Source organism: Botryllus schlosseri, chromosome 1 (genome assembly GCF_051294905.1).
Source record: "Botryllus schlosseri isolate E-star chromosome 1, Bs_hap1, whole genome shotgun sequence".
In the NCBI taxonomy this organism is placed as follows: Eukaryota; Metazoa; Chordata; class Ascidiacea; order Stolidobranchia; family Styelidae; genus Botryllus; species Botryllus schlosseri.
The window spans coordinates 8783174-8855262 of record NC_137236.1 but is presented as its reverse complement, the minus strand read 5'-3'; the positions used below and the strand labels follow the sequence as shown (position 1 = coordinate 8855262).

The following is a 72089-nucleotide window of genomic DNA, read 5'->3' as shown; positions in this document are numbered from 1 at the left end:
ACAATGACAATTGTCTGCAACAGCACTAATGAAAGTAACGAAACCGATCCGCCACTCCATAAATGTGGATTCCTCCAATCAAAATCTGGAATCCAGATATTCTGATTTGGATTTCTTGATTGTAAATTTGGTTTGAAATTGGTTGTATCTAACACTTGAAGTAGAGCAAGTTCCTCAATCCTCAGTGATAATTTCGACTTTGGTTGATACCGCAGCGGGGAAGTCAGGGCTAACTCTATTCCGTCTCTTCATTGATCTGCACCAAGACGTTACTGTCTTCTGTAACTCTTTCGAACCCAAATAATAAATCAAGGGATTGATGCATTCTGTGATACGCACGACACCATGCGCTGCCAGAGCCACGAGTATTTTCGATCTGTCTACACCCGCTTTCCAGCGATAAATGAAGTAAAATTTGGTTCCGTACTCACAGCAATATCCGATTAAAACAGTGACGGCGATGGCCAAGAGTTGATTGACCGCATTTTTTTCCTTGGCGGAATCGCGATTGCTTGACGGAGATGTTCTATTTGTCAAGAATATGATGAGGCGGGAACGGTATCCAACTATCATCACAATTGGAACGATAACTCCGACCGTTACTGAACACGCTGTCATGAACTTGATTGCTACATGAGTGTCTTTCCTACCTTCACACACGACCCCTTGCGGAGTCACAGCAGATCTAATTGCGAGTGGAAAGGGGATCGAAATGAACGCAGAGAATAGCCACGTTAGAACCACGAGTATTGTGTAGCGTTTTGCATCATCTCCATTACTTCGATTCGGAATTATGGGACCGCCTACTATATTTCGGAATCTCATGTAACTCAGCAACAACACGTGACCTAGTGTTCCAAATGTGGTGTATTGATCGATGGTGATGGTGGCGGAACACAGAAAAGGGGGCAATGTGAAATTTGCCGAACTAATTTGTACGACAACATACAATGGGCTGTTGCAAGCTGACAGTATATCCGAAACACACATCCCGATCAGAATGACGTGGAAGGCGGTTCGTTCCATCTTCAGCAAGATGGCAATCATGGTTGTACTTCCGAGTGTGCCTAGAATCGTCAGGAAGGCAAACAGGACTACTGCGACCGTGTGTTCAATATCGCTGATTTTGGACGCTGCTACGGCTCGGTTCATTCCTTCGGCGCTAAAAGTGCTGTTCATTCTGCGTTATAGCAGATTAGGTTCAATAGTTTTGATCTTCTGATCCAATTTTGCCTGTTGAACTATACAGCTGTATGAAGACCATGTAGCACCACTCCCGCAGCAACATGTCTTGGTATTGAAGATTCTTTGGTGATTCAGCAGGGATCAATGCTTAAAAGCAACAGCACTTCGCACAGCTACTTCCTCAAATTGATTGATGTTCGCAAGCGCATGTTATAGGAACCATGATAGATTTACTTCGCATTAAAGTTTCTTGGATAATTTGCAACCCCCAATCTCTGCAATTTAAATGAAACGTAATGGACGTTGAGACACAATTATAGCTTTAAGCTCGCGGCTTCCTATCTGAAGAAGTTTCATAGATCGACGAAGCGAGAGATGAGCGACATGGGCTGATTCCCAATGATTAGAGCAAAAATCAATTTCGATCTGAAATTTTGTTGAATATCGAATATCGCAATGTTTGCGGTCGGCCAGAGTCTGCTACGTTGATTCGATCGCGCGATCATAGCGTTCCTCGTGATATGAGCGTGTGAACATGCAATCAAACCGTAATATTCCGAAAAATGTTATTTTAAATTATGTTTTGCAAGACCAAGTCTCTGCAGAAGTTCCTAATAGTCTATTAACAGTGATTACATCCATTCTGAGTTGTGTCGCAGCGTATCTACGACAAGCGGCCTCGTGCTCCCCATGTGGCGATATTCCAGCGTTATAAATATGTTGGATTAGGAGAGTTGTACTTGACCCATTCACCTTACGAGTATACCGACAAACCAGAATCCTGACTAGATTAGATTTGGACAACTGCATCACGTGGGCCGCGGATACTTCAAGAAACATTAAAAAATATCTCGATTAAACTGCGTGTAAGCGCGAATTATAGACGGCTTCGATAAATTTGTCATGAATATTTATTATTCCTGAAGTGTTGTCTTATGCCACTTCTTATAATAGTGCGCCACTTCTAAAACTGTTTTATTTCAATGTTATTGCGACAACCCGACGACAGGTCCAACATGTGTATAAGATCCAGTCTGATGCAATCTCTATCATAGACGATGAATTTCGTTTTGTTCAAGCAAAATATCAACTCGTATCAAGCAAACTTACACGATAAAACAATATATAAAGTATGTAGATACACGTCAATGTTACTTACAGATTACAAAAGCCAACAAATTTGACAACCAGGTGCACTTTATACCGCGACAAGATAGTGTTTCAACGTTGCGCAACCAAGAGGTTTAAAATCGAGCAATGAGCAGACAAGACGCCAATGCTACTTCGAATCAGCCTTGAATCGACCAATAAACAGACGACATAAATATGGCATCTCAAATAAGCTAAGAATCGACTTATAAGCGGGCAAGACTCCCGCGAGAACACGTGGGTCGCCATTCCACGGGTTCGAGATACCGCACGTGTCTCCTACGGAACAGGCGTCTCAATATATCACGCTGCCCCTTCGACACGACTATTCCGAGAATGACAGCCAGCACGGAAAGTCCGATCACAATTCCGCCCAATGATCCCACGGGAAGGCGCGCCGGTTCTACTGTGGTGCCAGTTTCCGTGACATTCACATTCGGAGTTTGACGAGTCGCGTAATCGTCCACGATCAAAGATATACCGGCTATTAAGCCAATGAATGCGAAGGTATCAAGCAGTGCTGTTATGCACTCCCGTACCAGCATAGCCCGGCCTGCAAATATGAATGTCATATTTCACGGTTTACGAATTGCAAAAGTTCATTATTGCTGCCAGATCTTATTGGATCGACAGATAGAAATATATATATACCAGTACACAGAGCGTACAAATAGCGGATCATGGCGCAGCTTTCGTTTCAGTATCTCGGGAGACACGCTTTTCACGGTCACGTTTTCAGGCCGACCTCAGCGTTTTAAAAATACAAAGTCTTCGTGCTGAACATCGGTGATGGGTCGACTAAACCAACAGCCTATTCCTAGGGTATATTGCAGTGAATCTCAACGTGGGCGATATCGCCACTAGCGGACGATTTAGATCAGAGGTCTCAAACTCAAATGTGCTCGCGGGCCAGTTTTCCAGTTTTGACGACGCCGCGGGCCGCAGTATTTATAGGGGTATTCTATGTATTTCCAAGTAGGCCTTATTTGGCGGAAATGAAGCGTCCTATTGAAAGTGAGCCGATGCAACAGACTGACAGTAAACACACATCGTCAAAATGTGATTTACTATTGTATCAATTTAGACCAGGCACGAAAAGAATCATCACATTTATAACTAATTGAATAGACGTGTTGTTGTACTTGATATATATTAATTATAAGATATAGACACCATATGGGCGGACTAATGTGTATGATGCCATCATAAAAGCTATCGGGTTATAATTTTGCTGCTAATATGAATATTTTGAATTTAACAGATTGATAATAGAGACTGATCTGATACCAAAACAATTTTAGGTTGAGCAGAGCATTGTAATTCAAATCCAGGATTCGGGTATACTTCTGATAACTAGGCGATTAATTTCATGGCCAAATATCTTCAAATATAGGACCAGAAAAAAATATAAATATAATATAAATATATTATTGAATGTGTCCTAGTGATTGAAATGTCGGAACGCCGAACGGCCCATTGTTGTCACATCGTTGGTGCGTGCCACTACGGTACTCGGTACCTTTAAGTGGCCTTAATAACGTGGTTTAGCGACCTAAGATGTAACCATAACTACTTGCTTAGTTAGCGACATATCAAGCTGCGACCTTATGATCTATTACTATTCCCCGGATACGCGATTAGTTTGTTGCGTCTGGGGTTCTAACAAATTCACAGTATTCCGTGTCACTCCGAGTCCACTCGAGTCCTTTTCTTTTTGCCATCGAGTTAGCGCGAGTCTGAGTAATTCTAAGAAAGGTCGCGTCCAAGTCTAACTCACAAATTTCAGTCACGAATCGTCTAAGGCAGTGGTTCCCAACGTTGGCGAAAATGACGCAGGGGCGACAGTGGGCGAAAATGGACAAAGGGGGCGACGGGGGGCGAAAATAACGGCTGACCTTTTTTTTTTTTTTTAGTCAACCCACGGAAATTAAATTTAGTTACAAAAGTCTGTCAAATTGGTCATCGAACCGAAAATTTTACCTTTTTTTTAGTCAACCCGCCGGTGATTACAGTTTGTATGCCCAATTTTCGGTACACAAAATTTGGGGGGCGATGATCGGTATTGACCTTGAAAAGGGCGCGATGGGTCGAAAAAGGTTGAGAACCACTGGGTGGGTTAGGTTTTGTCAACATGAAATGGAAATGTGGTGAAATAGTGAATCTTCAACTGCATGGTAGCGTTTGCAATTGATGTGATGGTCAAGTTTGATGAATAGTTTCCGGCTTTCGAAGCAATTTAAGAGGAAATTTTCACTTTACAACCTGAAAAGATATATGTGACACTTATATATTGTCAAATTAATAAAAATTTAAAATTTCGTCGCGGGCCGCACAAAATGCTCTGGCGGGCCGCGTGTTTGAGACCTCTGATTTAGATAAATAAGGTAACGATATCGGGCGACAACATACGAGGTTGACGATAGGGAGTCAAAAATGTCAAAACTTTCAGCGAGATATATTTAATAAACACGGTCAAAAATGCACGTAAAGACGGCTAACATTGTATAGGACGCGAAGTCGAAATTAAAAAATGATCATTCCAACGGAAAGTGATGGTGGAAACCTGTTTTGCGAGCATCGACTCTCGCAAAAATGACGCAGTGTTAGCAAATTCACCAGCGAATGAAGCTATAGTTGCATAAATTTGGCGTTCATGTGTCCTCCATTTTGTATTCGTAAATGAGGGGGGGTTGTGCCGAGCATGATAAGGACGCGTTGAGTTGGTACAGGTAGAGAACCACTGGTATATCGTGTCAATGATGCATGTTAAATCGAACTTGGATTATTTCGATATTTTAGGACTACTGAAGTTAGTTATGCGTGCTTGCACTACTTACTAAATTGGTTGTGGTTTTAGACGACTGACACTTGTAATTGAACATTTTATAACATTGATTCCCAAACTATATGCCGAGGCACATTAGTCCTCTGACGCCTCCTGTTTTCATTTTGGTCACGAAATCGAGGTAAAATGGTCGACCGTGTGTAGTACTATTAGTATTATATATTACTATTATATAGTACTATATGCCGCGGCACACATTCTAAGGTGGGCCACGAATCTTTTCTTCATTAATACTTTTAAACAAGGCACGAGGGAAAGCATATGCGACTTGAAAGTGTTCTATTCACTGCTTCGTGGCTGGTACATCAGCAGCAAATCGTGGCATTGTGACGAGTTCGGTAATTCTCACGTCATAATTGGTCGCTCGTAGTGGATCCACCAGTGAACAAAAAAATTACCCCGCAAAATGTAGCCGCATTGCCGGGACTTCTACTTGCATCGCAATATTACTTTTCAGGATTGGTTGTTCACAACTTTAGGTGGGTCGTAATTCCAGTTGGCGGCAACGAAACAAGCAAACATTCCGCAGGGGAACAGCTCTTTGATTTACGAAACGTCCGTTTCTCAAACACTGTTTCCACAAAAATGGACGAGTTGGGACCGTCTCCTTTCAAATCCGATACCAAAACAGGTTCAAAAGCAATCAGGATCTTATCACAATTTGCATCTATGCGAACATCGTTTGTTACCTGAATAAAATTAAAAGTTGAACAAGTGAGAGACTACTGGGAATTGGCGACGAAATGGGAGCATGTATGTCAGCATTACAATGTAACATCGTTTTAGTTGTCGTGTATATTTTCGAATAAATATAATAACCAATGCGTTACCACACGATTATTCCTCAAAATCCATTTTTTTGTAAGTGTGCCGCGAGCGTTTTGTAATTGCTCTAGTTTGTCGCGAGCGCTTTGTTCTAGTGCAGTGGTTCCCAACCTGTGGTACGCGAAGGTCTTCCAGGTGGTACGCGAGTAGATTCTGTTTTTTTTTCGACCGAAGGGAGTTTTTAGTTCAGGTGGGGTTGATTTTGAGTTTTTTGAAGCCGTCGTCTCACGCTATTTCCAGCTGCTAATTTTCTCTTATACGTGGGTATTCGTGCAAGGATTCTCATCCCTGGTGACTATCAAGTCGAAGAAACGAAACCGACTTGTCGCACCCATGACTTTCGATGCGTTGTGAGCAAACGTATGCCACGCATCGACCGGCTTGTGGTAAATAAACAAATGCAGCCATCGCATTAAATAAATTGACTTTTGTTGTGTGTTGTTATTTCATTATGTTGTTCTTCTTGTGACTGATGGTGAAAAGACAATTCCATACATCCCATCAACCCCGGTTGATAATGCCTAGTTCAGGGGTGTCGAAACTCAAATTGTATCGTGGGCCGGAACCAAGTCATGAAATCGCTCGCGGGCCGGACCAGTCAACGGAATCCAAAATGTTGCCTCGTGCCATTGCTTCTCGCTGGAATACTTTATTATCAAGCATATATAGATAATACACGGATCGCAGGGGTTTCATTCTAGCGAGTCGCAACGCCATTATATGCGAACAATGAAATTGGCGAAAATACGATGATTGTCCGGTTGAATACAGTTATGAACCGCTAAAACAGTGGCATTAACGGCGATACAAGAAGACATATTTCTGTGTTCCCTTTGCTTTAGTCATAATCTGGCGTTAGCCCTGCGTATGCGTTTTGATGAATACAAGATTTTCACCTGTCAACACGGACGTTGTAATTTGGTTTCTTACTGTGGATGTGATGGATAATATCTTTTTTCAATCTACTCAGAATTGCTTCGCGGGCCGGATAAAATCGTCTGGCGGGCCGTATGTTTGACACCCCTGGCCTAGTTTAATGGAATTTGACATTACACATCGCATAGGTCAAATACGTGATTATGACGTCATAGATAGTGGAAACGCGCGTGTAACCGATGTAGGTGGTACGCGAGCACTGCATAAAACCTGGAAATGGTACGTGGGTGGGAAAAGGTTGGGAACCACTGTTCTAGTGTGTCAAAATACAAAAAAGTTTGGGAAGCACTGGTTTTTAGACCAATTACACTTGTCAATTTGAACGCTGCGAACTATAAGTTAATCGGAGGTGGATACTTCCTGAATCGTAAGATGAGGATCCATGCAACAATCTCAAAACGATTAATCAAGTTAAACATGCATTCACAAACGTATGGAATTTTGCCTGAAAACTGTGAAACCAGACGTAGTCTGAAAATATAACCAATTCAGTATATAGTGCAATTTGGAAAAACCTAGTAGAGTCCGAATAAGTAGAGCTTCGTTACTAATCACCATTGACTTGACGAAAGTGGTAATTCTTGACTGCGCAGAAAAGGCAGACGAAACCGGTGGATCAGTGGTTCCAAAACTGTGGTATGCGTATACCACTATAGTGGTGAGCGAGACCATCTTATGGTGATACGCTAGCGGGTCGGTGATTTTTAGATTTTTTCAGTCTGGAATTTGCTGTCATTTGCAGTAAATCAATATAAGCACACACGATGCACAATTATTAGCTGTGCAGCACTTTCACGGCGGTATCATGGAGCCATACCCGATTCACATTAAAGGGAGCGAAGCATCCGGCAATATTGACTACTAGTAGTGCGGAGCGGATCGATAAATACTCAGGTCCGACTCCGATCCGGCTCCGGCCAAAAATGAACAAGTCCGGCTAAAAACCAAGCCAACACGGTACGGTGGTTCCGTGAATTTATAAACAGGGCTCGTTTATTTTCGCACTGGCTTGACGGTTACTAGCGTGTGGTTGGTTGGTTAATTGGTAGTTAGTTAGTTACAAACGTCATGCTTATCCATCAAGATTATGGCCTTATCAAAAACTTACTGATCCGGCTCCGGCCGTATAAGAAAAAGTACCGATTCAACTCCGATCCGGTCCGGCCAAAATTGAAAAAAGTCCGTCCGGATATCCAATCCAGCTCCGGTCCATGCTCCGCACTAGTAGCTACGCTACTAGGGTTAACGTAAATGCACCAGTACAGCAAGGTCGATAAATTTAAACCATGTCGAAATGAGAGTATAACCCAGAATACCTTAAATAAAGTATAGATTCATCGCAATCGAATACATAGGGGAATGTTTACTATACTGTGCGTGGTTTGTATGAAAACCGTTTTTAACGCTACCATGAAGCCCGGCCTGTTAAAACGCCACCTTGATTTTAAGAAATACAGAAAAGAAGAATTGAGATCCCTTGCCGAGCGAGATAGTGTAATGGTTATACGTCCAGCTTCTCGATTGGTAGGCCGTGGGTTCAATCCCCGGCCGGGTCAGACCAAAGACTCTAAAACTGGTATCCGCGGCTATCCAGCTAGGCGCTCAGCATCCATGGATAGCGTGGAGGAGAAAAATACGGTGGTGCAGACTAGATGACCTTGCTTAAAGGTCGTATCGCATCACCATCGCCAAAGCATCTCGATGGTGCCGGCGAAAATAAATCTGATCTCTCTCTCTCTCTCTTGCTCCGGCTTGTTAGTGCGAGGAAGGGCTAACGGTCAATAAAATGCCTGTATCGTCAAAGTGAGCCTGGGCACTGGACATATTCTCGAATGTTGTATGAGTAATGTTGTACCCCGCATAGACAATCTTACCTACAGAAAACATCTGTATCTGGCAAATTAAATCCGCTTTTCGTATACTGGTCATTATTGTTATGATGTGGTAACAACGCTAATTGCTGATAATACTGGTACATTTGACTCCAAGTCATTTGGGATCCAGTTGGTGCAGAAAAAAATGATGGTACGCAGCCGGAAAAAGTGTGAGAAACACTGCACTAGATGTTCCATGAACAGAAGTAAGCCAACGTTAAATATAGTTCCCAAATGTTTTTAATAGTTCATTGGAAGTGGGATATCCACAATTACGCTACTCCCAGGCAATGTTCCCTCTAAGCTGCGCAAATGCGCAGTACTGACACGGTCTCTGCACACCGGAAATCCAACTTGCGCACAAAAAATCCGAAATGATAACCTTTTTATGGTCGTAACGCACTGATGTCCAAGGGTCTGCGCAGTAAGTTGGCGAGTGTCCGCAGACTCGTCAAAAATTAAAGGGAAAATTGCTCCCATGGCTTTCTTCCACTAACGGAATCTTAGTGTATCGGAAAGTAATTTGTACCAATATATCTACAAGTTCTTTACCGTATTGGTATCGGTATAGGGGACCGATGGCGATTCGAGTATTAATTTAGTCGAGTGATGAATTTATTTTTCGAGTGTACCGAAATTAGAAACCTCTTTCGGTAACAAAACAAAAAAACAAAAAAAAAACTATGTCATCGCACAGACCTACTATTTACGAATTTCCTGATGAAATTAACAGAGCGTTTTTACCGCTATTCCCGAAGTCTTCTGCGGATAAATATCCCAATCCATCCATGGTATCTTGCATCGACGCGAAACGTACTCGCCTGGAACGATGGCGGCTCGGCTCTAGAACAGACATAGGTATGTGTTGTGGTATCAAAGTCTCATTTCACGTAAAGCATTCTTCGACTTGGTAAAGAAACGTTATATATCAAGAAGCGATTTGTTCTACAACTTTATACTGCATGTAATAAGATAGGCATCCCAATGCGATTTGTTTCTTCGAAGCTTTTCGGTAAACTCCATTCAGTAGCATATCATCAACATAAAGCCACTATGCGCATATATCACTTATCTTTATGACGGTTAGTATTAGTTCTACATCAAAATTGAGAACAAGTCAAACTGTAACTGTAGCATAGCCAAGGAAGACGCACAAGCAATAAAGAAGACAATGCCGTTCAAGGAGTAGCATTTACAATCTACAAATTGTAAACGTCACCTGCATGGTGAACTAAGTTGGGTTCCAAACATTTAAAATTTATACCGAAACATGAAGACGAATGACAAAAGACAAATGGGCCTAGGATCGAACAGCAAAACGATACGTCATTAGGAATACTATCATCACAATACTTACGAGCGAGAGTTACCGGTAAAAATACATGCTATTGTGATATCAATATTTTGTGTCAAATTTCCATCAAAATGAGTATAAACCCGAATATCTTTCATCTTCCGAGTGTCAGTCATATCTGTGGGCCTATTCCTATCAGTGTTGGAATCAAGTCACTACCTTCGAGTCACGAGTCATTTCGAGTCATTGCACATTTTGACTCGAGTCAAGTCAAGTCAATCGATTTTCGAAGGTGACTCGAGTCAAGTCAAGTCACTATATTTTTGGAGGCGACTCGAGGCAAGTCGAGTCAAGTCGAGTCAAGTCAAGTCAAGTCAAGTCAAGTCAAGTCACAATTCAAGTCATGTTGCCTTTGCGAAGTATGAGGCATGATTACGTCATGTCAATTTGCTAGCTGTCTGAAATACACATTGAGTGGTCATTGATTTTGAAGCGATGAACGAATATAGAATTAAATGTACCGTACGCGCAGGAAGGCGCGGTATCGCTAACATATACTTAGAACTGCTAACCACGTAAATAAATCCATAGCCTCTGTTTACAGTTACCAGCCAAAATAGAGAATAGAGAAACGAATTGATAAGATGCCACACATTACCCATTTACAAATTGATATGATACAATTTGAGCCTGCGCCAATGATTGGTGATCGAGTATATAAACTATATTCGAATTCAATTTCAATAAAACGAGAGGTTTTGTTAAGATAAGAACATAGAACAGAAATATATATTTTGCTATAAATTACTTATATTAGTTTACGACAACGTAAGTTGTAAGCTTTGATCACTGCGTTTGCGGTCAATATATTTGTGAAGAAGCAATGGAGGCTCAGTAAAAGGCACGATCATGGAATTATTAGTCGCTCTTACGGGCTACATCAGCGTTTCGCGCACAATGCGAACATATGCAAGATAAAGTGATTGTTAGCGACACCGATTACTTGATGATTTGAAATTGACTCGTGAATTTTGCTCCGAGTCACGAGTCAATCCACATTTCTGATACACCGAGTCAAGTCAAGTCGAGTCAAGTCGAGTCAAGTCGAGTCAAGTCGAGTCAAGTCGAGTCAAGTCGAGTCAAGTCGAGTCATCTTAGCAAAGTGACTCGAGTCAAGTCATGTCATACGAAAAAGGTGACTCGAGTCTGACTAGAGTCATCCCAACACTGATTCCTATGAATATTGTAACGGTTGTAACAACGATCATACCTCCCATATCCGATTCCTGAGATGCCGACTCCAAAGTATCCTTCCAATCTCGACGCTTGCCAAGCGTACACGTGTCTGCAGAAGATTGGATAACGATTTACGTTCAAAAGATCTACCGAATGCACGTCTTCATATTGTGCCAAATAGAATTGCGTTAGGTTATCACATTATATCATAATATACCCGAAAAATATATCGAGCCTAGAGGGATATAAGCGAAAAGGGTATTTTAAGTATTGCCCCACTCTGGTATAGTCCTTGCTTACCAGTGGTTTATCCATTTCGCACGCCTGCAACTGCTCCAACTGAGAGGGCCTTCAGTATACTTCTAGAATGATTCATGAGGACCAGAGAATCTCACTTCTAGTCGTAAATGTTGCTAAGATGTGTTTTCTGATATGTGATATACACCTAGGACAGTAACAACTAAAGCTTCATACTCGGTAGCAGTTTTATAACCAATAAATGAAGTTTGTAGGGATATCTATTTGATATTGGTGTCACTGATAGAACGTTATAATTTTAACATGTCCTATTTTGATATGGGGGCGTACGACATCAGGTTTGTAGGCAAAATATGCTATATCGGTATAAACTAACATTTCTGATGTCAGTCTGCTACCAGACAGGGCATGGTATGGTAAAGTAGGGTGTGTTATGAAATATCGTATGGTATGGAATGTAATGTAATGTAATTTCGGTATGGAATATGGAAGAGTGCAAGTATGGTATGGTATGAAATTTTCTCAAGTATGGTATGGAATGTTCTTTCCATACTTCCATACTTTTTCCATACTTTGACAGTTAGGCCAGAATCACGACAATGATCCTACTTTCGATTTGACAAATTGATTGCATACCTCGGAGAATCGCTCACTGTCTAGGTTCATATCTCAAATTGGGATTCATGACTCACCCAGCCCGGTTCAAATCTATTTGAAGACAACAATGTTGCGCAACGCGCATATGAGGGAAAATAATATTGATTATTCCAATCTAAATATCATAAAAACGAATGCTGTTCGACCGCTGTCGCGTTACAACTTGAATTTCGCTTATCGTTTATTCCACTCCGTAAACTACCAAAGGAGTTTTAAAATCGTAGACTCTCATAATGTACAAGTTATATGTATGTTTTTTGGTAGGATGATCATCACGCAATATCTATTTGATATAACCATCATTGTAATTGAAGAATACGTAGCTTGTCTTGAAGCGACTTTACGATATGCCGGCCTCCAACACGCAATAAAACTTATGAAATCTGGTTATCTCTGATAGAAGAATGGACACCCTGATGATGTTCGAACTGTTCATAGTCGCTCGAAGCTTAATTATTTTTCAGATTTACCAATGAATTTTGTCATTAATACTAGTAGTTATGCATATGACTATCAAACATTTATCCTTTCTCGGCCCTGTGATCACATTCACCGGCAAGTTATACATGCTGATGCATCCTCGGGTGGGTCAATTGTTAATGGTCCCTTTGTTTCACGCTGTTATTTCCCGACGACCTCCCATCATTTTCCTCGGCCCTTCGAATCTGTAATGTGGGGCTCTGATTGCAAAGGTCCCTACTGTATTAGAATCGAAAACTGAAGTCGCATTGAATCGCGCTAAGCGCGAAGAAAATTTCAAGATTAAAATTTATCAAGTAATTGCGAGTCAAATCGTGAATTCAAATTGCATGTCGACGACGGCCACCACATACTAATTGGAATACTTGTCCGTGGCCGAATGTGGCCGTGCGACGGCAGGTTTGCCACCCCTGTATAGAGAGTGACATTTTGTGGGGTTTGGTTGGTAATCAAATATGTTCATGATGGTATTCATGTCTGTCGAGTCGAGGTAAAATAGCCTTGCCCAGATAAACATGTTACCGCTGGGAGTCGATCACAGGCTTCCACGCGGAACGCCGTGGATTAACTGAAACCGACTACGCCAACTCGAATAATACTCTTCTCTTCGACGATATCGAGAGAAGAACCGTTTCAGAGTTCGACTAAGCACCTTGTTGTGCTGTACGTTACCCATTTCCCACTACCCCCAAACGTAGGCTAATACTAATGCAATGCGCGGCACGAAAATACCTGGCAACAGTTACAACTGGCCGTCCACAAAAATGATCAATAGTCATGCAAACTGCGTGGTTTAGCGAGTCAGCTCGTAATTGTCGGCTCACATGTCGTCACCGAAGACGACTGGAACTTCAAGTCAAATCGAACATGTTTCCGGGCCGAATGTAAGCTCACGAATTTCTGAATCAATTTGAAATTTTATATCTCATTATTTTATCAATGGACAAGCCTTGAAATTAAGTTATAAAATTTTATATATACCGGTCGGACTAGCAGAAAAGACGTCGCGGACCGGCAGTTGAGAACCACCGTTTCAAACGAAGGGTTTTAAAACACCGTCAATTTTAAATGCAAACCCAAGTATAAATGAAAGTCTTCCTTGTGACCAATTGACCACGCTTTCCCTCCACATAACGAGTAATAGGTATACAGTCTGCAAGAGATTTAAACATGTATAATAATGGATATGATACTATGTTTCCTATACTAGTTAATATTTAGTAGTTGGATCATCACCTGAAGAGCTTTCGCTCTCGCTATCCATCCTGCGTATAAAAACCACCGGTTCCACGTGACAGCACGGGGCCTGCTGAGCTGAAGGTGTCGATGGTCTGCCAATTGACCCTATCTCAGCACCTGGGGAAGAAGAAAGTATTCACTCAGGCAATAGGCAGATGTGGTCAAGCCAGCATTGGTACTTTAACAGAAATGGATGCAACACCGTAAATCACTACTGAAATATAAGCAGAAGTATATTAAAGAGACATGCAGAAGTCACTTCAAGTAGATGTAAAAAGTGATAGGTCTGACACGTACTCATAGGAGCAGTTTGCAAAATTAGAAGTTGATCGTCGCATAACCTATGCACCAAACGAATACGTCTACATTACAAATTGAAAGAAGCATCAACGCAAATACCATAAATAGATGTAGAAATACTAAAAAACGTAACCTATCGAGTAAGTAAAGCCAATTTCAGCATTACGAGAAATGAGAAATACTTCATCACTGACCCTCTTTGGCAATGGTTCGTGTATGATTTTCCAACATCGCTTCTTGTGAACAAGAGCAACCCGTGGGGTGAATATACCGCGAGTTGAATATATTAACTCTGTTGGCTCCCGCCTCGCAAACAGTTGATGTTTAATGCGTTTCACAATCATTGCAGTATATATACATATATACCAATATATATCCCGACAAATTGGTTAACGAACCACAAGTGTATTTGGTGAAGTCTAGTGTAATACTGCATTACATCGTACAATGTCATGCGAGTATGATTATTTCAGAGTATTGGTTTGCCCAGCTCTTCACAAAAAGCAGCAATACGTGTACGATATAGAACGCAAGTGGTCTCAGAAGTATAACTTACAATTACTAAATACATCTGGAGAACACTTGCATATGCAAGCAAGGTTCAATTCTATGTACGTTCAGTCATTTTATTATTTCAGAGAGGGCGATATAACAAAAGTGACCTTTCATATTTTATTGATCACGTGACGTTTTTGCGATATAGCATAGCAATATATATGCATTATCGTATCATAATAATCACATCTTCATTGATTGAATTCGATAGACTTGATTTAGTGAGAAAACAATAAAAAAAGTCTGGGCTCATAGAACTTTGGATGGTATGGGATGAAGCACATTATTATACCGTCACTCCGATTGACTAGACAACACATTTTTTATGATCAGATGTTTATCGTGTTGTACTGATTCACGAGAGTCGAGAATGGGAAACACGCCGTAATAGCATCGTTGACCGGGTAATATATAAAATGGGTAAAACCCAATCACCCACAGTCGATTATGTTTGAGGATGGCGTGACCGACGGATAGGCAATTTGCAACCTTTAAATTTTCAGGGTTGTAACCAAGTCACAAGGCTCCGAGTCACAAGTCAATCTCACTTTCATGGTGTTGACCCGAGTCAAGTCGAGGCATTTTCAATTCAACACCGAGTCAAGTCCGAGTCCAAGTCGAACAGAGAGTCGTGTCCGTGCCTTGGTATTATGACTGGAGTCAAGGTTTAAGTAATTGTGTTGGCAGCTCAGTTCCCAGTTGAAGTCTTGCTAAATCTACTTTTTATACCGTTTTGTGCTATCGAATGGTTTGAATTTGTAATAAACTAATTTTCCTACTTTTAGCAGTATCTGGTCGCATTTTCAAGTACCAGGAACGATAGACAGACAAAATCCTAATAGTGTGATTAGGCCTACTTATTACTATTCTTCGAAATTACAATGACATGCCGGGTCTTCGACGTCTGACTCTCGAGTCATATGATTTGGTTCGAGTGCAATGACTCGAGTCCAAGTCGAATCGATACACAGGTTGACTCGAGTCGAGTCATCAGAAGATCGTGACTTGAGTCGGACTCGGACTCGAGTCATTACAACTGTGAAATTTATACTGTGTGGCTTACCGACTATTTCTGGCTCGTCTTCTACATATTCGCTGGTAGCCTGTTGTGGATGCTCCGGAGTCGCCTTTTCACATTCCGCACCAGGCGTAACAGATTGCAGGTCTTCCCTGGAGGGCGTTAGACATGTAGTCGACGACGAGTTCTTGCCAGCAAGTCCTAAGACATGATTCGAAATAGTTCTAGTAAGAATATATCCATATTTTGCAGAGCATATGTGGGGAACCTTGAGTCTTGTCCGCATTGTTTTCCGTCGAGAGGACAGCAGTTGATTGACTTTTGCTTTCCGTAAATTTAGACTCCGTCGTATCGTCCGTTTGATCCGACGTTTTAGAGGGACATAATTTTGAAAGGATCATATTAAAAACAACAAATAAAAACTAGACAGTACAAATGCAAATCTTATTTCAATGTCCGAAACCATGATGAATCTGATGGCTTCGAGGCAACGACCGTAATAAAAATCTAGGCTCATGCTGCCTTTCTATAATAATTGCATAACCTCAATACAGTCGCTGGAATTAGCCGGTGGCAATGAACTCCATATTCTTGGGATCAGTCAAGCTCAATTATTGAAATTGACAGAACATCTAAGAGCCGTTTCGGGAGTTTACAAGGTTGCTAATTACGAATATCACATTAGTTTTGCCAGATTGACTCTAGAAAAGGATATATTTATACCCCTAAAAAGCCTAAAATCGCTGTATTTACCCTTGAATATTTCACTTGGTAGGAAGTAAGTCTTATAGATTTTTCTACTGTTATAATGCGCATAAATAGATGTTTGACTATGATGAACACTCATGTCGCTCTTAGTTATTCCATCAATATTAACATGACCTGATGCGAGAACTTTGTTAAAAAAGCAGTTTGTCAAGCCTAAAAATTCCACTTTTGCTCGAGTGAAATATATTTTCTCCTGTACCAATTGGTCATTCTACCAAGACGAAAGAGAAGTATAAAGCTATCGAGTTTTTCCCGGGAAAGCTTCATTAAAATCTTCATATGCTTCTCATCTCTTTACACTTGTAAATGAATAATTTTCCGTAAAGCCAACAAAGTGAGTATAGTATCCACATCGAGCGAGAATCTTAAATCTGGAAACTTTGATTGATCACAGATTCGAATACGGACTAAGGATTACAATTTCATATTAAGAGAGGTGCATGTGTTCACTGCATGGAATCCCTTCTAGGATGTAGTAATTAAAACGTTCTGGAAGATAACAAAGAACCAAACTACAAACGGTTGGTCCGAGAATTGGTATCTGCATATGGAAACCTTGGAGCAAACATTAGCATTAAATGTCACTTCTTGTTCAGTCATCTTGATATATTTTCTGATAATATTGTTGATTAGAGGGAATAGAGAGGGGAAAGGTTCCACCAATATATCAAAACAACAAAAGAAATATATCAGGGCGGATGCGACGAACATATTATGGCAGACTATTGCTGGAACCTTTCGTAAACTAAATTGCTTACAACCGAAAATAGTACAAGAACCAAATTTTCTTCACGATAAGTTCTTTTTTTTATTATGTTCCAACTGATTAATCTGAATTTGAAAGAGGTGGTTGACATAAAACTGATTCACTTGATGCAACGTTATTCGAGTATTTAGGTAAAAACTTATATACATGATTGAAGTTTATTTCTGTACATGATATCCGTGAAAGTCTCCAATTATGATAAATCTAATACCCTGAAATATAAATATGTTGATGTATTTTTATTTAAAATAGTATTCCGCGTGTCAAAATAACAAATAGATTGAATTTATGAACTTTATAGTACGACCGATCCGATTTTTGATCCAGCCCATACAGCGAAAATATGAGATTTTAGTCAAAATAGCCCCATGGATTATCTCCAAAAATATAGTCAATTTGAAAAAAACTAAGGTCATATTCGGAATCAGTGCCCTTCAGAACCGCCACGACCAATCTTACTTTGTCTGCCTAAAAATATGGGTTGATCAGTGTTATTAATATTTTTAGTGTTTTCACAACATACGACACTAAATCCGTTACCATGACTATGGATGGTGTGAACGTGAGGTTCACGTTCACTTTCTGTGTGTGAACCTCATAGATTTATAGGTTCACGTTCACAAACCAACTAAGTTTGCTCAAAATATTCAGCTTTCCGTTTGTGAGTGTTTAGAACAGTGGTCTCAAACTCAAATGTGCTCGCGGGCCAATTTCCTACTTTTTGATGGAGCCGTGTGCCGCAGCACCAATAATTGGGGAAATTCAATATATTTTCCAGTAGGTCTTATTTGACGGGACCTTGCAGACTGGCATTCCACACACATCGTGAAAATGTGATTTACTATTGCGAATTCAGGCCTGGCACGAAAAAAATCACATTTTCAAGTATTTTAATAAAATTGGTGCTGTATTTGGCATAGTTTGTCAAAATGATTAATTGTAGACACCATGCGTGAGTACAAATGCATCAGGACATCGCAAAAGCTGTCGCGAAATCATTTTGCAGCTCGCGGACATTTGACGTGAACAGTTATAGGTATAATTCATGAATTTTACAAAGATTGATCTGATATCAGAGCATTGGAGCAGTACAGCCTAATCTGACTTTCTAACATAGGTCTACTCCTGATAACTAGGCTATATTGATCATCTCATTACCAAAGTCAAATAGAATCGGCCTTAGATTTGCCTTCGAATATTGGAACAGATCAATAACAACTTGAAGACAATGAATACTGTGCTATAGCAGTAGAAATGCGCAATAGTCCTTCCCTGATTGTAACACTTGACGTGACGAGTGCATGTAGCCTACGAGTAATTCTGCAGGAGGTCACACCCAAGTCCAAATCACGATTTTCACGAATTTTCACGAATCATGAACGGGTGATGTTTTAGCATCATAAACAAGTGATGTCACGTAATCGTTGATCTTCCACTGAATGGTAACTTTTAAAATTGATGTAATAGTGAAAGTTTGATCAGTGGTTTCCAGTTTCTGGGGTGTTTTTAGAGCGAATTTTAAGTTGTCAAATAAAAAAATTGGTGGTTAAATATTGTCGAATACTTCGACTTCCAAAATGCCGTTGCGTGCATGAGACCTCTGATTCAGAGACTCCCTGCTGTGAGCTTGATCCGTAAACACACAACATAAAGACCGATATTATACGCTACGTGTTGGTAGTCAGGGAATGCTTATTCAACCAATCAAGAAATTGGTACAAGGAGAACATTGTTGTCTAATGTAAAAAATCTAGCAGGCCTACGTAATTCATCTTGATTTGATATGTTTATTGCGTCATAAAAACAACTCCATAAGATTGGGGTGTTGGCTGCCGTATAACTTGTTAATGGAGAAATATCGGTAGCAAGTATAGAAACCCGTTTTACAATCTGCTCAATATCAATGTAGCAATAGGTAGACGCCGAATGCATTGTCCGGTCTGACCTAGGCCATTAGGGCGTCAGCTTATCTTCCCAAGTCTTCGTCGAAATTGTTGGCAAAGCGACGGAAGATATTGATTTTATGGGATTATTATATCATTTGATAGCTCCAGTTGATATATTTTCTGACGTTTAAAAGTCAGCATGTACGTCAGCATTGTGGCAAAATGTTGCCCGAATCGTAGCTAGGTATGGTGTACGCATTTAATATATCACTTAACTGAAATGTATAGGGTTTGAATTAGCAATATGGTGTCACGTTACGTCATAGATTCACGTTCGCGTTCACACAGAACCTTTCGAAAAGGCTCGCGTTAACACGAACCTGAACCTTCCCGAGGTACACACCATCACTAATCAAGACCAACCACGGATTATTATCAATTGCCGTCCAGTAAGTTGATACCGGGAACTATCGTGAATCAAGTAAGCAATAAGTTCTGATTCGGACACGAACTACTAAAGGTTCTACATATGAACACGAACTTTTTAGGTCACGCGACGTCACCTTACTATTTCCAAATGCACCAAATGCATATACAATTATTAAGGTACTGAGTATAGAGTCATCTAAAATGGCAACATCAGTGACATTGGAAAACACGTTGATGATACAGAAATTTAATCTAAAATTAAATATCTAAATCTTCAAGATATCGCTCTAGTTTTAGCCATCATTGAGAGTTGTGTTGGTGCAATTGGTTGGGTGTCATTCATATAAGGATGTGACGTTACGGAATATCCTCCGAAAGGATTTTGTAACAACTTAGTAAGATTCGAAAATTTGGGACCGCGCGAGTCCCGTACTATAGGAACCGCTAGTGTAGGACGGAACAGAAAATATTCGAAACATGATCAGATACAGATAACTCTACTACGGTACGGAAATATAGGCAATTTACTTAGCTGTGACGGAAGCTAGCCTGCCCTCTATTCACAACCAGCTTTATACGTCATGCAACATTCTTAAAAAACGTCACAATGGTACAATTCCCGACTTCACAAGGCCTGTCGTCAAATACTGCATTTTATTTCTTGCTGCTACTGTGATGCAGCGAATAACCACAAATTCAAATACAAGGAATGGCGGTAGCATATGTTATAAAAACTAGAAAAATGCGGCTACCAAAATTTTCTCATCGTAAAACCAACTGGGGTTCGTTTGAGTACGTGACTATCTGAATTATCAAGTTTCTCAGAGTGAATACGAACGTGAACTGAATAGTTCTGTTATCTCTAATATACTAATCTACTCACAATACTGCACTTGTTAATACTCTCTCTATATTCCGCCGCTCGCATACCCTAAATAAGTGTTGTATATACGCCACATTGCGCGCTTGTAACCAAGAACGCGCACTATAATGTTACGATACGACGGAAAGAGAATGAGTAATCTTCAACGGTACCTACGTAAGGGTTCTTGGTTAACAAGTCACTAAATCTGGAAGATCAAATTGGCAACGTAGCCAGCATCGACGCGATGGAATCGCTGACGGAAAAGCAATCAAGGCAGGTGATAAATTAGAATCACGGAGAATGGGACCTATGAAGCATGGCCGGATTTAAGGATGTTTCAGTTAACGCCACGTTTCAGCACAAATGACGTAACAGTTTTCGCAATTCGTCCAATACGTCCGATCTGTGAAATGAAAGCGTGCGAATCGAGCATCCCATGCTAGCGTGAAGAGTTAGAAAGTAGGGATGGTGTGAACCTCTAGAACAGTGGTTCTCAACCTTTTTGACTTCGCGGACCCCTTTTGACCGTCACAGACCCTCGCGGACCCCCTCAGGTTTTAGTTCAATTTCAGCTCTATTGTGGTGCAACTTTCATCTGTCTTGTGTAAATATGAACTTGTGATAAACAGCAAAATAATGATTTTTCTTGAAGATAACTTCATACTATTTATGTAGAAATTGGTGGACTTTTAATATTTCAAAGCTAATTTTGCTGCTGTAGTTCTTGAAGTACGTGGTCGTGTCTTGAAAATCCGCGTCTTCGTTTTGATATGAAAGAGGAGTGCCGAAACCCATTTCAGCAAAGATAGGTGGAGGCTAATGCAATATTAACACATAACGCTTCCGACGATACTTTTGGTGTGATCGCAACATTTATGGCACCAAAATGAAGAAACACATATTTTATGAACATATCACGTCCAGCATCTAGCGCAGGGACGGGCAACATACGGACCGCTGTCCGGATTCGGCCCGCGACGGCATTGTCATCGCTTCGCAGAGAGTTTTTACCGTCCAAGTGAAACCCTAATCTAAAGTATGGACAAATTTTATGCTCCAAAGAACGGATTCAAGTTTTTCAACCAGAGAAAGAATGTCATGAGACGCCTTGTTCTGTTCTGGTTTACATATATTTACGAGCAAACATTTTCGACCATGAACAATTGAACATTAACAAGACAAGGCTTTATACCAATATAACCGGTGATATGAATTTAAGGGTTGGAGCGTAATGCCTTGATAGCAACGAAACACTCCTTGTTCATCAAAAAATCAGCCTTGTCGATAGGGCATCCGCAATAAGAATGCGTAAAATCTGATAGCCGAGCTTTAAGAGCAGATATATCATTGTCCGATTTATGACGATTGTCAGCCGAAAATATTCGGGTTCATTTCAATATGAATATACTATTCAATTGTATAATAAACTTCTGTACCTCCAAGAAGCTGTTCCCTGCATTGGGACAAATTATGGAAATACTTCGGAAATTTTTATTTCAAACGACTATTCACTAATTTGATGAGACTGTCAACTTCAAATAGAGAAGGTTTCGCAGACATTACGAAGTCACCCTGATTGACGTTACTATCCCCATTCCCCATATCTTAATTTTTTCCACAAACCCCAATAAAACGTCTATAAACAACAAAATGTTTGTATCAGCAGGTTATTGGAAAACTGGCAATGGAAATGAGTTTCAACACTACGATAGTTCATGTCAGACGATTATTATGATGATATGAGTCATGAGGTTTTAGCAGCTGTGGTGCGAAACTGCCTCATGCTTTCTCAAATTGAAAAATATAATAAAAATTAGGTTTTTAAAAATTTAGAGGTCTCGCGGACCCCCTGAAATTGCTTCGCGGACCCCTAGGGGTCCGCGGACCCCCGGTTGAGAACCGCTGCTCTAGAAGGTTCAGGTTCGTGTGAACGCGAACCTTTTTGAAAAGTTCTGTGTGAACGCGAAAGTGAACTTCATGACGTCACGTGACGTCATATTGCTCATTTCAAACCTACATTTCAGTGAAGTGATAGCCTATATTCATGTAAACGATATAGCGAGGAGTCGGGCCACATAATGCCACAATGCTGAAGTACACTTTGACGTTTTAAGCGTCGCCGAATGTATCAACTAGGGCTATCATATGATACAATATTCCCATTAATTCAATATTTTCCTTCGGTTTGCCAACACTTTCGACGAGGACTTGCAACGGAATATAAGCTTACGTCTTAACGGTGTAGGTCCGACCGGACAATGCATTCGGCGTCTGAGTATTGCTACGTTGATGTTGAGCAGAACGTAAAACAGGTTTCTATATACTTTCTTGCTACCGATATTAGGCTACCCCATTAAAAATTATACAGCAGTAGCTATAACACCCCAATTGCATGGATTTAGTTTTGATTTTACAATAAAAATATGAAGTCAATTGATTGACTCCGTACGCCTGCTAGATTTTATACATCAGACAACGATATCAAACTCAATGATTGGTTGAATAAGCATCATTCGCTGACTACATGTCGTGTATTTCGCTCTTGATGTTGTGTGGTTTCGGGTCAAGCTCACAGCGGCAGGGCATGTTATGGTATGGTATGGAACGATAATTTTCCATATTCCATACTTGCCTTACTCTCTCCATACCATACTTGCAATTTTCCATACCATACCAACATTGTTCCATACCATATTTGATACATATTCCATACTTTCAAATACTTCAATAACATAAGTATAGTACATAGCACCTATATTATTGATATTTCGGATGTCGTTATTGCCTAAACTAGCCATGATGCGAATCCAACTCCTTGCAATAGTTTTACAGAGTCTGTTTTGGTGAGGTTTAGTTCACAGTGGTGATGTGCCGTGGACCTCTACTCGACAGCTTCCGCGAGCAAAATGAGATACACAAGAGATTATTATCTAGGAATGTCCACAAAAGGGACTGGCAACATACGACCCGCAACGAGATTTTGTCCGGCCCGCGGACAGTTTCCCGTCTTACATGATCATGTGGCCCGCGACCCCAATCTGCCGAGATTCCCCACTAGTTGCCTAAACATCAGATTTTAGTGACTGCATGTTATTATATAGGTCTGCGCACTGCGCGACAGTGGAGCTTAGGGGTAAGTTCTTGGAAGCGAGAAGACTTTCATTATCGGCATTTATGATGTACTCAACCATAATGAATTGATATCTTGGTACATTTTGGGTAAAGGGGTTATCAAACGCTTTGAAATCTTAATTGAGGATTGCACTGTGAGTTAGTAATCAGAGAGAAGCAGACATGACGGCACCTGTATGACAATGCTGTTCTCAAATCCACATTGTATTTTCATTATTGGCGAGAAATGGCTTTGAAGTGACATATCTGCCGATAAAATACAATCAATAAATACGATTCATTCCTTTATCCATTCAGCAATCCGGCCCGCCAAGTACTTAATTTTCCTATATCCGGCTTGCCGACTAGATAAGTTGCACGCCCCTGCTCCATAAGATATCAGCGCATTTCCGGTACATTGGCTTGAGGCACATGCAAGTTTGAAGTAAATACTCGAAAAATACTTTATAATATAGGCGCACCCATAAAATATCCCAGCTGCAGGCGATCAATACTGCGGCGATCTGCGTGATTATTAGTACAGTATTTGGTTGGGGTTACTGTGGGGTGTGGCGAGAATTTCAAACTAGATCTACTTCACTCCCTGATCTATGATCCTGATGCGAGAGCGTTTGAGATATGACCAATAAGATAGCTCGGTATGTAAATAGTATAAATGTCCGGATAATGTTCAGAAGAAATGTAATTATGTATCAATCACATTGAGCATTAACTACGTTGCATCATGATTGCTTGTAAGCTCTCGTCACTCAAGGAATGAGGTAGTTGGAGTAGCCAACATTACCAATTATTGCGTCACATGATAGACTATGCTCGGAGACGTCGTGTCTAGACTCAATAGAATGTCGGATCAACATTAGTGTTGTCATTATTACATCACAAAATCATGTCATTCCAAGTGCTCGTTAAACTGTAGCACAGGGCCGGCCAACCCGTGGCCCGTGGGATAATTTCCGAAATTTCTAATATCATCAAAAATGGATTGCACAGATTGCGAACTTGCAAGGCCAACCAAAATTTGGATTAGTCTGGCCGCAACACTTGAGATGTGATGACTAAAATATCAGTTCCGACGCATTGACAGATCCATCAGCCATTCACATATTGGTATATCTTCGTACACTACAATAAAGCAGAATAATTTGCGATTGATTTATCAAAGGTAAACATTTTCTACAAGCTTAGCGCAAAATGTTGTCACTCGATTTCTTGTTTTTAATATTGTTGCCTTTTTGTGAAAATGGAAGAACACCTAATGTATCAGATTGAGTCTAGCTATATTCGCGATTACGAGACAAAGTGTCGTTCAACATATGCGACCTTGCATTTGCGCTCGCAGTAAGACCGTCGACTATGAAACCTATAGGCACGAAATGATTGACGCATGTTGGTCGCAGCTTTCGATATCGATATGTCCATGCGCCGAATAGCCAAGTCCTCGCAAACATAGCCCAGCAATATACAGCAGGCCCGCAATATAGACAAATGACAATATTATTGACCTATGAACTTCAAAAACTTTTCGCGCTTCGCGCGGATAGTGGCCCGGGCAAAAATTCGTCAATCGAATGTGGCCCTTTGGTCGAAAAGGTTGGCCAGCCCTGCAGTGTAGCACAAGTGCGTAATTTATCCTACACAGCGTTCAACAGTTCACGTTCACACATAACAAAAGCGATAATATTCCGTGAACAGCGAACAACGTACGCTTCTTGAAGCTTGCACAGATCACGATAAAATATATAAAACACCAAAGTATGGAAGTATGGAAATGTCGTTCCATACCATAGATTAAAATCTTCCATAACATACCAAAATATCGATCTATACCATACCATACCAAACCATGCCCTGCACAGCGGGCAGTCAGTACATATCCACAATAGGAAAGCTGGATATTTCGAGCAAACGTTAGTAACAAATAAATTAAAAATTTTGAGATTGTCAAGGTGCATGCTCGTTTGGTGTTGATTTTTTATGCTGCCAGTGCCATGCATAGAGTGATGGCATGCAGTTGAAATGCAGTGAATTTCAACCAAAGATATTATATTGAAGTGAAAATTGTAATATATGAAAAAGGTTCACAGTGCAGAACCTACCCAGGTTCGTTTGTGAACGTGAAACTCTAAATATCTGAGGTTCACACACAGAACGCAAAAGTGAACCTCAAGTTCACACCATCCCTATTAGAAAGACCACCAAACAGGAAGATAAAGCCAACCTCACTCCGCGCATATGGCAATACATAGGGTTACCATATTTCGGAATCGGGAAAGGAGGGAATTTCTGCCAAATTGTAAAAGTTACTCGATCAAGTGCAATATTTACTGGAAAATTTGTTGAGTTGATTAAAAAAAGGTCATCACTTTCATTCGACTCCAAATTCACCCGCTTTTTACTTAAATTTAGTGGTGTTAACTAAAAAAGATGGTCACTTTCATTCGCACATCGAATTCCCGCTCAAACTGCCATATTACCATCATTTATGCCGATTTTCGGTTGAACCTGTCCATTATCCTATATGAAAAAGCTGTGAAGGAGAACATTTAAAAAAAACGAAAAGGAGGACAAATCCTCCTAAATCAGGACGTATGGTAACCATACAATACATTAATTGAACCAACTGATTCGGACGCGAACGTTGTTTGTACGATTGACCTGCCTCGACGCGTTGTCCACGAAATATTTCCTCTTCCATAGAGCGATATTTCCCAGATATTCCACAGCACACTACAATATTTCGTTTCACGCAGTGCTCCACTGGTGCGTGTGGTTTATATTTTAATTTCAAATATCCCGTACAACACCACGGCCGTGGAACAGATTCGAATTGGGTCATGTCATGAAAAAAGGTTTAACATAGCTAGTTTATAGTCATGTCATATTTCTGACCATGCGATATACGGCCTCCGCGTTGTCCATGTGAACTATCGGTTACGCGCCTTTTAAACGCAGCTCAGCAAAGTGAATTCCACCCACTTGTGAGATTTTACGATTGCTATATGTGCTCCACGTTCGATCGAACATGAGTTTGTGAAATGGAATGCGGGGACTGGAATGCAATGCAGTTAACGCGGACAGCGACACACAAAACATGAGTCTGCCGAGTATCAGTAGTAATAGCGTTAAGCTTGAGAACCGTCCAATTTCATTTCGAATTGTATTGCACTATACACGGTAACTGCTGGTTTTGGGTTAGAAAACGATGCTGTCAGGCTGTCTGAAGGCACAGTCATATATAATTCAAAGTCGATAGTCAGGCTAACGATATAATAATTCCTGATAAACTTTTGTAGAACGTGTGTTTCATTTCTCACCACGTTGTAATTAAACGGTTGTACCGGTACGCCTAATTTGTCAGTATAATTGCAGAGTCCGAAATATTCCCTTCTAAAAATATCGAATAATCCACCTACTTGTAATAGTAAATTCAGTCCTGTCACAAAGCTCCTTTTCAAATGTTGCCAACGCTGTATCCAACCATGCAGAAATGGACGAACTAGATATCTCTTTTGCAGCAGTCCTCTCGGACACGACCTCAAGTTGAAATATGTCATTCAGATATTAGTAAAAGCAATTTTCGTCACAGTATGGTAAAATACCACCATGTTCAAGTATGCGCAACTTCATCGGTTTTTTAATAATATCAAAAAATTCCACAGCGAAATTATTTAGGTACAAACCACGTGGCAGCTTTCAAATTCACAGGATATACATACGTCTTTTTCTGCAAGGAGGTGTGAATAACCGTGACAAGGATTGAGTGCAAATACTATCCTACGTAAGTCAAAAGATTGACAGGTTGTCAAAGTAGTCAGCGTTTTTACTCAGTTAGATGTATGAATAACGCCCTGAACGTCTACTTATTTACAGATAGAAGAAGCAATTTCACATACTGGTTCAAACTACATCTTGCAGAAATTGAAAATGAAGATCTAAAAAGTATTCAATAAAGTTGTTTCAAAATAGTTTATATGGTCGTGGGGTCAAATACTCTTAGCATTTCATCAGACCTGGCAAAGCGCGGCCCGCGGACCAAATGCGGCCCGCGAAGTTATTCTGTGCGGCCCACGCAAGGTTGCTTGGAATTCAAAACCTAAAAATTGCTTTTGGGATGACTAAAACCCATTGGCTGTATCAAATGAACAGGAAATTCGTTTACTTTGAAACATGTTCATACATATGGTACGACTACGCTTTCTACGTACCTGGCATGTGTAATCCAGATTCAAAATAAAGGCAATGTGGCAAAATATGAGTAGCAATTGAAGTCACTAGAAATCACTCTTTCCATATAATTTAGTTCAAACCTTCCTTGTTGACATTGTCACATTACGCAGTATATACGGTGTGTTTCAATTTGTGACGTGATATGTTTCCGAATCCCTAATTCGTAAGTCAGTCAGTGCTCGCGATTACTATATATAACTCATCGTATCTAGATATCCCTGCTATCACCCATAAAGGATTAACGGGCATGCCAAAAAAGAAAGTCGAAAACTGAAATTCAATGAAGGTTTAGAATTTTGAGCATAAAATATTCGCATACTGGAGTCAGGGGTGAACCCATCCTTTCAGTTTTTGCCGATCATGTCGCCGAGATCAAGGATTTTAATTAAAGTCGATCTTATGAAAAAAGCACGAAACACTAGGTCAAGGGAGGGCGAAGTCAGAAAAACTGCAAGCTTCGCTCAACAAGGCTATTTAAGCTGCACACTACTCGGAGGGCAGCGACCAAGAAAATAAGGTTGGTACTAATGCACATATATTTCAGTGTAGTGATTCTCGAACTGGGAGACGTGAAAACATCAGAAGGGTGGTGCGAAGCCGGAGTTTGTTCAAAAAATCTTTCGCGCTCCGTGCGATATACCACCAGCTTATAGTTGTCGCTCTGTCTATTGTCCGACTTTGATATTGCACAATTCTCTCATCAACAGCCATAATCTTGCATGCCATCCAACTATCCGTTGAGATTGCTAGCAGAGGCGGTCAAAGTAGTCAAGAAATCTACTGAAGTAGAAGTAGAAATAGCGACGAAAAAATCTACTCATGTACGAGTAGAAGTACTTATTCCATAAGCAGCCTAAAAGTACTTGAAGTAGAAGTAGAATTGACTGACTTTAAAAGTACTCAAGTAAGAAAGTAGTTATGAAAACGATCCTAATTCGTTCACATGGACTGTAAAAAGGTGCAAGTTGAACTATGCGATAGGTGACGATCTTGATTCATATTGATGCATACTAGCAGGTATCCAATTTTCGCTAGCATAAGTATTCGTCCACATCATGGGATGAAAATGATAGTATTGATATGGAAATGCGATGCTAATCCTCCGTTTTCTCGAACAGCGCGTTTTAGAAAATAGTATGGTATGGCGCCGTTCCCCATAATATAAGGCTCGCAGTTTAGTCGAAGAGCAATACGGAGACAAAGTTGTATAGGATACGGTGTAAACACTTTGCGCGATTAGTAAACGTAAATAAAAATTATATTGGACCGTAACAATGCCATATTGTGTAGCTTTATTTCCAGAAATTAAAGGCATTACTACACTTGCTTTTATACTTCCACATGTATGTTATACAGACAAAAGACCTGATAATAATTATAACTCAAAGTATATGATACTGGGAATTGAAAGTGAAATATAAATACTACTTCTAAAACCAGAACATGCATTTCATGTTTTTAGTCCGGAAATTTTCGAAGGTTGTATGCTAAAACAGCTCTAAAACTAAAAAAAAGTCAGAGTCCACTTTTCCAGATCTGGACACGCCATGGTCATGCTAGATTACGATATGACAAGTAAATGCTAGATTGCGAAACATCAGTTTCAAACGTTATATACTGTGATGAATTATTTGATATGGACGAAGGGCGACAATGTGGTATGAACGGAACCACGCCAACCCTCTACCTAAATTAGATTCACCGATACTTTCGTGAAATCATACCGGTCACTCCGTAACCAGCACTGCGCGCGAAGCGCGACGAAAATTTTGGGCTTCACTAAACTTTTATGAAAATTAAATGTTGATACTCCGTGACAACAGCCCCGAAATTCTTCAGGGTATCTTCCTGATTGGAAGATTGAACTACTTCTACTTGACAAACTGAAAATAGCGAAAAGTAAGTAAGTAGATCACAAAATAGTACGAAGTAGAAGTAGTGAAAATCAGATCTACTTGAGTAAGTACCAGAAGTAGAGAAAAACTACTTGAGTACTTCGAAAAAGTAGAAGTACTTCGTTACTGATCACCTCTGGCATTCTGGTTGGTCTTTTAATATTTTGTGATATCATGATAAGTGGGCGCGAAATTGTTCACTATCATCAAGCGAGGCGTGCCTAAAAAAGTTTGAGAGCCACTGTTTTTGAGTCCTAATAGAAGAACGTGGATAGGGGTTTAAAGAGAGCTAAAATGTATCATGTTTAACATTGTTTCGAATCATGACAGCTAATCGATATTTTTAATTAACAGTCACTTTCTAATTACTCAATATCAACACTTTCACTGAGCAGCATTTATTAACAATGTAATTTAGAAACAAATCCGCTGGAGAATATAGCTAATTTTTTCACTCGACAAGCCAACGTATTTATTTTCTTTCATTTGGCCCGTGGAGGAAAATAATTGCCCACCCCTGCATTATATCGTAGTTGGCAAGCTTGGAAAGTGTACGGGCATCTTCGCGACTGACGCGAAATGACCAATGACACGTCGAATAGGTGGAGTTATCTGGAATATCTTCAATTTCCGCGATACGGGGACTCTTTGACGGAATTTACCGCATAATTTCACTTATAACTATGGCGGAGTCTATCCCAAAAGTACTTTCTACATCATAAAATCCACCGTATCTGAAGGAAGTAGCTCTGTCTACAAATTAGTAGTGGGAGTATAGTCGAAATAAAAAACCTCTTGAGTGAGTAGTACAAGTTAGTCAAAACCGATACTTGCGTAATCGAAAAAAAATTATGTTCTTTGTTTCTGACAAACTCTGTCAGTTACTTCAAAGTCGAGTCATAACGATATGCATATTCAAATGCCACCATCGTAATCTGCAACCCCAAACCACACAATTCCATGCAAAATAGTTGACAGAATTGGTGATCTACATTGGCAATGTTGTGCATGATGGAACGTGGTCCATTACCAACGCCATCTTGATTGAAAGTAGACTGAATTTATGCTTCTATTCTGAAACAAGAATGCTCTATTACCAACCTTACATGATATAGCCGATCACCGGGACAGGTTTAAGAATGTTTTCCGTGACAATAAATTTGCACCATCAGCGGGCAGTAATAATTCCACGCATGCAAGAAATGAGCACGGATGTGGATTAGAGCGAATCGCATCTAAAGAATTTTGGTCGATTACAACCGAAGTTTTATATACGGTTACGTTTTATCATTGGTCGTGAACATCGAATTCCGTAAAGCACAACATCTAAGTTAAATTTAGAACACATAAGTCATGACTGGAGGTGACTTGGATCTGGACATGATACGAGACGAATTCTAGATTTGGTCGAATTTGAAGCATCTACTTTTGGATCATTGCTAAAACGGTATAAAGCAGTGGTTCTCGACCGGGGGTCCCGGAAGCATTTTCAGGGGGCCAGCGAGACCTCAAAATTTGCAAAATGATTGGAAACGAATTCGTAACTTTTTTAAATTAGGGAAATCACGAATCAGTTTCGCTGTAAACTGCTAATGCTTCAGTAAGCACATCAACAGAATTACCGAATGAGAGCAAATATACTACTGTGTTAACAAGGGGTGTCAAACTCAAATTACGTCGCGGGCCGGATTCAAACCTTACAAATGCTCGCCGGCCACACGCTTTGCTTTTCACTTGATCAATTCCTTACCAAGCATATATAGATGATAGTATATTACAATTGTATCACGGATCATATGGGCTTTATTCTAGCAAGTAGCACACCTTTATTTGCGACAAATTGAATTTATGATGATGATTCGCTGGTTGAATACACTTATTAACCGCTGCTAAAACAGTGGCGGTAACGACGATACAAGTTCACTTATTTCTATGTTCCCTTTGCTTAAGTCGTACTCTGGCGTTAGCCATGTGTGAGAGTTGTGGGGAATACGCGAACTTTCGGATTTGTTGTATTGTTATTTAATCACGATTCAGGTTTCTTTAGATTACGGGGACCTTTTGAGTACGAAATGATACGGCAGCGCAACCATGCACTGATATTAGAATTATATTTTTTTGTGTAAATAATATATTGTCCATGTAAACTTCATATAACGGTCCGGCATTGTCGTTTTCGCTTGCGTGAATAACTACTTTTTGGTACATTATTCCATAAAACTCAACTCAGTGTGCACTTTTTTGCCTTTTCGAAAGTGGGTGTCAATGTCACTGATTTGTTCCTACGGTGGTAACAAGTGTGAAACCAAAGCGCCGTAGTCTTGTGATTATAATGTGGCCTATGAACATATTCGATAATTGCTATCTTGGGGGAATATTTAACGGAAGTGTTTTTTTTTCAAACTAATCAACATTTGTGACAAATGTGCTGGATAATACAAGCATATTCCAATCTACTCGGAATGGCATCGCGGGCCAGATAAAATCGTGTGGCGGGCCGTATGTTTGACACCCCTGGTGTAAACTCATTTTATTTCCAAGTTGCCAATAGCCTACCGATACAAACATATTGCTGTTTAAAGATATTCTGCCTACCTTTGTTAAAAATAATTTTTTCTAGTCGGTCTCAAAAAAGGGATTAAAACCTCTTCACGGAATCCATTTTTTCCTGTGATATACATAACGACAATTCCATATTATCTTGAACATGAGCTTCTATATACAAATGACTAGTATGGCAGTGATAACTTCATTGAAAAATCTGTCTTTAAATTTTGGTGCTATATATCTTGCTATCGTGCTCAAAGGTGTCGTTGGATGCGTCAGTCGTTATTATTACATTAACCGCCAGCTACCTTCCCGGGAATAGATTTTCGGCACTCGTTCATATCAAATCGAAGGCGTGAAAAGACACGATCACATATTTCAAGAAATAAGAAATACAGCAGCAGAGGTCCCTTCGAAATAAGAAAAGTATATCCATATTTCTACATAGTATGATATTGTTTTCAAGGACGGTCATTTTGTTGCTGTTTATCACTAACCTAGAGTTGATATTTGCGCAAGACAGATGAAGGTTGCATGGTCACTGAGCTAAATTTGAACTAAAACTGGAGGGGGTCCGTGGGGTTCGTCACGGTACAAAAGGAGTCCGCTAAGATAAAAAGGTTGAGAACCCCTGGTATAAAGTGATTTCATAGGAAAGTATTCATCCGCTACTCACCATCTATTTGAATCCTCTTATTCAGCCAGTAAGGATCTGAATTCGAATACGGGAATTCCTAGTAAATTTCGCGCTGTCCAACGATAGATATTTTCGGTTGTAGACTATAAGCAGTTTAAGCTACACGTAGAGATTCGGTGGATTTCAAGCCACCATAAGTAATGACTTTTCCAACCGGCTTACCGACGTTATCGTTGGTAGACGACATACTTATGAACCGTGAAATTTACGGATTTTCTGTCAGGTAACTGCATTCAGGATATCTGAAGATATTGATAGATCACAATTCCTGATCAGATCACGATTCAGAACCAAAATATTTCCAGTCATGCCGTATTCGGATACTCGAAACTTCGTGTTACACACATTTCTATCCGGAAGCTGTTTCTCAAATCAATTTACACGACACAAAGCACCTGCTCAATCTTCTATTCAGCGAGATAAATATAATGAACGCAGGTGCGCGGATATCTTCTGTATCCAAATATTAACACAAAAATAATTGGATTTATTCAGATAGGAGAAAGTAATTGCGTTGACATGGCAAGAAACGCGATGCCTTAACTCAATCAGCATATTTCTCAGTTACAACTTTACCGAGTGTCAATCCGAAACAGCCTGATCTTTTACTACCATTTCCATCCGTTTACTGGTACGACTCACACTGCGACGTACGTAATACGCGACGAAAGTAGTAATATTTACATAAAAAAATACAATGGCATAGATGCTGCAAAAGCAAAAATTAAACCGATAATGATGACGAGTCGATAGAAATAGAACCTGAAATCATCAATTTCATCACCGAACATAAAGGCAACAACCTGTATCATGATACACCCCAAAACAGATGTAGTAGTTACGATGCATTGCGCAAACATCGAATAATCTGCTTTGTCCTGATTGATTTGAGCCAAGCTTCTCTCTGAAACAAATAATAACAATCAGAAACGCCGCGCTCAGGCAAAACGTACGCAGAATGAATGAGTTCAAGTTGGAGATGCACCGCGAGGAAGTGCAGCCGACGAGTGGGCTTCAAGACCTATCGGCAATACCTTGTGCCGTAATGAGCACGCCCGTGCATAGGCTAAGTACTAGGGATGGTGTGAACCTCTGAAAGGTTCAGGTTCGTGTGAACGCGAACCTTTTTAAAAGGTTCTGTGTGAACGCGATCGTGAACTTCATGACGTCACGAGACGTCATATTGCTAATTCCAACCCTGTCTTTCAATGAAGTGATAGCCTATATTAATGTACGCGATACCTAGCGATGACTCGGGCCACATAATGCCACAATGCTGAAGTACATATTGGCGTTTTAAACGTAGCTACATGTATCAACTAAGGAAATCAAAGGATATAATACTCCCATAAAATCAATATCTTTCGTCGCTTTGCCAACAATTTCGACGAAGAGTTACCAGGGAATAAAAGCCTTCGCCTTAACGGTCTAGGCCAGACCGGACAATGTAGGCCTATTCGGCGTCTGAGTATTGCTACATTGACATTGAGCAGAGTGTAAAATGGGATCCTATACTTGCTACCGATATTACCCCATCGACAAATTATACAGCCGTAGCCAACACCTCAAATCGCATGGATTTGGTATTAATGATGCAGTAAAGATATGAAGTCAAAATTGACGCCTGCTACATTTTTACATCAAAAACGATATCAATCTCATCGATTGGTTGAATAAGCATCATTCGCTGCTGACTACGTATGTCGCTCGTGATGATGTGTGATTGCGGGTCTAGCTCACAGCAGAGGGTCACTAAATATTCACAAACGGAAAGCTGGATATTTCGAGCAAACTTTTGTAACAAAGCAAGTAAAACTTTTGCGATTGCCAAAGTGCTCGTTTAGTGTTGATTTTGAATGCTGTCAGAGCCATGCATAGAGTGGCCCGCAGTTGAAATGAAATAAATTTCAACCAAAGCTGTTATTATGAAGTGAAAATTGCAATATATGAGAAAGGTTCACAGTGCAGAACCTACCAAGGTTCTGTTGTGAACGCGAACCTCTAAATTCCCGAGGTTCACATACAGAACGCGAACGTGAACCTCACGTTCACACCATCCCTACAAGTACATTAGCGATGCTATAGTCAAATGGAAGGGGAGGTCAAGTTGTAAATTCATAGTCAGACGTTTCAAAACGAGATTGATAGTCGGAGGACATTCTCTGATTTCAACCAAACTCCTTATTTTGTCATCAAGTGATGTCTGAAACCATGTGGCGAATAGAGTGTGCGCCCGAGTCATTGAATGAAAATTCATGTCCCAGTATCAAATCAAGTTCAACTAAAAAATTTCCATCGCGAGGGTCATCGTTATGACACTTTGACGATGAGTAAGGTGTCGCATTGAGCACGATGTCAGTTTATCCCGCACTTGGTGATATAAAAGTGACAAATATACATAGCGTGCAGAGGTGGTCAAAGTAGTCACCCTCGCTACTCAAGTAGAAGTAGAAGTAACGCCGGAATTTCTACTCAAGTAGAAGTAGGAGTGGTGGTTCACAAGTAAGCAAGTAAGTAGATGTTCTGCGCTTATTTTTGCCTACAAAACTGAAAACTGTCAAGTAGAAGTAGTAGTAGTAAAAATCATACGTACTTAAAAAGTAGTTTGAGTAGGCAAAATCTACTTCAAGTACTCCAAAAAGTAGAAGTACCTAGTTACCGACCACCTCTGATAGCGTGTTGATGCCAACAGTTGCATACAGGCGCCAGCTCCTGGCAGTGAGAAGACTAATGAAGCGTAGAATAATACACCTAATTTAATTCCAAAATCGTGCTGTTGAAATTTTGAGATTTGTGTTGAGCTATACAGGCTATAGGTGTCTATTGTAAAACTGAAAATAATTACAATGATCGCAGAATCACGTAGGTAAGATTGGCAGAGTTTCATTAGCGAAGCGATATAGTCGAAACATTGTATTTCGAATTCCTGCCGGGCGAAAGGCTGATTTCTCTGCAGGTGTAGCCTTGTTCCTTTACATTAGAGGTCCCGAACTGTCATCGACCATGGCCTACCAAATGTGGGCGAGTCACATATTTGCTTCAAGATTGGGATGCACATCGCTTAATAATGTTACGAATGAGCTCCACCCTTGCAAACATTTCCCTTGGTCACGAAATCAGTGAAAACACGAGTTTGATTATATCTGCAATTACGTTTCATGAAGAGTTCACAGGATAAACTAACACTTCAAGGTCTTGCTATAGCTCGCTTATGGACTCCTTTGTTCATATTTGTAGCCTACCCGCACGGAATTTCGCTTTGTAAGGATCGGCTGGTTTATACACCATGCTAGATAGTTCTCTATTACGTGGTTCGTCACAATCGAATGCATTTGGAGAGGACCGAAGCGCTGACTATAGATCGCACCGAGTATTGACCACTAGGAGAACAGTCAACTTTGTTGCAATCCACGCAAGCTCTGTGTGAACATCAATACGGCTCTAACAATATCAACTTACGTGCATTTATTACGACAGGAAATACTACTTTCAGAACCTCGTCGTCTTTCGATGTTTCAGGCCGTGCCTCTGCGGATGTACCAGGTTGACAAAATCGATGCGTCCCTTGCAGATGTTCTGATAAATAAAATAAAAAAACTTTCCGGATGACATTTGTGCGCTCCATCACTTGTCATCTTGTCTATCAGCTGAGCTATATCCTACCATACAGTCGACACGACCAGACTACGCTGCAAGTGCGCGAGAAACGCTGGCTTGTGGGGGAGGGGGTACACTCAACATCACTGCGGTTTTTAACCTGAGTAACGTAGCCCTATGGGGTCGTTTGCCTATTTTCCGCTTGAAACATCATGTACAATATAGTATCTGAAAAATATTGGAGTATTTCGGTAATAAGAGATTCGTTTCTCGCGAGCTGTGCTAATGAGCTAGTCGGGATCATCCATCACCCTAGAACTGTTTTGTACGGAGTATATGATCGTGTATTCATTTGGCTGTATTGGCCGTGATGATTTCGGTCACTTACCCTTGGGTAGGGTTACCATAGTCCTCTTTTAAGAGGATTGGTCCACTTTTTTGACTTTTTTGAAAGTGTCCTCGGAGGACGCACTTTTGTCCTCTTTTTTGAGATTTTGTCCTCTTTTTTGAAAATTTCGGTCAGATTTAGAGCAAATTGCGAGTGATATGCCGTAAATTAGCACAGAACTGACGCTCCGGCGGGTATTTAGGAGTGAAAAACGGTTGTTTTAGTTCTGGGCGGCGAGATGACCGTTTTTTATCAGTCATCCACCTAGCAACGCGGGAAGAAAAGCGCTATTTTGAGCTCTGAGTGGGAAAGATGACTTTTTTTTTAGTCAACCGATCACAAAAATTCTCCGGTTTTGCAAGTCTCAAATTTCTGAAAAAGTGTCCTCTTTTTAGGTTTCCGAAATATGGTAAGCTTACCCTTTGGAGCATGTACTACAGCCGTACGCCAGATTAGTTTTCCACCCGATGCCGCCACAAATTTCTTGGATGCATCATTACGTCCCAAGCACAATTCTGGAGGCGCTGGCGAATAAGTAAAACGTTGTATGGTAACCGAATAATAGAGAGCGTCGTACGGTCAATCAAAGCACGTCCGCGAAGATACGGACCAACGGCCTACGTATAATTGTTGGAAAGCAGCATACAGGACGAAACTGCTCCAACTTTGCTAATGCAAATCTTCATGCATTGAGCGAGACAACAGTAGTGGAGAAAACGTTTACTTTTTACGAATAAAGTACTCCCTATTTTTGCATCGCATCCAAAGCGAGAAAGCGAACTTTTTGTCGTTGTGTATTTCTAATCAGACCCAGCCAACTCAACTTGGGGGTCGTTTGACATTTTCCTGCGGTCACGAAAGTGTCTACTCTTTTCGTAATTAGCTTGTGAAATAGGCTTTGAGCAGTTCTGGGTGAAGGTTATAACCTTTTTCTCAGTATTCATCTTAATAAATTCCGATGCGGGTCGCAGATCGATGCCGAGTCGGAAAATCGGTCGGGACCGTAAAACGGTTGGGAATCACTGATCAAAGTAAAGGTTCATGAATTTGATATTATTCCGCTGCTCGTTGCTACACAAATTATACCCTCGAAATTCAAATTTCAAACTCATTCTGCATGCCAACGTCGCCACAGTTTCATATCAGCGGTAGTGACATTCCTCTTACGCTTACTCACGTGACCAAGAGCTCAGAAATCCCACTTATCTTACAGTCGCTGCAAGCGCGAGGTTAAGCCTACTTTATCGTAATGGATGATTATGATAACGTTGGGAAAATATGTTTGACCCCACAAGAAGTTTATTTCGTTAACACATTACAGTTATAGATGGATAAATGGCATTTTCAGAGTAGAAATTACGTTCAACTGCGCCTACGAGGTCTTCAACATTTCATGGAGAGGTTCACCTATAGGAGATGACAGATAATTGTCCACCAATTTTCAACTTACGTGCGGGTACTACAGGTGGAATGTAGTCCGTCCGTTGTTGCTGTTGTTGAGTAGAATACCTGCTACTGGATGTCGGTGTACGCCCAACTCGTGGTTGCCTGACGCGTTCATCATGCAATTCCATTACATTTAGCAAGTCGCATTCAAGATTTCACACAAACTAACAATTATTTCTCAGTAATCCAAGTAAGTCTAAACTTATCATGATACAAAGTATAACATAAGTTATAATCCGAGACCACGAAATCGGCAGGTAGCCAGTATCTACCTTAAGTCACGCCAATCTATACCTGAAGACATATCCTTACAAAGTATACTTCCTACCTTTATACATAACCTATGACACTACCTGCCTAGACTCAATAGCTAGACGCCTCGATGTCACTAATTGTGAAGAATTAGCAATCGTTCAGCATTGCAATCAATCGGCAATCATTATTCACCATCGTCTCCCGTCTGAATACACTATTCGCTTTTCGCTTTATGTAGCCTAATTAAGCTTCCATACAAGAGTGTTGTTGTTTTGATTATCATGATGCTTCGACTACAGTGGTCGACTAACCGTCAATAGGCCTTTTGCAGGACTTCGATCACGTGACTAGGTCGCATAGCAACCACAAATTGGGTAGCAAGCTACTTTCTCGCGCACCTGCTTCAGTGCTAAATATCGCATATTGTACTGTTGATTTCTGGTTGTAAACGTTTCGGAAATTTGTTGTAGAAGTCATCAGAGATTCACCTATGCTAGATGCCAATCCTGTACAAAGCATATAGAATGATATCGTCAAAATTACGCAGAAATCCGTCGTTAACGTAGCCATATTTCGGATACAGTATATTATCGTTTTCGGGCTGTAAACGTTTTATATAAAACGCAAGTGTCATGGAAATGCGCAAGGATTCAAATATGTTTGATATCTTCGATTCATGAACTATGTAAACTCCTTGCGTCAAAATGATCGACATTGTAGCCGCTATATGGTAGTCAACTATGATTTTATGACACAAAATTCGACATTGCAGGACATTGACTGCGTGATATTTATTGCAGCATTAAGTTAGGTGTGGATAGTAAGTATACTATACTATAGTTGTATTGTAGTGGTATTTGATAATCATTGCAGCATTTTGATGATTGATATCGATTGCAATATATACAGGATACTGCTATTTTTAAGCCTAGAGACAATGACTGCCAGTGCCAGTACGTTGATGTGTTAGGAATTCATGCCATGTGCTACATACTATATATATATTAAACATCCTATGCTATTTCATGGCTTCTCAGTTGAACAATTCAAAATATTTAGACCTCTACACCTATATTACAAGTTATTGATCATTCTGTCATGCTGCCAAGTGCCACTACCCGAAGAAAAATGATCATCAGCTCCAATTGAGGGCGCAGCAAACTGTCCCGAGGCCTGGATTACTTGATTGATTGCCTGGATTGGATTACTTCACTCTTTGGCACAGTGCAAATATCTTGAGTTTCAAGACATGGCTATACCACATGTATACGAATTAATGATCTGATGGATTATCCCAAGAGAGCCGAACATAGGAAACTAAGAAATTGATGATGCCCTCGTCAAGAATTCAGCCTGGAGCCAATTATTATCACCACATAAAATTTGGTCATGCAGTAGAAGGCAGCGTGGTTTCATGCCAACAGAAAATGTCAGCAGATGATCTGGCCACTGACTAACTGTCCTGAACTTCTTTCCCGATGTTGATGTCTGCTTCGAAAATGATATTTCATTTGTGTACAGCAAGACAAGCGCTCTTCCGTAGATGCTATGAATCTGTCTAGACAAGTGGCTATGGAGGTAGATGAAAATACATAGGCATAAGAGTCTCGGCAGTTATTGAACTTGATAAGGTTAACATGCATTTTTCTTCGACTATTTCTTATGCTCTGGGTATCGAATGCACAAAAATTAATAAATATCACTTCTTTCCAAGTTTATTTGTAAATTCAATGAATCAAAGAATATCATAAGTTCAGAATATTACGGAGTCAATGCAAAAGAAACAATGTTCGTCGTCTTTAGAGGATGTTTCTGAGTTGGTTGAACCAATACACAGAGGGGGTCAGCAACGAAGTACTATTTTACCTGAGTACTAGCGTCATTATGAGTTTAGGCTACTTCCACTTCTACTTGACACTTTTTAGGTAGTACTTTTTTGTCAGTTTGGGGATTTTGTCAACTAGAAAGTAGCTTTGGCGCATGATTGCACCCCCTTCAAGCGTGAGGTTGTCATAACAACTGGGCAAAATAGCTCCAGTACCACGGTAACTAAATTACTTTTTGAAAATTGCACATATTTGTGGTGTCATCACCCTTTTGCGTTGATCAAGAAGATGCAACATGAAATGTTCACAGTTGTCACGTGGCATTAATTTCTAAAACTGAGGGACCCAACCAAATCTACTTCATGTAACGAATTTCTTGACTACTTTTCAGAAATTCATTTCTACTTCCACTTGAAGTACTTTGGACATGTCCTGGAAGTAATTATTGCTACTTGTACTGGAGTATAAATTGAGGCATTACTTGTACTCGGTTCCCAACAATGACCACGTTGACCACCTCTGGGTATAGGATGACCGATCTTGTCACTGCGTTTGAGCTGTTCTAAGAGTTATTTGATAGTTACTTCCCTTAGTTCGCTAAATAGCGCACATATGTGACATCAACTATTTATCAAAATCGCGTGTGATTTGCCAAATCCACTTCAATCGCAGTTGTGAAGTAGTGCTAATAAGATCGGCATTGTATAAGGCAACAATAAAGTGCACTGCTTTGCTTAGTCTTGATGGCAGGTTCTCCCAAAAGATACTTCCGATGTGTTCAGCGGTTTTATAGCAGCACGCCAGCACCCAAACCAGCAGACAGTACATCCTGATCCTTGCGGGTCCCGGCTGCTTCAGTCATATCGTCCATCCAAAATCAGGCTCCATAACAGACAAATAGTTCTGCTTGAACTAACAAATACTCTTACCAGAATATAAACCAATCGCTTTACTTCAAATGCATAAATTTAAGTACATATGATCAGAGTTGAGTACCGTAATACGACTACGTTACCGATGGATTTCTGCGTAATTCTGACGATATTATTCTAAATGCTTTGTACATGATTGACAACTAGCATAGGTGAATCTCTGATGACTTCTACAACAAATTTCCGAAACGTTTACAACCAGCAATCAACAGTACAATATGCGATATTTAGCACTGAAGCAGGTGCGCGAGAAAGTAGCTTGCTACCCAATTTGTGGTTGCTATGCGACCTAGTCACGTGATCGAAGTCCTGCAAAAGGCCTATTGTCAACTAACTAACATCTTTATGAGTAGTTCCAGTTCTAGTTGCAGTTGCACATTCCAAAATATTACTAGTTGCCGAACACGTGTCGTCTATCTGCGTGAATTGGGATATCGCAGTGTTCTGTTGAATAAGGTTGTTCTTGTCGTTTGAGGTAGGCTATTCATGGTGTTTTCGACTACTATGGTCATTTACACCAGGTCAATTTTCTTCATTCTTTTAATTCACCTTGCTGACTTGTAGCACGGCCCACTTCTAGGGTTTTTAAAAGACACTGCTTTCGCGTATGAGATGGCGAGGAGGAGCCTATAGATAAACCTCCAACACTTAGGTGGGAATTCCGGAGTCAACCTCGGTCGGACTCGAACCCGTAACCCGCTGGTGTTGCAGGTGTGGATTATACCACCTCGATATCTCGCCACCTAGTCACTATACTTTCTGAGAGTCATCGCTATACTGATCGTGGCGTATTCTGCGCGTGGATTTTGGGGTCGAAATCTCTCACCTTTCAAACTCGGAACCCCTTCCATTTGAATTATTTTTCTGAGAATGATAAGCAGGGAATACGTCGGCGGACTCAGTAAAAAGCTTACAATATTTATCCTGCGGTGTATTAATTTCCAAATGTTGTTGGTTTGAGTTCCTAATTTGCGAATTTTGAAAAGGGAGTAGTTCTGGTTGTAGTGGTGAGATTTACAAAGTGAGTAGTTCTAGTTATAGCTCTATTTGCGGATTTTAAAAAGCTAGTAGTTCTAGTTCTTTTTATAGCTGCGAGTTTTATAAATTGAGTAGTTTTAATTCTAATTCTGGTTACACTTATTGAAAATCCAGTAGTTTGTACAAGTCTGACAAGGCAGGTAACAGTCATAAGTTAGGCACAGTTTTGTTGCACTTAAATCGTGGAAAAGTTACACTTAGTTTTAATAAAAGTCAGAGTAAAGGGTTCCACTTATAAAATTTTAGATATATCAGGGTATGTTACATGAATAGCCTACATTTTTATGATCTTGATGCTTGAAACCTGCGTGGCAATATTTCGCTGTCAGCTCCTGTAGAGCTGTCAAATTTGGTACTTTCCCATTTCACGGACGGCCTGGCGAGACCGGCATATAATACATGATTTGCCGGTAAGCAGCAAGAAAATAACGGAATGAAGAAATCATCGCAAAAAAAACAGCGATGTGATAGTTCATAAAACAGGTCAAATCCCACACCCCAAACCCCTAGGTCTGCAAATTTGACCCAAGCCATTGCAGAAAAACTAGGTGTTGGCAAGTTTAACTAAATCAATAACCTGATAAGGTGACCCAGGGAAAATGTAATTGTCACCGGTCTCGCCTGAACGTCCGTCAAAGAGGAAATGACTTCAAATGTGAGCGTACTGAATCAAACAAACGATCCACTTATACATTGTTCAGGCACTGTCGTGCTTTGCTGTGATTTTGAACTTCTGGCATTCAAGCCATTACGCCATAGATAACATCGGCATGCAACTAATCCATCACACTGCTATTTGTAGAGAAAACTAAAGAGAGAACAATTGTTGAAATAGTTAAACATCGTGTTTTTTAAATCACGATTTTACATTTTGCGCAATACTTGATCGAAGTTGCAATAAAAAGTCGCCTGAAAATAAATAGGAAAAGCTGCGAAAAGTGGAAAAATAAAACTTCTTCAAACAGCTTGAAATACCATACTACATAAATTCTTCGTATTTAGGAAGCTCCTTCCCGGTAGCTGTAAAAAAGTTGCAAAAGTTGCAAAAACTTTGTCTAGTGATAAGTGTTACTGGAAAATGATAGTCGAACCCGCTTTGTCAACCCGCTATGTCTCTCGATTCGATTCGACAAGCCTGATCTGATTCATAGAGCATGAACTCGTTTTAATTCTAGTCGCACTGTCATGCCGGTAAGCAGAGTGGCGCAGCGGAAGCGCACTGGGCTAGTAACCCGGATGTCGATGGATCGACACCATCCTCTGCTACTAGATGCTCGTTGCCTCGGAATAATTTTGTTTTGTTATCCAACAATTCTAACGTAGTATGGTGCTAACCCCCAAAAGGTTCCGGTTCGTCTGAACACGAATCATTTTCAAACGTTCCCAACACGATCGCTAGCACGCATCAATGATGGCACGTGCCGTCACATTGTTAATTCCAACCATACATTTCCGTAACGTAATATACAAATCTACACCATGCTGACCATACGTAGATGTGAATCAGACCACATTATGTTGCAATGTTGAAGTACAGGCTGAGTCACCAAATGTATCAACTGGAACAATCTAATGCTGTAACAATTCCATAAAATGTGTATCTTCCGTCGCTTTGCCGACAATGTCGACGAGAACTCGCAAGGAAATATAAGCTTGCGCTCCAACGGTCTAGGTTAGACTTGACAATATATTCTCAAGACGTCAGACTGTTACTGCATTAATTCTGATCTTTTTGAGAATACGGTTTTTATACTTGCTACAGAAAATATCTCAAAACCAAGTTAAACAATAGCCAACACCCCAATCTGGCAGATTTGTTTTATGACACAACAAATGTTATGCGGAACACACGAGGTTTCCAGAATGATCTGTATTTTTCGCTTATAAATCAGCTTAAATTTTTTCGCAAGGTGCATGCTCGTTTAGTGTTGATTTTTATTATGCTGCCAGCGCCTTGCATAGAGCGGTCCGAAAATGGATTGCAAAGACCTAAAAGTTTAAACCAAAGATGATACAATGACGCGGAAAATTGCAATAAATGAAGATGGTTCACAGTGCAGAACCTACCAAGGTTTGTTTGTGAACGTGAACCTCTAAATTTCTGAGGTTCACACACAGAACGCGAACGTGAACCTCACGTTCACACCATCCCTACCTACTAAATACCTGCAACCAATGATAGCCAAGACGGGCGTGTCAACACAGGTCATATGTATGAGTTGAGTGTGTGTCTCGATCTCCAGGAAACCCCTGATACAGAGGCCCGCTCTGGGGCCCACAAGCCTCCACGGAACACGATGAAAAGCAACTGGTGTAGATTCGGTTGCAAACATCAGCCTCTAAATATCTCAGGTCCGCACACCTCACGTTCGCACCATCCTTATGACTTACCATAAAATAGTCGAACACGTCATGAATACGAAAAAACCACCTACATCATACCAAGTCATTACATACTATGTTTTTTTAATTCGTTGAATTCTATCACTTTCACAATCACACCGACAAGCTATCGGAGCAGTATGCTGCAAAATAAACTCAGTAGCTAGTTACGTTGAATAGAGCGAGAACGTTTTCAGGCAACTACATTATACGTGTCTTTCACTGTCACAGGTTATGAACTCGAAAAGAGCATCGAATTCCAAATATATTTAAATAAGTGATAGTTACACAATAGACGATCAGACGATCAGACGATCCACAGGCTTAGCTGATACATACCCCGCGTGTTAAAACTGTTGAACCAACCACGATGTCGATGGGTTTAAACATTACATACCGTATTATGCGACTATCTCTATAGTGCAAGTCGTCAGAAGCTTCATATTACATGTCTTTTCAAACTATCTAGTCAGTTTAGACATGATTATATCACATTTGATTGAACACAATTGAAATTTGCCTAAAACATTGTACAAGAAATTTGTAACAAAGCGTTCTAAAACGTCACCTGTTTCAAATGCAACCCTCTACATATAATCAAAACACAAGCAAAAGCTTCATTGGAACCAAATAGCCGATAATTAGCATGTATCATCAAAGCCAACTATAAATATTGTTATGATAATGGACGTGAGAACATGTAAAGGTAGGGAATATTTTGGTGATACGATGCCTAGGCTACTCTTACCATGTTAAAATGCCAGTGTCGAGAGGAATAACTATGCTATTAGAAGCAAATGCACAACAAATTAGTGATGACTTGACTACTCTAGATCTAGAAACCTATTATGACCGATTGACCATTGATTGTAATCATGACTCAGCTTTAGATAGTGTGCCGCACCCCAAAAATTATTTACGACCCCATTTGTGGTGGCGATTCGAAGATGGAAAGTACCTGACTGTATGACATCTTTAGCTTGTCGTTAGCGATAGCCGCATTGATTTCCTTGTCAATGGTAAAGCCAAGTGGTGAGAGGCAGTAGAATCACGTGCAAGAAAACGTTGAATCACTTAACTAAGTATAAACGAGATTGTAGGTCTATCATTCATATTGTAACTTCTTGTGCACGAGGAAAATGCTAACACTAACCGATGGAATTGAAGGTGATTCTTAATCATTGCCACATTCAATTCGTTGCGATTGCCGCTATAATATTAGTCAGTAAATGAGACACATCCGCAAAATATAGAGAAATATTACGATGAAACAAGCTTTTGTTATAACTAATAATTCTAGCTGACGTATCGTGACGTCCGAATTAGTCTCTTCAGTACGAACTAAAATCTTGTGAATCGTAGGTATCATGTCGAGAACGTGTAGGATCAAAATGCTGAACATCATGGCACGTGAATTTCTTGTCGATCTTGCCGCATCTGAATAAAACAACTTAAATTGACAACTCAGCTATAAAGATCTACTTCGCTGGAATTTTTGAAGGTCCTCCGTTAAATAGCCACATTATTTTATACATACTGTCATTACCAGATTGATAGACGAACCGGGTTCAACAAGTTAAGATTTTAGATAAAAAGACAACATGGCCACGAATAGGCGCAATAGGATGTACGTTCTTCTAATGTATTGCATTAATCATTATTATAAATATAATTTAGTATCGCAATGCCACTTGAAAGATTACAATGATTGAAGCCTTGATGAGTTACGATATAGTTTACGGCTTTGTGTCAATTTCGTCGCAAGCATATCTACACGGTTCATAGATCTACCTGCACTATGAGGTAATTTTCATTTGTTAGACAATAAAGCAATTGCAGCTCCCAGTAAGGCCGGAACCCTCCATTCAGCGAATAAATATGTGTTTGTACTATAGGTGGATGGATTAAGTACTTTCATATTACAATCCTGTTCCACATGTCAACGTCAAATTATAATTCGAATTCGTATCTTGCCAAAATTCAAGTCTAATTTCAATCTAGCTAAATTGGGAACCGGAATGCGTGAGGTAGGCTATGTATCAGGGGTCGGGAACCTTTTTCGTCCGAAGAGCCATATTGACCCTTTATTTACCCTTTTACCTACAAAAGAGCCATACCTGTCAATGAATTGATACGTCACAATTGAAAAATGGTGACGTCATGGTAGCGCAAAGTCAAACTCACTACACGGGATTCATCGTTTGCACCGCATTTTATCCGTAAAATTCGTACTAATCATGCAGGTTGCCTTAATTGAGTTATGAGAATGTTGAGTTTTATAGATCGTTCGCAAGTTATATATTTTTTCCTGTATTGTACTGAGAGGCATATGACATATTTCGAAGCTTAAGACAATTAACAGACGTAGACATATACAACAGTAAAGTAGGAATCAACTTTTTACACGTTTTTTTTTACTTAATGCGTTTTGGTGTAGCACGAGAGGTGGGTGAGACAGTGCCTCACCTATCCAGTATATTTTAAACATTTTTCTACTAAAATCAGGCAATTTGATGCCTATTTATTGTTCGAAAATCAAACGTGAAAGGAGGGGTATGGCACAAGTGAGGCACGGTCCGGTCATGTCTTACCGGTGATAGCGCAATTCATCGTAAATATTTTAGAATTTATAATAACAAGGCGATTTTTTAACCTAAAAACGGAAGATTTTGAGTTAAAAAAAGCCTAATTTTGACCAAATCTTGATCTCACGTATGCAAATTAGGTGTTTTCGCACATTAGTTAAAATTTTACTACTTATTTTCATTTCTGGCTGGAACTGTCTGTCCTTGTGAAGTAGTTTGGCCTAAGAAAGGATTTTGACTCAGGATATAGCTAATTCAGCATATCTAAAATATATTTATTTCAGATATGTAAAGACCAGAACAATTATATGAAAAAAATCGAGACCTCTTTTTATTTACTTCTGCCACGAAACTAAACAACTCTGAGGAATATAATTGTTGAGCTCCAGGAACGTTCCGTGGCAACCGAATTTACTGCATTGCGAATTGCGTCATCTACTGTTTCGTGTCGCAGATGTGTCGCAGAGTGAGTAAATCAACTATTGAAAACACTGCGTGCTGAGCATGCGTTATCGATTTTACCTTGTCCGCTGAGATGTCCTGTTTCTTGCAGTTCCAGGTGATGATCAGTGTGTCCGTTTGGTGTCGTAGCCATATACTCTATAATAAAGAATCTAAATTTCGTCGCATTTTTACTAATGATCAAGTCGTACCTTCGTATATATTCTAATCTATATCTTCTAATAGGTGTAGCTGAACATCCTTATGTACAGCGATACGAAGCATTACCTATATAAAATATAATACGCATAATTTCTTACTATAGCAGTCAACTCATATTGGAAGTATCCTATGCACAAAACTTAAATGCAAGCGAGGATATCCAATGATGTAATATGACTCGAAGGGTCGTCACTCGTCATATTATTGAAATATTTCCACTAAGCGGATGTGACATCATCTACGTAATGAGCGTATGTATATAATAAGACGACATGGAAAACCTAATGCATGAACACTTCAAGACACATGTGAACATTCCCCCAAAACACCCACGAGTATGCTCTTTTTATGCATTTGCATGAACATATAACGATATAATATCGATGGATTCGTTTTAGTAAGACATTGTACGTAAAGTTTTTAGATGCCACTTTTGGCCGTCGTCATCACTCTAAAACAGGGATGCACAACCTCTTCGCTATTTCCGGCTGCATATTGATTACTTATGTAGCCATCATTCCAGGGCATATGCGTAATGAATAAACTTGACGTCAAATATCCATGTGAAACTGTTCATGTTCATTTCCGGTGAACTCCGGACTAATCTATTTATTGATATCGGCTTACTATACGCGGGTGCCTTTTTTTGTAGAGCGTTCGCCGTCGTGGTCGAAGGTCGTGTTGACCTATTTAAGAAGTGGTTCTCAACCGGCGATCCGCAGACACCTAGAGGTCCGCTTAGCATTTTCAAGGGATCTGCGAAACCTCTAAATTTGCAATACAGCTGATAAAATAATATACATTATTACACGGAAGACAACACATAGACAAATAGCGGCATATATTAATAAGAAATTTTGAGATTATATAGAAACTCTTTCTGCTGACATAAATCCGGATTGGTCAATTTTATTATATGTGGATCCCTGACCTTGAGACTACACGGTATGAGCAGGATGAGCCGTAATCGGTGGATTCAGCTTCAACGGCTATATGCAATATGCACCGACATGATTCTGCTAGAATAATCCCCGTCATAAACGTTTCTTTGCTCAGTAAAATATTTTTTCCTGTCTGATTGGACATTAAAGGCGATCGCGATTAGGTTCACAACGCTGTGAGCAATCCGTCCAAGTGCCATGGTAAGTGATAATATATGATATGTTTGTATATCAGTCATTTGGGACGCATATCTCTAACTAGTAGGGATGGTGTGAACCTCTGAAAGGTTCAGGTTCGTGTGAACGCGAACCTTTTTGAAAGGTTATGTGTGAACGCGAACGTGAACCTCATGACGTCACGTGACGTCATATTGCTAATTCCAGCCCTATATTTGAATGAAGTGATAGCCTATATTAATGTACACGATACATAGCGACGACTCGGGCCACATAATGGCACAATGCTGAAGTACATACTGACATTTTAATCGTCGCTAAATGTATCAACTGAGGCAATCAAATGATATAATATTCCCATAAATCAATATCTTCCGTCGCTTTGCCGACAATTTGGACGAGGACTTGCCAGGGAATATAAGCTTACGGCTTAACGGTCCAGGCCAGACCGGAAAATGTATTCGGCGTCTGAGTATTGCTACACGGATATTGAGCAGAGTGTAAAAACGGGTTTCTATACTTGCTACCGCTATTACCCCACTAACAAGTTATACAACAATAGCCAACACCCCAATCGCACGGATGTCGTTTTTAGGATACAGTAAACATATGAAGACTGACCACGTAAGCTAGCTAGATTTTTACATAAGAAAATGATATCAATTGAATAAGCATCATTCGCTATCTACATGTAGTGTATTTCGCTATTGATGTTGTGTGATTGCCGGTCAAGCTCATAGCAGATAGTCACTAAATATTCACAAACGGAAAGCTGGATATAACCTAATCAGTTATAATGAAGTGAAAATTGTAATATATATGAAAAAGGTTCACAGTGCAGAAACTACCAAGGTTCTGTTGTGAACGCGAACCTCAAAATTTCCGAGGTTCAGACACAGAACGCGAACGTGAACCTCACGTTCACACCATCCCTACTAACTAGTTCGCTGTTACAACAGCTAGCGGTCATTTCGTCTCGATCGAATTAGCTGTCCAACATCGTTGTGAATTATGGGCATATTAATTTTCATATCTACATGGCGCGATCGAGTGAACGTGGTAGGGGTGCATAAGCTTGTCAGAGCATCGTCAAGGGTTTATAAAACTTTAAAAAAGGTCGAAGAGCACTACACGTCAACAACAAATACCAACGGTCACGTGTAGTAATCAGTGGTTGATTGCTCCTCTCATAATTATCAAACCTTTTCTGCCTAGTTGACTGTACCTTTGCTGGCATCGATGTCAGCACTCCGATAACAACTTTGGCTTTGTCGCGTGTCAGAAAACTTTTGAACTATTTTATAATAGGTTTGTAGTGCTCTGGTTATCGTGCGTTCTAAATTGTGTCATCGCTATATCTATTAGCAGGATACATATTTTAATAAGTCAAGGCGAAGCTATTGTTTTTATCATATTGAATAAGATATAGTATCGATCGAACTTTGCAATCCATCCGGAGCCTAAGTAATGTCAGGTAGCTACAAGAAACAATATCCCGACAAGCGTTACCGTGGATATACAGGACAGAGCTACGGTACCGGTTCCTCCATTATTCCAGCTAGCGATGACGGTAAGATATTAAAAATCGAATTGAGTTATAGATGAAACCTAATAAAAGGTAATTTAATTGTTCGTCAGTATACCATGGTTGATTCCTTCCAAGTTACTCGGCTCATCACGAGACCAGTCATTCAGATGTTTATGGTCTTTATAGTCCATATGGGCCTGATATCTCGAAATGTATATAACCCTTTCCGAAAAGTAAGCTCAATACAATCCATAGCAACACGATATGATATGCCCATGCCCAAGTACTGCATTTAGCCTTCCTGCATATCCCTCTTATAGCTGTGAAATTCTAAGCTTGGGTTCGTGACCCGTGTGGCGTAGTTTTGACAATATAGCATAAAGTATGGTTTTTTCGTTATGGTCGACCTTTCCGTCTGGGTCTTTGTCTAGCTAATTCATTTGAGGAATCCATTCAAAGTTGCTACTAAGAGACCAAATGACCCCAAAAATGAGAAGTTCCCGCGCTCAGCAATCCGCAACTTTTAAGTTGATAAAAGGTGATACTTGCTGGTTCTTTCCTTCTCTAGTCAAACTGTCGGATGGATCAACACGTGACCGAACCGGCGAGAAAGGTGTAAGCTTGCCTGTTGGAGGGCCGTCGGATATGAGCGCCGTTCACGGAGACCTGCTCCAGTCGAAACGGACAAATGGTAACATCGATTTAATTCAATTCTGTTTCCAAATTATGAATGCATTCTAAAATGCTAAACGTGTCAGTGGTCGTTCCGCTACATCTTCATCAACTCGCAATCATTGTCATCTATAGCTCCTTCTCAGTCCATCTTCAAAAAAAAAATCGGTTGAGTCCTTTAGAAAGTCTCATAGGGCACCCTGCGTTAGAATTCCGGCAACTTCCTATATAGTAGGGGTGTCGATAGTTCGATAGTCATCCCTATAGTGATGGTTATTCCATGATATTCACTGGAACGTGGTCAATACGTGTATACTGATCACAGGGCAATGTGACCTGCTACAAGACATAACTTATTATGCACCAAATACGCCAATTGTATCTTGAATTAGACATATATGTACATTAGGGCCGTTCAAAAATAACTTATTTTTCTGGATTCCAGTCGTTCAGTTATCAAATTGTCAGGTTACCTTGAAAATCGCTTCACACCAAATTTGGTTCAATTCTAACAAGTATAGGGCTCCGCAGATCCAATTAATTTTTTAAAATTTAAACAGGAAAATTCAAAAAAAAAATTCAAATTTTTCTGTCAACCCCATGTGATTGTTGAGCTGTCTTCAGAGACGATGCAAAACAAATTTGACTCAATTCCAACTAGTAGAAGCGGAGTTTATGGAATTTTCCGTTAATATTTCTCGGATTATCCTCAATTGCTGGATAATCCGAGGATTATCAACGAAAATCCATAATAATTTTAAAGTTTCAAAAAAACTTTCACCACTAGCGGGTCCTTACAAAAGAAAGTCTTATCAAATTTTATTGGAGGAACAATTTTAAAGTGTATAAAGGTTGGGAACCTATCTTATAATTTGACGATATGTTTGTTTTATGTAGTTTTGTAGATGTTACTGCTAGCAGTGCGTTAGCACTAGGGATGGTGTGAGCTTGAGGTTCACGTTCGCGTTCTGTGTGTGAACCTCACAAATTTAAAGGTTCACGTTCACAAACGAACCTTGGTAGGTTCTGCACTGTGAACCTTTTTCATATATTGCAATTTTCACTTCATTATAACATCATTGGTTGAAATTTATTGCATTTCAACTGCAGGCAACTCTATTATTGGCGCTTACAGCATAGAAAAATCAACACTAAACGGGTATGCACACTGAAAACAGGGATATCTAGAAACTATCTATCTAGATATCTATCTATCTATCTAGATATCCCTGACTGAAAATTTCAAAACTTTTACTTGCTTTGTTACAAAAGTTTGCTCGAAATATCCAGCTTTCAGTTTGTGAATATTTAGTGACTCTCTGATGTAAAAAATCTAGTAGACGAGTGATTGGGTTGTTGACTACTGCTGTATAACTTGTTAATGGGGTAATATCGGTAGCAAGTATATAGAACCCCGTTTTACACTTTGCTCAATATCAACATCGCAATACTCGACGCCAAGTACATTGTCCTGTCTGGCCTAGACCGCCAAGGCGTAAGCATATATTCCCTTCCAGTACTCGTCGAAATTATTGGCAAAGCGACGAAAGATATTGATTTTATTGGATTATTATATCATTGGATTGCCCCACTTAATACATTTGATACATTCAATAAGTACTTTAACGGTGGCATTATGTGCCCGAGTCGTCGCTAGATATCGTGTACATTAAAATAGGCTATCACGTCACTGAAATGTAGGGTTGTAATTAGCAATATGACGTCACGTGACGTCATGAGGTTCACGTTAGCGTTCACACAGAACCTTTCGAAAAGGTTCGCGTTCACACGAACCTGAACCTTTCAGAGGTTCACACCATCCCTATAGCACACTAGATTTAGATGCAGTGGTATTCTATTTTGATTTCCAAATAATCCCGTGTGTATATATTATGCGTTCCTGCATCGCTAACGACAGAAAGAAAATGGGGATATCTTTGGTCCCTCGGAGCTGTTTAAATGGGTAATTTCATCCAAAATAATTAGAATAAAACGCCGGAACATTCCCACACTTCAAAAATAGAATATCACTTGAGAGGTTGGGCAAGTTGCGAAAGTATGGAAAAAGTATCAAATAGGGTATGGAAGAATGTTGCTACGGTATGGAAAACTGTCAAATATGGTATGGAACGATTGGGCAGGTATGGAGTATGGAAGATTCCACTTCCATTTCATACCATACCATACCATGCCCTGACGATATGGGATGGTTGGAACCCTCAAAATAGTCGGTTCAACAGCTCCAGTACGTGGATATCGATCATGGGTACGGAAAGAATATTCTGATGATGATGACCGCTGACAGTACATAGCTGCATGACGATGTAGTCCTGGTTAAAGATATTCTTGGTCCGCACATTACAGGGTTACGAAGCCTATTTCGTCAAAGGAGCCTATATTTTCGATTGTGGATGTTAATCCACTATGACATCATGGCTTACGACATGATGACGACATGGACGACATGGCTTAAAAACAAAGAACATGTTTTAACAAGGGCCTTGTTTTAAACACGTTTGTTTTAAATGCAACCGTAACGTATATACTACGACAATAGGAATAATATACGCTATGTCGAATGTGTCGGGAATGCTATCACTTTCCGAATACCTCTACGTCCCCGAAAAGATGCACCTGTAAGCAAGGTTTCCTCTAATTTTTCACGAGTATGCGCGCACTCGCCAATTCACAGCGCGGTTTCTTGGCAACATAGCGTAACTACTAGAAAAATAGAGAGAAAAAAGTCATGGCCCACCAGATTGAAAATCCTTGCAACAGCTTTATTCCATAGGTGAGCCGTACCTTCCTTTTGGCATTGCTATCTTGTAGTGCGAAAAGCAGTTAAACTTGTTGTTTATGTGTTGCAAATGTACGTGGGTAAGATCAACCTAAAGCCTACCATTACCGATTCCTCTTTTTGCACGATTTGAATATAACTCAGAACATGAGTCAATCCTTGTGAAATATTTACATTTAACTAATGTGTTCTCCAAATATTCTGATATTACAGGAGTGCGGTACAGCTACCACGTGCTCCTATTTTTAGTGCTGCATGAAGGACGTCATTTCGGAAATAACATCGGAAATGATTTGGCACGAATGATTGCAACAGATGACATCGACGTTGTACAGCAACCCGAATTTATCAATCTAGTCCTCAAATTCGACGGCACGAGGCTGCCCAATACGGCAACTTCAAGCGTGGACGACATGTTTACTGTCGCTCCAGCTCACACATCAGAGGATTCTACATCATTCTTAAGAGGAATTATGGACGATCACGCCGAATACAATCGGAGACGACAAGGAAGCACCCGTGACGTCAGTATGTTGCATAGACTTTTTCCCGCCATCCCGCGTAATCCAGATAAACATTGACTTGGAACGGCTGCGGTTTCGCAAATTTGCTAATCTCTGGTACTCCCGTGTTCTCGCGGGGCGTTTCCTGGTTGGTCACCATTGCACATAACCACGATCGAACTGACGAAAAAAGTTTCCGTCATTTCGGGTCGACACATACATGAAATCCGACATTGGGAGTTTGAAGTTGAAATCAGTTGACTCTTCCAATTTTCTGGCAAAAGAATTGCTCGCTGGAACATTAAAGCTATTCCTTGGGATGTTGAAGACAACCACCATAGTCAGGTGCTATACGTGTGTCGTGGCCATGAGTAAGAGTCTATTTTGTGGGTGGATTGCAGGGAATCGTAACGTCTGAAAAAATTCCTAGAATATGTGTACTCTTTTTTGTGAATATTATTTATTTGGTTATTGATGTCGACCAGTAAAAATATCCGATCGGTACTGGGCGCGCCGGATTCAGCTGTCGCAACAGCTACCAGAGTCTGTGAAAGCCGTTTCATCAAAATAGGAAGCGAATGCTACTTGAAAGAATATTTCAAATCGAACCACATTTGCCGATAGTGGGTAATTGTAACGTGTGTCACTCCACCAATCACAACCCTAATTTTTGCACAAAGATATTTGGAAATGTGTGGTATATTTTTGTCTAATATGCGAGACGAATGGAATCCAGGCCGGATTGAGCAATCACTGATTTTTTACGATGTTGTTGAGTTATCTCTAAGAGCCCATGTGTAATTTGTCACTATATTGAGGATTTTATTTTCCTTCAATTTTTTATTTGACTGTTTCGACTTTATAGTGAAACAATTTTCTATGCCGTTTTTATCGTTCTAATAAAATTTTTGATGAAAAAAATGTAGTTTCCGGAATTAGTTGCCAGCATTTGGTAGCTGTACAAAACTTCACCGACGACGGTTTCGAACGATGGTTTTGAATCAACTATTAGCATAGGTTTGGTTGCTAACATACGGACTTCATGTAGAGGAGAGATTGTCCGTAATTATGCCACAAAGTGTTGAGTCTGTCGGGTTTATTTTATCGGAGCATGTTCATAGATACATTTTTTTTAGTGGAGATCAGCCACCGTTGCTTTACCAATCGTTTTCTCTTATTCATGGCAAGCTAGGGTTACCATACGTCCCCTTTTAGGAGACTTTTTCCTATTCTTTGCCTTTTTTTAAAGTCTCCTCCGAAGACGCCAGATATACTTTTTTTTTAATTTTGGGTAAATGTATGAAAATTTGACTGAGATAAATACATTGGTTTGAGTGGAGATCAACCCCCTTTGTTTTGCCATTCGTTTTCTGTTATTCATGGTAAGCTAAGGTTACCATACGTCCTCGTCTAAGAGAATTTGTCCTCTTTTTGAATTTTTTTGAACGTCCACTCGGAGGACGCCCAAATATCCTCTTTTTAAAATTTTGGTTAAATGTATGTGAAAATGCGACTTGGATAAATACAATGGTTTAAGAGGACATCAACCCCCGTTGTTTTATCAGTCGTTTTCTCGTATTCGTGGTAAGCTAGGGTTACCATACGTTCTCTTTGAATACGATATGTCATCTCTTTTTACTTATTTGAAGGTCTCCTCGTAGAACGTCAAAATATCCTCTTTTTTAAAAAATTGGGTCAAATGTATGTGAGAAATCGACTGAGATATAAGAAATCAGTACTCAAGTATCGGTCTGGCGTGGAATCTTTCGGGAGTTTTAACAGAAAGATGCCTTTTTAATAGTCACCCACTTTTTGTGGGATTTTCTGTTGGTTATTTCGGGAGTCGAGTCGGATGGATGACCTGTTTTATTTTTAATCAACCAACTTCAGACTCGGAATAAAGTTACCAATTTTCCGGATTCGACTCCGGTATTGTAAGTCTGAAAATTTTGAAAGAGGGTCGTATTTACAGACTCCGAACATAGGGTAACCCTATGGCAAGCACATACTAAATTATTTATAATGATATTTAACAACCAATGTTTTCCCGACACGCAATATATTTATTATATTTCCTAATTCATTCTACAGATTCATCTCCAACGAGGAGGGAGCGTTCGTCAATGCGGTTAATGGTATTTGAAATCAAGAGATATTTTGTTGTGGCGTAATAATGAATAGTATACGCGATATATAACAGCACACTGTTACAGAGGAAAGGGAATACAGTGGAATCCGATTAATCCAGACGCCTTGCAACCCAGCAACCAGTTTATTCTGACTAAACGCTCAGGAAGGTTAAAAATGCAGTGAAAAGTCCCGTCATTCGGACAATTACCTGCTTGAGTCAAAGGGTTTGCCGTGCATCCTGTTGATGCAAGACTATTAGTCACCAAAATTCCGGCGCTTGCAATAAATCCCACCACTGGACACGCCAAGACGTATGAAGTTTCGGCGCATGCGTGAATCCGTAAAGTGCGATGTCGAGATCGAGAGATTGGAGGGCAAAAAAACGTGGCTTCCGCACTTTGGTCAAAACCTTCGATGGTGATAGCTGCTGGCGCCGAATAGTTGTGACCCTGCGATGTGAGTCACGCGGTACAAAATGGACCCTCAAAACAGGATAATATACCCCATGAAGAAATGCAAATCGGGAGTCGAGTGCCTTGTCTTGTAGTTTTGTTAGGTAGCCCAATGTGTGATTGACACCAATATGATATATAATTATAGCGACAATCTTTCCTGAGAATAACAAAATATGAACATGCTTCAACAGAGTAAGATATACAAACTTCTAACCCAAGAAACTCAGGCATCGTATTGACCATGCGGTATGAACAATTGAGCATGGTTTAATTGTGTCGTGCCCGGAATTTTTTTATGTCACTACTTTTATTATCCCTATAATGCGAAGGACGGATGTGAAAGCAATAGCAAACCATGCAAGTACCGTTATTATTGACAAAATTCATGAAGTAACGAATGAATTCCTGATAGCCCGAAAAAAGTAGAGACGTCCTGCGTCCGTGAATTGCGTAATGATGTCGGTGAATGGAATGGGTCGTCACTAAAACAAGGCACTTTGTGCAAAACGAGGGCTCCTCCGGGATTTGAACCCGGTACCTCTCGCATCCTAAGCGAGAATCATACACCTAGACCAAGGGTCGGCAACCTACGGCCCGCGGGCCGGATCCGGCCCGCGACATTATAATTAGTTATCACAAGAATACGGCCCGCCGTTTCATAATGAGTTTCAATCTATAGTGCAGCACTGCTTGGGAAGAATGCGGTATTGCTACGATATAAGTAGCCTAGATCGTATTAATCTACTGTTACGCCATAAAACGAAGGTGGTTGAAGTAAGAGATGGAGATTGTCTGTAGAGCAGACAGATCTTGTAATCGAAAATGGTTATCTAATCTTGCTTTCTTTGTACATTTAACGTCTCATCTAAACAAATTGGATTTGCAACTTCGGGGGAAAACAGCTGAATACATGAGATGTTGAGGCGCATTCGAAACAAATCTGCGACCCCGAGAATGTCAACAATACAAAGAAATTATGCTCACGTTCCTATTCTGGATGAAAGAAAACCTAGTACAAACACTACATTTGTAACTGTGATACGAAATTTGATTACTGAATATTCACCCGCTTTTCCTAAATTCCTTCTCTACAAAATAAATTCCGACTATTCAGTATTCCGTTCAATGTGGACGCCAATACCATTGCCTGAAAATTTACAAATGGGCCGTTTTGAAATGCGATGCAGTTGAATTGAATGACCAATTTCATACAAAGAGCATATCGCTGCATGAGTTTACAAAGAGTACATTCCTGAAATTGCTCTTTATCCCAGCTTGACCAACAATGCAAAATAAATTGCATCGATTTTTGGTAGCACGCACGCATGTTGACAATAGTTATCAACAGTGAAATTCACGAAGAGCAAACTAAGATCACTATTCCGGACGCCCATTTTATATATGGTTTGATTCTTGCTTCATCTGAATTATTACCAGAAGTTGAAAACCTTTCACAAATAAAGCTGGGTCAATTGTCACATTTATTCTGCGTTGTTGAAGTGTAAATAAATGTGTTTTGTTATTGGTATGATTGAGATTGCAGCAATGTAGGATGATATACCGAAGTGAGCATAAAATATAGTATTACGACAAATTCCGGCCCGCGAGAAAGTTGCACACTCGAAATTTGGCCGGTGACTACCAAAAGGTTGCCGACCCCTGCCCTAGACCAACGAGCCGAAAAAGTGCTGTGCTGCAGTGTATAAGGTCACCTCAGTTACCATATGCCATTTGAAGATAGTCGAAACGAAAATAACCGGTGGCGTTATGTTTGTTTGTTTGTTTGTTTTATTCGCACAACTTTGGCGCTTATCGCCTAAAAGGTCATTTGCGCCCAGTACATCAATTTCAGTAATTTCGACGGTCTTTTACGGTCTTTTTCGTCAGATTACGGACGACTTCCGTGCACGCGCTCTTCCACCATCAGTCTCTCTCGATTTTCATGCGCCCGCAACTTAGTCTTTTGATGCCATCTTTCGGGAGTTCGGCTCTCTCTTTCTCTGGGCTTTTCAAGGCGCTGTATATACAGCGGGATCGGCGATGAGGAGCCCAGATAAACCTCCGACACATAGAAACATGGCAGAGCCGAGACTCGAACCAGTAACCATTGGTGTCGTGACTGCAGTGTTTAACCAACTGCGCCACTCGCTTCCCCGGTGGCGTTATGTGAAACGAGGAATGCTCCGGCATTTAAAATGGGGATCTCACGCACCCAAAGCGAGCATCAGACCCCGCGATAGGTTGGACACACCTGCAATGAAACTGATTCTCCCAACTAACAAGACGTTGATTTTGAAATCAGCCCAGCGCCAGAAATAGTCATGCTAATAAACGTTAGCGCTGGTCAGCAATTTGAATCTTGGAGCAGCACGCGAACCTGAATCGTGAACCATGAACCATACCTTAAGGCTGAAGGAAATGGTCTAACCAGTGGTTTCCAACATGGACGATATCGCCACACAAGGGAACGAAAATACCAAAGGGAGCGACTGGTAGGCGATGGGGCTGAAAATATTAGAACGTCCATTGATATATATTTAATTGACACGGTCAAAACATGCACCCGAAGACGGCTTATTCTGCATACGTCGCGAAAAAAGGTCAACTCAATGAGAAGTAGACGCGACAACCGGTTTTCCGAGCACCTACCACTTTGGCAAAATTGCCAGCTATCACACTTAAGTCAATAATTTTCCCGATTATATGCCCTCTTTTTCGTATCCGCAAATATGGGGAGGTGATGAAATTTATGTCGAAGTGGATAAGGGATAGATTAGTCGAAAAAGGTTGGGAACCACAGATCTAAACCATACAGTCAGTTTGACCATTGTTTTTTTACAAAAGGGACCTCTCGCAACCGAAGCGGGAACCATACCCCTAGACCAGGTGTAGGCAAACTTTTAGGCTCGCGGGCCGCATGCAACATTTGAGTCCATGCGTAGTTTGCCCCACCCGGCCCTAGACCAACGAGGCGACACGGTACTTGCTGACAGTGAAAGAAATTCAAGTCAGTAACAAATATGATTGAAAGACGGTTGCGGAAATTGCCACGTTATTCAAGGTTAGCGTTATTCCAGGATCAGAAACCGGTACCTCTCACCCGAAACGAGAATATCTTACCTTGACCTGGATCAGTGATTTTCAATCCGGGGCTTATTTGCCATTTTTCTCGGATCTTTGGGGTGTTTTTATTTAGTATTCGACATTACAAATGCGTCATAGGTAGGTGTGGGCAAAGGTGCTGACCTATATCAGCGTTCAAAATTCAGAGAATTGTTTTAATTCGAGGTGAATCGGCAGTGTAATGTTTAGAAAGCTACCCGATTCGTAAAAAAGGGTCATCACATCATGCTCCACTCAATTTAGGATATACTATAGGCCTACCTATAATAAGCTTGGTAATAACTTTAAAAAGTTAACCAAAGTGGATAACCTGATTTTGTAATTTCTTGGTGTTGTATTTCGACATTGCCCTTTCACGGGCCCCAGTTTCATACCCCATGTGTTGTGATCAATTATCTATTTGTGATTTGTGATTTTTCGATTACGAAATTTGTCTGTGAAATATTACTGTGAAGGCAAAATGGTTAGGTGTTCGTGTTGATGTACGTGTATACAGCGGAGCTTCTATAAAAGTTGGTGCTCAGACGAACGAGAACCTATAAGGGGTTCGCACCATCCCTAACGTATTTATTTTAACTTGGATCGGTTCATGATAAGATGAACTTAATCATAAACTGTCTCCTTCTGTGTCAGCTATCAACCCCGGGTAAGGATATTTTTTCATACCATTTCCGAAGTAGTTAACGGCTTTTGCTGATCGTTAAAATGTACGAAAAGAGGTAAAGCTCTGTGTTGGCACAGTATAGGAATTTTGCGACAAATGTGTGGTGCCACCCAGAACGACCGTGGATCAATTGGCACGGGATGGTGTCGATGCATCGCTGCGCCTCTCCGCACCCGTACATAGAACGGTGATGTAAGTGGATTTAAACTCGAATTTGTTGGGTCCATGTGTAAAATTTACAGTAACTTTACAATTAAAAGTCATATTTCCTCTAACCATAATAATTATTCGATACAGCGTAACGCTTTGAAGATATGTTATTTCACCTAACTGCAGAGTTGAAACGAAAAAATTACAATTGATATTCCATTCGGAATTCAGTTATCACGTCGTTGTATCGTTAATATCAGTTGGCCACCAATGTATGTGCACTGGTAAGCGATACTTTGGTTAAGAAAGGACAAGGTTGAGTCTAATTGAATCATTGCCGTCGCAAAACACAGACTGTCTCATGCAGTAATCAGCGTCTAATTGATCGTCACGTAATCATCAACCAATTTCGTCTGGCTGACTATATATTAGCTTCCGTCGATGTCGGCATTTTACTAACAAACTCCCTCAGCAGGTTTGTGCTGCCCCGGCTATCGCCGTTCGGAATCTGTGTTATCGTTGTGTGTATTTGTAGGTGAAGTGACCGAAGTGGACAACCGTTCGGAGCAAGAAGAATGTCAATCAGCTCCATGAAGCAATCTACTGGCAAGCTTTACCGCGGTAATCTTGGCCAAGGCCCCGGCTATTTGGCTATGGTACCATAGGCCCCGCGCCCTATTACTATTGTAATTGAATTGAAAATAGTCAACTCGAGGATAGTATTGATTCAAAAATATGTGCCAATACTTACCCTGATACAAACCCCATAATTCACATCACCCCATAATTCACATCAGAAATTATAGTTAGTCGGGACGGTGATATAGAAAAATGTATATGTCGATCCAAATTTACTTTGCACTCCCTAAAGTAATTCATTTGTCACAGACCCCATAGCTCACGCAGGGCGAAGTTTTTTGCATGTGAGGAAAGATTTTGCCAGCATGCTATTGTAGACAAAGTCGCGTATTGAAATCAGGGGGTTATCACGGATAATTTTTCAAGTATTTTCGGCCCCAGTGTCTTATCGGTACCACATCTCCCCCACATTTGAAAAATCAAAATTGATGTTACGGCCGCAATTAATAGCTAGGGCTGGGCAAAATAGAGTACCTGAGTGATTCGATCCTGAATCGCGTGTTACGAGTCGAATCGAGTATTCGAGTATCACTCATTTTATTACGTCACCACAAAGAATACACTGGCTGCGCTATGCAAACTAATTGATCACAGGCTACGTTGTCGTAGTAGTAGTAGTAGTAGTAGTAGTAGTAGTAGTAGTAGTAGTAGTAGTAGTAGTAGTAGTAGTAGTAGTAGTAGTAGTAGTAGTAGTAGTAGTAGTAGTAGTAGTAGTAGTAGTAGTAGTAGTAGTAGTAGTAGTAGTAGTAGTAGCAGTAGAAGAAGAATACAATAGCAATTAACGTATCTATGTTTCTTTGATGGCTCAGTGCTAACATTGCGCAGTGATCGCCTTTATCAACCCTCTTGTATGATATAAATCCGTATCAATTTGTTACAACTTCTGGTGGCTTCGTATTCGATCCTATTGGCCTATATAATTACAGACTGTAGCATAGCTATACAGTTAGTCGCGTATTTTATTTGCGGTTCTACGTGTGCGTGATGGACGCCTTCTTGCATGCATATTAAACTTTATATAAGTAATTTGATGCAAGATAAATGACGAATTATTCTTTCTTTCACACAGCTAGCAAAATGTAATGACTTTGAATCGTCGCCGATACTTCGAAAATTCAATTTGACTTGAATTGTGACTTGACTCGTGACTCGACTTGACTCGAGTCGCATCCAAAAAACGAGTGACTTGACTCGAGTCAAAATGTGCAATGACTCGAGATGACTCGTGACTCGAAGGTAGTGACTTGATCCCAACACCTAAATTGTCGACACTTGCATTTCGACGTCGTTAATTTTGACTTCATCACAATCGATAGTAAATACGGATGATAAATACGCCGCGTATAATAAAGTTGATATCCGACTAATTCTCCTCTCGATGCTCCTATAGTATTAAAACAGCCAATACACGACACGAGCTGTATGTATGCTCGTTTGCTAGCGTATTTGAAAACCCTTTCTCTGAAACCACCCTGACATACTAAAGTTTATACCCGACTAATTCTCCTCTGGAAGCTCGTATAGTATAAAGATCGCCAATATACAACACGAGCTGTATGTTTGCTCGTTTGTTAGCGTATTCGAGAACCTCTTTTTTTCAGACACCCTCCCATCTACTGAAATACTTTAGCATTATCCTCCGGTTTCATACCAATAGATTCTATGACCCGTCCACGCCAGAATTTGAAAACGGCGATGTCAGGCTGTCGATATAATATCTGGCTGGACTTTTCAGAGACTGAACAGGATTTCTTTTGTGTGTTAGAAATTATGTTTACTTACTTTAACTGCACGGTTTGAGTTCAGCAGCATTATCAATTGGCATATCTTGCACACATTCAATCTCTCTTACTTATATAATTTACGGAAAAGACGGTGGTGTAAAGCTCCACTTGCGGGCATTCTTGGTTGTCAAGTTCCACCTAATCACTTTTAAAATACCATGAATTCAATTTGGTGGCGATGTCAGTGAGCGGTGATGAGACCAATACACAATTACTAGGAATTTTAGTATGGTTTAAATTTTACAATAATCATACATTACAATTTGCCGTATTTGTCGTTCTTAGGTGTTGAATTTGAAAAGGAAAATGCTGATATCAATGCTATTCAGGCAGCGGTTTCAATGATCAATTGATATATGGTATTTGATATATTTCCAAATTTCCAACGACTTGAAACGAATTTTGTCCTGACACATGCTTTCTCTCATCGATGCGCCACCTGTGAAACCTACTACGCACTAAATACCGAAGGATTAAATAACATATACTCATATTCTCAGAACACAACGAAAACGGATAGCTAGATAGGTAAATTCATTTTATTTCAATTCAAGGATCAAAACATGTTATTAGGCTACATGAAGATACAGTTCATGAACAACATCAAAGCACAGAAATCGGATAAATTTCGGCAAAATAACTTGAAATCATGCGGCTTGTCCGTCTCAAAAAATATATATATCTTGAGTTACACTGATAGTGGATCCCGAATATCTTACTGCGAAATAGTAATTATCTGCAATTGCTGTTTGTTTCGATCAATACTCGCAATAGATATCGATCAATGCCAAAATAGCCGATAGAGCATCTATAGAAGTATGTGCGCCTGCTTTAAAATGTTCGCTGAAAGTAGAATACTTGAGTATTTTCACACGACTGCATGGCGTACGCTGAGAATATAATGGCTGCTCCGAGACAAAAGGTTGCGAACCACTGGTCTACGGAGTGTCAAAACAATTTATGAATGATTATATTTCAATAAAGAACGAATAATAAATCACATTCCTAATTTGTCCATTTTTCAGAAATTCAAATTGTTATGTATTAGGATATTGCCCCTATATCGATGGATTTTCATATTTCATGTCATCACGAACCATGATATTTGCATGCCAATTTAATACACAAGCTTACTAAGAGGCAGCAGCGAGCTAATTACGGGCATAACAATTCAGCTTCACCAAGAAAGAGGAAGAAGATGTATAAATTGATATTTATTCGTGTAAAATAACAAGTTGAAATTACACCAAATGACATGAAACCTAATTGGTAGTGAAAGTAATAGAAATAGTATGATACATATTCCACATTGTACTACATCAGTTGAGCTAGGTATACATTGACATGTTGATACATATCGCATATTATCACAAAGAAGGTTTGCCTGATTTATATAATGATACATGATTGATTGATTTCGTTGAAATTCATACGCTTACTACATTTATGTTTATCGAAACTTTTATATTTTATAAATGTATATTTTTTAAATTTTTGATGTATTTTCATATATCTATGTTTTTTTATCATCATAATCCATCATACAAATAAGTAGATACCCAACACTATACATCTAAGATTGTCATGATATTCTCTATATACATGTCATATCTGTACAATGCAATTATTCAATTACATGAAAGCTATGAGCATTAAATCAGCACAAACAAATATCTGATATTTTCATATTTATACATATATAACTCAATTCTACTATCATAGTGATGTAAAATCGTGAATATACATGATGGCGTGTGTGAGAGTCGGTTGATACCATTAATTAGAGTTGGACAGAGACTGCTGATTCGACAGAATAATTCAAGCAGGAATATGATCAGACATTTTTGACTACAATATTTACAAACCGTACCCAGGTGGATACTACGAAATATACGATATGACAGAACTCGTTGTAATTATATCCATTTTTAAATCTCGCAGCTCCGTTATCGCTTCCCAATAAATTCGTACGAAAACAAAATATCATACATGATGATGGCTGACACTCTATACAGGGGAAACACGATTTCCATTGAAATCGATTACATCGGTAATATACGCCATACAATAGTCATCCACGGAAGAAGCGACCATAGTTTCGTCGAATCCATCACCGCACCATCCATCGTCCGCCCAATATCCAGCTCAAATTTTTAAAATGAAGAGGTATTTTGCCGGCCACATCTCAACTTAGATGATGAAAGATTTTTCACTCTTGTAATGGATCAGCGTTATTGCATTTCTTGTTTCTCCTCAACTCTCTGAAACACGAATATTCTCAATAATCAAACACGTCTTCACAGGATGTGGACAACGAAATTGGAGCAGGAAATCGACCGTGTGCCTGTACGTCATTGCACCGTGTCAATGCAAAATCGACTTCCATCGGGGGACCATTTAGCAATTTCGGAGGGTCCTCGAAACATCTAAGTTTGCAACGAGTTTTAATGCCAAATATTGTCAAACTTTGGATTTTTTTTCCGTTTTCCAGGTCAAAAACAATCTACCTAGTAATACCAATCATTATAATGAATCTAGGTACCTGCTGACAAATCCGTCATCGAGTTGCTCCCAGGCATCGACACTTCCTCCCAAAACTAAAATGAAATATAATTTATGATGTATAAAATATACTCATCGGTGTATTGTGTACGGATTACAGGAAATGTGACCAAACATTGAAGCAAATATTATGAATTAAGCGTATGATACGAATCATGGTGATTTAGTTAACGCAAGTAGGCGAACGGTATCGGAACGTGTTGGAACAATTGGTGAGTTATATTTAAATAACTGTTTGTTTTCTTAGCCCGCTCAATATAATTCAAGTTTTATGATTGAATTCGATAAAGGGCAGACAATAGAAAGGATTGAATCTGGGAATTCTGCGTCACACCGCACTGATACGATCTTGAAATTTCTTTTCGTGGACATTTATGAGTAATATTGACCATAAAAAAGCAGCAATACACATGTCGGTATGTCACTGTGTCATAGTAAAAGATGCCTCATATTTTATTTCTCTGGAACGCTCTAAATGGCGTGCGTAATAGGAAGACTGTCGGGCAGGATGGAGCAAGGAAGAAAGAGTTACTGTCTGAAAAGCCCAAGTTGAACAACCGATATCACGATACCGTTTTCCCACTAGCTTGGCATATGATTCCGTCGCCCAACAGAACAAAGCCCTGTTGGCATGACCAAAGCACACATCGTTGCTCACTGTTTAGTGCTTACTACTGTAAAACCAATCGCTAATTTTAATCATGCAGCGGTCTGTAATCTTGAAACTTTCCTGCAAAGTTTGTGACTAAATAAATAAGGAAACCATTGATTAGCATGATATAGAACGCCCTGCATTTGAAATACTACAAAGAACTTTCAGTGACATCAACCTGACTGTACCGATGACCGTTTCGATATTAATCATATTCCATAGAACAGAGTTGGGTAGTAGTAATTGTGTACATTTTCGCTATATACTTGTTGCCTGTGAAAACGCAGCATATTAATACTAGAAATGCATCATTTGGATGCGTCCGGCTCAGATTTGGGTCCCTTTCTAGAAAATTTAAAGGCTTCGTCAAAATACTACGCACACACAATTATCATTTTGGCAACTACAAACTGTTGGCATAGTAACAGAATACAAACAAGACTAGTTGGGTAATATAGCTTAGTAGACAAATCTACTTTAGTACTACGAGAAGGCAAACGTCGCTCATAAGAGAAATTACATTTGACAAATTTACTTTAGAATTACGAGGAAGTGAACGTAGCTCGTAAGAAAAATAAGTTTTGAAAAATCTACTTCAGTACTACGAGAAAGTAAAGTGTCTCGTTATTGATGACTTTTAACTTCTAATCGGGGATAACATGTGTCGAGCATGATAAGGTGACAATGAGTCGAAAAAGTTTGAGAAACACTAATATATTTTTACTCGATGAATATACAATTTACATGAACTCGGAGATCAGGGATGCGCATTCTGATCATGACACAATTTCAAAGTAAAATTTTATATATTACGGCCAATACAATAAGTAGGATGCTGTATAACATAGCGTCATAAACAAGCCGAGGTCGTGATTAATGAAGTATTTTTACTATTCAGAGTACTCAGCCAGGTTTAGCCTACTGGCGGCATCACTTCCCACGTCGTTACACTTTTACACTAGTTATACTCCTAATCGAACATTTATTCGGCAAAACAAACAACTTTTCAAAATTTGGATTTTGTAAAGCAGCTGGTAGTTGCAGATTATATTTTGGCAATTGCTTTCAGTGAGATCGTCATGGGGAACCGAGAGAAATAGTATGTACCACGTAAAACTAAAAGCCCACTAGTGATTTAGCATTAAACCCGAATACATATATATTGCAGTTTTGCAAGTAAACATCTCATATTAATGCTAAAAGTATGCAACGTCGCGACCAAATTTTCGTTTTGAAACTATTTAAGCACATTCCAGACATTTCATATTATACTTCCGCTTCAATTAGATTGGACATATCTTGATAATTGACATTTTTATTCTATTTTATCTTTTGTCATTCATGAACTCGTGTTAGCAATTAAACCCCTATAACCGATCATAATGGTCACCAAATGTTAAAAAAAAGCCATATGATGTGTTGAATTTTCTACTTTTGTTATGAGAGTTTACGGGGGTTCAGAAAAAAGGAATTATGGACAAGGATGGATCACGAATTCTTGCAATACATGAACAATTCTTATTTCTAATTTCGCTAAACCCAAGTCCACACTCTTAAGTAGGCTACATGAAAACATGTCTGAATTTTGTACACTGATTAATCGTATCCGGTAGAGGACATAGAATTAAAACTAATTTCCACAATGCCATACGTGATAAACCAACTGTGCGGACAACGATATGCCATCGATTTATCAATAGGAAACAGCTTGTAGTTACGTTATTAACGTTGCAAGTGCGGATTGCTTGACTGCATGTGACGAATTATGCCAGCTGCATGAAATGAGCATTTCATACAACCCAATTTTGCTTCGTCTCGATTTGTTGTCTGATATTGTTCAAAAGTAATGTACCTATTATAACTTATCTAAATAAGCTGTAACCAATAAAGACTCACATTCTAAGAGTTCCAACTCCGTACCAAGTTCATTTGCAATCTTCTGCACTCTCGACAACTCCTTTCCAGTTAAGATATCCGCTTCGTCCCGGTATATCAATGTCAGTTTTTTCAAATTAGAATCTTTGATGACAGCTGAAAGCTCATCGACAGATGCATGACATTCCACGTTGAATATGCATCTGATACAGTCGATCTGCGGTGAGAGAAAATTAATATTTATACTACTTATACCAGACATCAAGGATCTGCGCAATCAATTTCAATTACTTGTGAACTACGATTAAAATTCAGACAAATTGCCAAGAAATCGATAGCGATTACGATTACAGAAAAAAAGTAGTCACGACTATTCAAGATGAGAATTATTTTGCTACATTGAACTTGAGCCGGAAGCCCATTGGAAGACGTTGTAACGATTGCGATGAGACTGCCTCATATGATATATCTAGTTTAATTGCACAACTTTATAGAGGACGATTTTTCGCCCCCGACGATTTTCATTCTACCAACAAACATGCCTACATCGTGAATAAGCTGATGATAGTTAACGGATGCTTATTTTGAGTATTGAATTGCAAGATAAAATTTTGTGCCCATTGCAAGCATGACCATTGGAGTATAAGATCGCGTAAACATTAAACTACGTGTAACTGCAATTCTTCCATACTACTAGATCATATCGTAGTGGAACACAAGTATATATTAATTTAACCCACCTACATATATTGCGAGCTGCCATTTCGAGTACGCCGGAATAGCTTGAAAATGATATGTAGCAACTGCTGTTGGTTTCTAGTGATTTGATGTGGACATCGTCATGTTGAATTCAACGATTACAAAATTCTAAATCTTTGTCCGGTGTGCATATACTTCTCGCTTACCAGCCACATTCGAAATACTTTCACCATACGTCATTAGTAAATATTTATTTAGCGATTTGAATGTCGGGGATTGCTGAATATAATCCCCCTTCTAAGACAGGGTTTCCTAATATTTTTATCACGGAATCCTTCCGGTATTGTAAGAAGTTTTACGTACCCCAAATATTCCCAAAGCCAATTACTGGAAACAGGGTTGTAATGACTGGATTCATGACTTTACTCGACTCAAGTCATTTTGTGTGTTGATGCGAGACTAGAGCGGAAAACACAGACTTTCCACTATAACTTCAAAGAATACTTAAGTCATAGCATTATTGTTGTTTCGTCTATCAGTACTGATACTTGAACAATACGGCCAGAAACTGCTACGATTGCGCAAAATTACGAAATTATGAAAATGAGCCATTTCATATCACCCGAGCATAGTTACAAAAATTTGTTGGACCGGATTCAACGCAAAACTGAGCAGCTAACACAATGTCCTGGACTGGACTTGAGTCACAACACTATGACTCGGAATCGACCCTCCACTCACTGACTCAAACTCGGATTTGATTCGGTGGTGAATGGAAAATGACTCGACTTGACTCGAGTCAAAACAATAAAATTGACATTCAGTAGTGACTCGGAAGCCTTGTGACTTGGTTAAAACCCTGACATGAAGGTCATCACATTAACCTCAACTCTATTTAGTCTATTGCAGGCCTAAAATAACGGAACTAATGACTAAACAAGGTAGTCACAGTCCAACTCACGACGTCATTCAAAAATGATAATCTGGATTTGTCGTTCAGTAATGAGTCATTACCTATTCAGGGACCCATAAAACTAGTTGACGGACCATTGATGAGTCCGTGAACCCTCGTTATAAACCCCGTCTATTAGGTGGGCTAATGTAAATGTTTACATGCGGCATACAAAAACGATTACAAATTACGATCATCAGCATTACTTTCATTTGCAACACTGGCCATTATTTGTTGCGAAGTACTTAAGATTGCTAGAACTCACGAATTCAGCAACTGCGAAAGATATAGAGGTCGGACAGCGACAATAAGTCAATTAATGAGTAGGACTCACTATGTGCGGTAGAATTGAATGAGAAAGATGCGGTGGATAGATAGGAGATGCACATTCATCATATTAAGATATTATCAGATGTTAAAATGCTACCTTTATCAACTGACAAACTTCCATAATCCTTCTCAAGTCATTCACTTTCTCAATAAAGAACATCACATGTACATCGCCCAAAACAGCAATTTTCCTCCTGCGCTTCAAAACTTTGTGTAAATCGTCGGTGGAAGCCTGACCATTAACAGCAATATCAAGGAGGACAATCTTAAATAAGAAAAGTATATTACTATAATCGTTGCGACGAGGACATTTCCGAAAAAATTAACATAAAGGCTGGAGAAGTTATCCAGTGTAATGGCGAATAATATGATATGCTAATTCGCATATATTTTAAAAGGTTTCTAAAATCGACATGAAGAATCCGACCTGATACATTGTCAAGGAAGTCTCAATCAGCGACCAATCGATGACTTGTTGTTCTGTGCAATCAAGCAAAATCTTGCTTATCTGAACGTAATATTGGTTTCATGATGCAATATGACGTAATCGTAATGATAATCATCCATTGAAAATATTCTCTCCTATATTTACAATAAATAGTTATCCGTTAGAAATCCGTACACGTTTCTTCCGACCCGTAAGTCAATAAAAGATCTTAAAAGAATTGTTCTGTACAGCTGTTGATATGCAATGTTTTGAAGAGCATGCGGACTGCAAATATGAGATGCTTCATTATACTAATTCAGAATTAAAATTCACAATAATTCTTAAAATTGAATATTCCAAATATCAAATCACAGGTTTTTAATTACTAATTCACGAAACACACCACAATTCTCATACACCGTATATTGTGCTTAACATCTACTTTCTAGGTTTGATTATTCGTTGTCACTTACAAATATTTACATTTAGTCGACAAAGAAAACTTTACATGCAAAGTTTCGTTTTGTTGTCTTCATGTGAAGCTTGTTTGCCAGCACTGTATAGTGTACATCAAACTTCACGGTTACGGAAGTCAACCAATCCACACGACAATCTAGACATATAGATCCAGTTTGCGCGGCATCATTTGTTATCTCACTAATGTGGTACCAGAAAAATTATCTGGAATCTTCCAACTGTATCTTGACGTCTGCGGAGGATGAGTCCGCAACATTTGAGAACGCATAGCGAATGCAAGTCTGGCATGAATTAGATATTGATTCTGATGAAGTTCAAAGATACTCCACATGGAAAATGATGGTGAATTTGAATGCAGTGTCAGGACAATAATGCTT

General features: G+C 39.8%; 4 protein-coding genes, 1 long non-coding RNA gene and 1 other non-coding gene across 7 annotated transcripts; 2 read left to right on the top strand and 4 right to left on the bottom strand.

Annotated features, from left to right (window-relative positions):
- Positions 1–2143: 2143 nt before the first annotated feature.
- Positions 2144–16305, bottom strand: LOC145432830 (uncharacterized). 2 transcript variants are annotated; one of them, XM_080309644.1, is made up of 6 exons: positions 16106–16305; positions 15897–16035; positions 13976–14095; positions 11379–11453; positions 9559–9657; positions 2144–2887 (listed from the first exon to the last, which is right to left on the bottom strand). In XM_080309644.1, exons 1-6 carry the CDS (start codon positions 16250–16252, stop codon positions 2541–2543), a joined length of 927 nt encoding a protein of 308 aa, XP_080165770.1. In that variant the 5' UTR covers positions 16253–16305; the 3' UTR covers positions 2144–2540. The 2 variants fall into 2 exon arrangements, with proteins under 2 accessions (XP_080165770.1, XP_080165765.1); XM_080309639.1 differs by having other exon boundaries at positions 15897–16052; positions 16120–16305.
- Positions 16306–33454: 17149 nt separating this feature from the next.
- Positions 33455–38782, bottom strand: LOC145437168 (uncharacterized). Its single transcript, XM_080314359.1, has 4 exons — positions 38499–38782; positions 37468–37572; positions 36523–36639; positions 33455–33967 (listed from the first exon to the last, which is right to left on the bottom strand). Exons 1-4 carry the CDS (start codon positions 38620–38622, stop codon positions 33744–33746), a joined length of 570 nt encoding a protein of 189 aa, XP_080170485.1. The 5' UTR covers positions 38623–38782; the 3' UTR covers positions 33455–33743.
- Positions 38783–43739: 4957 nt separating this feature from the next.
- Positions 43740–43811, top strand: Trnat-agu (transfer RNA threonine (anticodon AGU)). Its single transcript has one exon. It is a non-coding gene; the product is annotated as a tRNA-Thr (tRNA).
- Positions 43812–45304: 1493 nt separating this feature from the next.
- LOC145440640 (uncharacterized) lies at positions 45305–48357 on the bottom strand. Its single transcript, XR_013915588.1, has 3 exons — positions 48166–48357; positions 48035–48112; positions 45305–46364 (listed from the first exon to the last, which is right to left on the bottom strand). It is a non-coding gene; the product is annotated as an uncharacterized LOC145440640 (long non-coding RNA).
- Positions 48358–50663: 2306 nt separating this feature from the next.
- On the top strand, positions 50664–55261 carry LOC145440632 (uncharacterized). Its single transcript, XM_080318326.1, has 3 exons — positions 50664–50863; positions 51390–51512; positions 54540–55261. Exons 1-3 carry the CDS (start codon positions 50761–50763, stop codon positions 54869–54871), a joined length of 558 nt encoding a protein of 185 aa, XP_080174452.1. The 5' UTR covers positions 50664–50760; the 3' UTR covers positions 54872–55261.
- An 8839-nt stretch (positions 55262–64100) lies between these two features.
- LOC145437162 (uncharacterized) lies at positions 64101–71236 on the bottom strand. Its single transcript, XM_080314346.1, has 4 exons — positions 70906–71236; positions 68849–69044; positions 66281–66335; positions 64101–65999 (listed from the first exon to the last, which is right to left on the bottom strand). The coding sequence occupies exons 1-4, from the start codon at positions 70966–70968 to the stop codon at positions 65948–65950; spliced, it is 366 nt and encodes a 121-aa protein (XP_080170472.1). The 5' UTR covers positions 70969–71236; the 3' UTR covers positions 64101–65947.
- Between the last annotated feature and the right edge of the window lie 853 nt (positions 71237–72089).

Bases quoted from the DNA above. Each gene is read 5' to 3' on its own strand.
- LOC145437168 (XM_080314359.1), bottom strand. From the start codon at position 38,622: ATGGAATTGCATGATGAACGCGTCAGGCAACCACGAGTTGGGCGTACA. The intron at 37,573-38,498 runs GTAAGTTGAAAA...CTTATTCGCCAG, and splicing joins TCCACCTGTAGTACCCGCAC to CGCCTCCAGAATTGTGCTTG. The intron at 33,968-36,522 runs GTAAGTTGATAT...TATTTGTTTCAG, and splicing joins TCCTGTCGTAATAAATGCAC to AGAGAAGCTTGGCTCAAATC.
- LOC145440632 (XM_080318326.1), top strand. From the start codon at position 50,761: ATGTCAGGTAGCTACAAGAAACAATATCCCGACAAGCGTTACCGTGGA. The intron at 50,864-51,389 runs GTAAGATATTAA...TTCCTTCTCTAG, and splicing joins TATTCCAGCTAGCGATGACG to TCAAACTGTCGGATGGATCA. The intron at 51,513-54,539 runs GTAACATCGATT...TCCTATTTTTAG, and splicing joins CCAGTCGAAACGGACAAATG to TGCTGCATGAAGGACGTCAT.
- LOC145437162 (XM_080314346.1), bottom strand. From the start codon at position 70,968: ATGTTCTTTATTGAGAAAGTGAATGACTTGAGAAGGATTATGGAAGTT. The intron at 69,045-70,905 runs GTAGCATTTTAA...CTCTCACCGCAG, and splicing joins AAGTTTGTCAGTTGATAAAG to ATCGACTGTATCAGATGCAT. The intron at 66,000-66,280 runs GTACCTAGATTC...TTCGTGTTTCAG, and splicing joins GATGACGGATTTGTCAGCAG to AGAGTTGAGGAGAAACAAGA.
- LOC145432830 (XM_080309639.1), bottom strand. From the start codon at position 16,252: ATGATCCTTTCAAAATTATGTCCCTCTAAAACGTCGGATCAAACGGAC. The intron at 14,096-15,896 runs GTAAGCCACACA...CTTCTTCCCCAG, and splicing joins AGACGAGCCAGAAATAGTCG to GTGCTGAGATAGGGTCAATT. The intron at 9,658-11,378 runs GTATGATCGTTG...TGTCTGTTCTAG, and splicing joins TCAGGAATCGGATATGGGAG to AGCCGAGCCGCCATCGTTCC.